We start from the raw sequence: 72,089 nt of genomic DNA on the forward strand, positions 1-72,089 counted from the left end.
AGCTCTAGACTGGCAGGTAGAAATCCCTGATTCCCCTATCTTTAGAGAAGATTGGGTTGTGATTTCCTTGTCATGCCTAGCATGACCGGTAGAAATCCCGGGTCGACCTGTGTTTATCAAAACACTAAAGTCATCCGTCTGCTGATTAGCTGACATTGTGGTTTCCTTTTCTCACGATGGAGATCTGATAGAAGTCCCGGAGGATCTTGGCATTTCATGCCGTTGAGTGAGTATTTTAACTCTTCGGTTAATTCTTTAACCTTGAGTTGTAAGACTTCTCCACTTAACCTGTAACGGGCACAATTCTCATGTATGTCTCCTCGTTCTGAGAGAACTAAATGACTATCGAATAGTGACTATAGGGTTGAGAGCAATACCGTGAGTGTGGCAATTGCTGCTGCTAGGTCCGTCAGGGTGCTGCTGAGGGGATCCATTTTACCTGTCTGAAACACGAGAAAGTTCTCGAGTAAGAGTGTGAGGTAAATAGTTTTTATCTCCTTTATGTGTTCAACAGTAAAAGTGAATTGAAAGAACCATTGCTGCCAACGGAGTAACCTACCGCGACAAAGTGAATCTTCTAAATTTCTTGACATAAAACCAACAAAACTTTTACAGTCAGTTCTTACCAGGAATTCTTTGGGTGTGAGATATATATATATAACTTTTTTATCCCATTCTTTACTGCTAAAATTTATTTTTCATAAAAATGATAGTTTGTTTCAGTAGATGAAAATGTTCCTGATGTATATTTGCATATTCTTTTAGAATCATTGATTTTGCATTTTAGGACTGCTGCCCAAGTGTGATCAGAGGCGTCAGTTTCCAAAATCAGTTTTGCATCTGGATCAGGTAGAGTTAACACTGGGAGGTGTTTCATCATTTGTTTGATCCGGAGTACTTCAAGACTATCAGTGGGTGTCCATTCCCATTTGATGTCTTTCTTTAGTTTCTTTTGAAAGGGTTTCCTAATTTCTGCTAAATTCTTTATGAATTGTTCAGCATATGTTAGGCATCCTAAGAAACGTTGAAGTTGTTTTATATCTTCAATTTTATTCGGAAAAGCAGCTAGTTTTTCCAGAATATGATTTTGAAGAATGATTTCTCCTTTTGAGATGTTAAGACCTAAGAAATCTATCTTGGTTTTAAATAACTCTGATTTCTTTTTGCTGAGTGCTATCCCAACAATTTTTAAGGCATTTAAAACCTTAAGTAATTGCTCTTTATGTTGATCCTTGGTTTCTGAAAAGACTAGGATGTCATCAACATAAACTAAGCAAAATTTAAAGAATGGTTTGAGGATATCATCCATTCTTCTTTGAAATATGTTGGGTGCTTGTTTTAACCCAAAGCGCTTTACAAGCCACTCATAATGTCCTGAAGGACAATTGAATGCAATAAGGGGAATAGCTCTTTCAGTTAGACGAATTTGCCAAAACCCGGATTTGCAATCAAATTTAGAAAACCATTGTTTTACTCTTATGGAAGCTATTAATCTTTCTTTGTTAGGAAGATAGTAACCATCCATTTTTATGGCTTCATTAACCTTTTTATAGTTAATAACCATTCTAGCTTTTTCTCGTTTTATCTCTGCATGATTCCATAGCAGGAAAACAGGAGATGTATGTGGAGAATAACTTGCTTGGATTAAACCTTGAGCGAGCAAGTCATTTATCTATGTTGAGAATTCTTCAACATCAGAAGGAATGTAAGCCATAGGTTATTCTCGGATTTCCTTTTCAAGATCAAGAAGTTCGAGGTCGGCTTATGGTTTTTGTTTATGCCACCATTCTAAGGGTTTCTCAGAACAAGTGGATTCTAGAAGTTGCTGAACTTCAGATTCACAGGACTCAGCAAGGAGCAGAGTTTCTAAGGATGGAATCTCATCACCACGCTTGCTGCGTTTTTTGAAGACCTGATGGAGAACATCGTCATTGCCAGAAATGGCATAGGCTTCCGTAGGTTTTACGGCGTAGACAAATACAGCAGCATTGTCGATTTCACGTCGAGTGCGACATCGAAGTTTATAGTAGGCTGGTGTTTGCTCTATAGGGGCATGAAACATGAGCCATTCATTTCCTAGGACTATGTCTGGTCCTAAGTTTATGTTTGATCCTAAACTAATAAGTTTGGGAATCATAAACTTTTCATCTCCAATGTCGAGATGAATGTTTCGAGCTTCGGTAGGAAGAGAGATATTCTCTCTGGAGCCAACGGTTACTTGAAGGGTACTTCAAGTATTTTCCATTGATCAGTGGGAAGTAGATTTTGTCTGGCTAGGCAATATGAACTTTCTGTATCTACGAGAGTGTGTATATGGAATTTTATATATCCGGGTAGTTTAAGTGGGACCGTGATATAACAATTTCCAGATGCGACATGCTCTGCGTTTATGCAGATACTCTTTCAGAGAAGGTGCCTGAAGAGTCCGACATGTTCTCTGAGTTTTTCGAGGAGGAGGACTCAGTTGCAAGATGAAGTTCATATATTTCATCGTAATGAATGATTTCTAACATTTTCTTCGGCTATTAACATGTAAGTACTGTACCGCCGTTGTTGGTTATCATTTGGACAATCTTTTGCAAAATGTCCTTCTTTCTGGCATATCCAGTATTTGCATTTGCTTGGGGTTTTCCCCTTTGGACAATATGCATTTGACCCTTTATTGGATGTGGTAGGGCCGGAATTTGTTCTTTTCTTAAAGTATCTCTTTTAAGGAGTATACCTGGTTGTAGAACTTTTTTGTATCTTATATTTTTTCTGTTGAAATTTCATGGGATATTTTCGTTGCTTATGAGAGGTGGTTTTGCAACCATAAGCTCCTACATTTTTGTTCTGGTTTGAATAACATAATGTTTTTTTATTTGCCTTACTACTTTTCTTTTGTAGTTTTTGGGCTTCACAAAGATTTGCCAACATGTCTTGTACAAATCTACGTCTTCTTCCTAAAGTATCAATGTTTAGGAAAATATCCATGGTTAAAGTACCATGTTCTGGATTGTTTTGCCAATATTTTGTAATGTAGTCTTTTTCAACTACATGTGCAAATGGTTCCGGCAATTTTGCATAAAAGATAGATTGATAAGGTTTCTGGTCTTCTTTTTGCAGTTTTTAGAAGTAACTTGCAAACTCGCAGTAATACTTCTCATAAAAAACAAATATTACAGATTTGTAACTTGTTTAATTTCTGAAGAGTTTCTAAACGTTTTCTTTGTTTAGTACTCTCATTGTAGGCTTCTAGGGTTTGATGTATTCCTAGAAGTTCCTTTGATATCTTAGCCACTAATCCTTTCAAGATATTGGCTATCGATATTGAGGTATTAGCTCGTTTTTGGTCTTCGGGAAGGTTGTCCCACCAATGAGCTACATTACCCGGTAAAGCATAGGTAAAGAAATTAAATGCTGATTCTTGGTTCCAAGATTCATGCATATTTGCAGCATTGCTCATGCTTCTTTCCCAATCTTTAAGGACCTTTACTCCGTCCTTGGGGCAATCCAAGTTGAGGTAAAATCCAAAAGGGTTTATGCTATCTATGGTTTGGTTTCCCTTAATAGCATTTGAAGGATCGACATTTGTGTATTTTGTCGAATACCTTTGTCCTCCCAGGGATATTTTGGAGTGGGAGAAACTTTCTCGTTCTTGCGGGTGAACCGTAGTACGGTTTCGGAAGTTATCTTGAAAGCTATCTTCCATGTGGGTGTCTCGTACCCTTGAAGTTTCTGCTTCAAAATGGTCGCTACCACAAAGCATTTGAAATCTTTTACCAAGATCATCTGCCTTTTTATCTTTAGCAGAGTAGTCTGTTTTATTGGTATTTTCTTCTACAACTTCATCAGATTCCCGGGCTTCTGGTTCACTGTTGTGTTGCTCTTGTTGTTTACTAGAGGAGGGTTTTTCCTCTTGAAAATAATAAATCGGTTGGCGACCGAAGGTATTATATTCTGTGTAAACTTCATCATCGGTGGAGGATGATGCTTTTGAAGAGATCCTAAAAGCAGGTGGTGCTGGATCCTTTTTTCTAGGTGCTATGCAAGGTGTTGCAAAGTACACTAGGTTTTTCAGCCATCCGGTGATGTTAGGAAGGCCTAATGGTAATGAAGTTTCCATATCCATTAAATAGAAAAATTCATTCATTTTTACAAAGCTAGGAGGTTTAGCTTTTGTTTAATTTTTTTGATCTTGCATCGTAGTCTATGGATGCGATTCGTATACCTTTCCCAATGGAAATAGTACATTTCCATGGCGAAGATAGTATCATCTTCTGGTTGAAGCATGTTTCTTAGTAAGAGAGTGAAAGTAAGGCCATCTCTCTTTCTTTGTAAACAATCTAAAAGTTTTTGTCTGTAGATCATCTATTTCGAGACACTGTCCAGGCTTGTTCAGCATCGTCCTTTGTCTAGAATTTTTTGTGAGAATTTTCGGGAAATCCTATGACTTGAGCTTGGGCTTCTTCCCAGCTGTCATATTTCTCTTCCTATGAAGACAACATACAAGTATTTTGTTTTTTCTAGTTTTTCGTATGTACTTGTAGAGGCTTCTCCTGTTGAAGCGGTGTCTACAGGTTGAGATACGGTTTCTTCTTGGGTCATTCTGTAAATTTCTCTTTGTAGAATGATTACCAAATCTTCTAAGAATTGCTTAGATAGCATATTCTTGTAGTTCAAGTTGTTCAATCCTGATTTGGTGTTTTAGGTCTTTGATAACTTGTTTTAATCCTACTGGACCAAGTCCTAAGAATCGTCCATCTCGGATTATCCTTCTTCTTTTGTTGTTATATTCTACAACTAAAGGATTTTCTTCGAGCTCTTTGAGTTTGGCTTGAACTCGTGCGAGTCAATCTTTTAACTGTCGAATCCAGACCCTCTGGAATTCGATTTGATTATCATACCTTCTGGTCATGATATATTCTCGCAGTCGCGAATAGTTGATAAGTCTTATCTCTAGATTAGACCTATTTTGTTCCCTATAGGAAGTTTTGCTTTTTTGTACATTTGTTCCTTACAAATGTTACATGGGATGTGACCGGTATGGGTTGTAACTGTTTGGGAGTATGTATACCTAAACAGAAAGAATCAAAGTTAGGCTTTGACTTCATTGACACATACAAAACCAAGTATAAATCACCAGGCTCTGATACCAATTTAAACACAACGAGTCTCTAGCAGACTCTGACAGCGGAATACTGATACCAAAAGCACTATTGCTATGATATCAACGACACAAAGTCTCTAATAGACTTGTACACACGAAGAACCTAGGGATTTCTACCTGTCCGTCTAGCTATAGGCAGCGGAAAACATCTATGGGCAGCGGAAAACAACGAGGACTCACACAATACTATTCATATAGTCACACTTCGTCAGTCCTATCCGTTTACCATCATATCACTTTCCTGCTTCCTACCATATGTCACTGCTATATACTCGTTTGTGTCTATGTCATGGCTATCTAATAGGCCCAACATTACTTCTTCTGCTACTTAGAACTTCTTCGGGGTTTGACCCTATTCCTGTCGGCTTACCACCAAGTGGGCAATTCCGTCGACGCGGTCCTCACGGTCTCCAGAGGGCCCCAAGCCGTTCCTATTAACCGTTGCGGCTCCATGGCTGCTTCAGCAGGGTAGAGCACAACTCCGTTTTGTTTTCTACCTCGGAGCGTAGCCGAATAATTCCAAGTCTCTAGCTTCTGTCCTATTTGGCACTATTTCGATACTATTTCCTTTTGATGAGTGAATAGTAAACATGAATAGTAATCATGAATAGTAACCATGAATAGTAAAATATGAACAATACTTTTGAACAGTAACTTTGGAACAGTAAAAACAAACACTGTGGAGATCATATATATAGATGCGGAATATGAACAGTAATAACAATTACTGTAGATATCACAATATTACAAACATGCGGAATGAACAGTAATAACAAATACTGTGGAGATCACAATATTACAAACATGCGGAAATATAAAAAACATTGTTCAAAACAAATAGTGGAATTTCCCAAACTTGGATAACAAAACTTTAGTGTTCATTTGTGATGTGTGAATAAATTTTCTTTATTTATATTTTTTTTATTGCATTAAATTCTTCCCATACAAAAACTCTAAAATTTTCATTTTGTTGTGATTTATTTGCTTTTTATCTCTTTTTTTTGTATGCGAGATGAAGGGATATTGAAAATTCAAGTTTTGATTTAAGAAAAAAGTATACATCTAAAATGGAAAAGCACAATGCACAAATGTAGAGAGAGATAATTCCAAAAATGGTCTGTAATTATCAGGGATTGTGAACTCTTTTTAGTTTTTATATACCAGGTTCTGCAATAGTCGGGAAAAGGGGGAGGCAGGGGATTTTTAACTAAGTGTTGACTCCCCTTCCATAAGTCATTCTTTACAAAAATATAGCCCGGTACACATGATAAATCATTTTACAATCATCTATAATCGTGAGGCCAACTTTTTTGTAACTAGGAAAATTAAATATCCCACCGCACGTTCACTTGAGAATTTAATGTTATTCTCTTAAAAGGTTTGGATCCATAGGTCATTTGCATCTCTCACATGTTTCAAGGATGCATATCCCTTCTTCAAACAAGTGTAGAAAATCTTTCTTGTTAAATTCTGAGCTATTAGAGTTAAACTAGTGGAGTTTTCCAAACTTGGATAACAAAGCTTTTGTGTTCATTTGTGGGGTGTGAATAAATTTTCTTTACTTACGTTGGTTTATTGCTTTAAATTCTTTCCACACATAAACTCGAAACATTTCATTTTATTGTGATCTATTTGCGTTTCATCTCATTTTTTAGTTTTGTGAGATAAAGGAAAAGTGAAAACTCAAATTTTGATTTAAGAAAAAAGTAAACATATAAAATGGAAATGCACAATGCACAAATTTAGAGAGATATAATTCCAAAAAGTGTCTATAATTTTTAGGGATTGTAAAATCTTTTTAGTTTTTATATATTAGGTTCTGCAATCGTCGTGAAAAGGGGGAGGTGGGGAATTTTTAAATGACTTTTGACTCTCAATCCATAAGTCATTTCTTACAAAAATATTGCCCGTTACGCATGATAAATCACTTTACAATCAACTATGATCTTTAGGTAAGCTTTTTGTAATTGGTAAAAATAATGGTTTGTTTAACTCGGGTAAGTATCCCACCACATGTTCACTTGAGAATTTAATGTGATTCTCTTTAAAAGGTTTGGATCCATAGGCCATTGGCATCTTTAACATGTTTCAAGCATTCATATCCATTTTTTAAAACATCTGTAGAAAAATCCCTTTCTTAAAATACTCCGAGCTATTAGGGTTGAACTAGTGGAATTTCTCAAACTTGGATAACAAATCTTTTGTGTTCATTTGGGGTGTGTGAATAAATTTTCTTTTCTTACATTTTTTCATTGCTTTAAATTCTTCCACACATAAACTCTAAAATTTTATTATTGTTGTGATCTATTTGCCTTTTATCTTTTATTTTTGCTTGCGAGATGAAGGGAAAGTGAAAACTCAAGTTTTGATTTAATAACAAAGTATTCATCCAAAATGGAAATTCACAATGCACAAATGTAGAGAGAGATAATTCCAAAAAGTTTCTCTAATTTTTAGGGATTGTAAGCTCATTTTTTGTTTTATATATCAGGTTTTACAATCATCGTGAAAAGGGGGAGGTGGGGTATTTTTAACTGAGTTTTGACTCCCAATCCATAAGTCATTCCTTACAAAAATATAGCCCGTTACGCATGATAAATCACTTTACAATCATCTATGATCGTGAACATGTTTCAAGCATGCATATCCCTTTTTTAAAACATATGTACAAAAATCTCTTTCTTATAAATTCCGAGCCATTAGGGTTGAACTTGTGGAATTTACCAAACTTGGATAACAAAACTTTTGTGTACATTTGTGGTGTGTAAATAAATTTTCTTTACTTACATTCATTTATTGCTTTAAATTCTTCCATACATAAACTCTAAAATTCTCATTTTGTTGTGATCTGTTTGCCTTTTATCTCTTTTTTTTGTTTGCGAGATGAAGGAAAAGTGAATACTCAAGTTTTTATTTAAGAAAAAAGTGTACATCTAAAATGAAAATTCACATTATACAAATGTAGTGAGAGATAATTCCAAAAAGTGTTCATAAATTTTAGGGATAGTAAACTCTTTTTAGTTTTTATATATTAGGTTCTGCAATCGTCAGGAATAGGGGGAGGCAGGGGATTTTTAACTGAGTCTTGACACCTAATCCATAAGTCATTCCATACAGAAATATAGCCTGTTACACAAGAAAAATCACTTTGCAATCATCTATGATCTTCAGGTTAGCTTTTTGTAAATGGGCAAAATAATGGCTTGTTTCACGCGGGTAAAGATCCAACCGCACGTTATTCTCTTTAAAATGTGCGGATCCATAAACCATTTGCATCTTTAACATGTTTCAAGCATGCATATCCATTTTTTAAAACATGTGTACAAAAATCTCTTTCTTATAAAATTCCGAGCTATTAGGGTTGAACTAGTGGAATTTCCCAAACTTGGATTACATAACTTTTGTGTTCATTTGTGGTGTGTGAATAAATATTCTTTAGTTAAATTTGTTTACTGTTTTAAATTCTTTCCATACATAAACTCTGAAATTTTCATTTTGTTGTGATTTTTTTACCTTTTATCTCTTTTTTTTGTTTGCAAGACGAAGGGAAAGTGAAAACTCAAGTTTTGATTAAAGAAAAAAGAATACATCTAAAATGTAAATTCACAATGCACAAATGTAGAGAGAGATAACTCCAGAAAGTGTCTGTAATTTTTAGGAATGTAAACTCTTTTTAGTTTTTATATATCAGGTTCTGCAATCGTCAGAAAAAGGGGGAGGTGGGGATTTTTGAGTGAGTGTTGAGTCCCAATCCATAAGTCATTCCTTTCAAAAATATAGCCCGTTATGCATGATAAATCACTTTACAATCGTCTATTATCGTTAGGTCAGCTTTTTTTGAATAGGCAAAATAATGGCTTATTTGACCTGGGTAAATATCCCACCACATGTTCACTTCAGAATTTAATGTTATTCTCTTGAAAAGGTTTGGATCCATAGGTCATTTTCTTCTTTAACATGTTTCATTACTGCAAATCCATTTTTTAAACATGTGTAGAAAAATCTCTTTCTTATAAAATTCCGAGCAATTAGGGTTGAACTAGTGGAATTTCCCAAACTTGGATAAAAAAACTTTTATGTTCATTTGTGGTGTGTGAATAAATTTTCTTCACTTACATTTTTTATTGCTTTAAATTATTCCATACATAAACTCTAATATTTTTATTTTGTTGTGATCTATTTTGCCTTTTATCTTTTTATTTTTATTTTGTGAGATGCAGGAAAAGTGAAAACTCAAGTTTTGATGTAAGATAAAAGTATACATCTAAAATGGAAATTAAAAATGCACAAATTTAGAGAGAGATAATTCCAAAAAGTTTCTGTAATTTTGAGCGATTGTAAACTCTTTTTAGTTATTATATATCATGTTCTGCAATCGTCGGGAAAGGGGGAGGCCATAAGTCATTCGTTACAAAAATATAGCCCGTTACGCATGATAAATCACTTTACAATTATCTATGATTGTAAGGTCAGCTTATTGTAAATGGGCTAAATAATGGCTTGTTTGACTCGGGTAAATATCCCATCGCATGTTCACTTGAGAATTTAATGTTATTCTCTTGTAAAGGATTGGATCGATAGGTCATTTGCGTCTTTAACATGTTTGAAGCATGCATATCCATTTTTTAAAACATATGAAGAAAAATCTCTTTCTTATAAAATTCCGAGCTATTAGGGTTGAACTACTGGAATTACCCAAACTTGGATAACAAAAATTTTATGTTCATTTGTGGTGTGTAAATAAATTTTCTTTACTTACATTTGTTTATTGCTTTAAATTCTTTCCATACATAAACTCTAAAATTTTCATTTTTCTGAGATGTATTTGCCTTTAATCTCTTTTTTTGTTGTATGCGAGATGAAGGCAAAGTGAAATTTCATGTTTTGATTTAAGAAAAAAGTATACATCTAAAATTGAAATGCACACTGCACAAATGTAGAGACATATAATACCAAAAAGTGTCTATAATTTTTGGGGATTGTAAACTCTTTTTAGTTTTTATATATCAAGTTCTGCAATCGTCAGGAAAAGGAGGAGGCTGGGGATTTTTAACTGAGTGTTGACTCCCAATCCACAAGTCATTCCTTATAAAAATATAGCCCGTTATGCATGATAAATCACTTTACAATCATATATGATCGTTAGGTCAACTTTTTGTAAATGGGCAAAATAATGGCTTGTTTGACTCGGGTAAATATGCCATTGCATGTTTACTTGAGAATTTAATGTTATTCTCTTTAAAAGGTTTGGAATCCATAAGCCATTTGCAATTTTAACATGTTTCAAGCATGCATATCCATTTTTTAAAACATGTGTAGAAAAATATCTCTCTTTTAAAATTCCGAGCCATTAGGCTTGTACTAGTGGAATTTCCCAAACTTGGATAACAAAAATTTTGTGTTCATTTGTGGTGTGTGAATAAATTTTCTTTACTTACATTTGATTATTGTTTTAAATTATTCCATACATAAAATCTAAAATTTTCATTTTTTTGAGATGTATTTGCCTTTTATCTCTTTTTTTTGTTTGCGAGATGAAGGGAAAGTGAAAACTCGAGTTTTGATTTAAGAAAAAACTATACATCTAAATTGGAAATTCACAATGCACAAATGTAGAGATAGATGATTCCAAAACGAGTTCATAAATTTTAGGGATTGTAATCTTTTTTTAGATTTTATATATCAGGTTCTGCAATCGTCGGGGAAAGGGGGATGTGGAGGACTTTTAACTTAGTGTTGAGTCCCAATCCATAAGTCATTCTTTGCAAAAATATAGCCCGTTACACATGATAAATCACTTTACAATCATCTATGATCGTTAGGTCAGCTTTTTGTAAATGGGCAAAATAATGGCTTGTTTGACTTGGGTAAATATCCCACCACACGTTCACTTGAGAATTTAATGTTATTCTCTTTAAAAGGTTTGGATCCATAGGACATTTGCATCTTTAACATGTTTCAAGCATGCATATCCTTTTTTAAAACATGTTTAGAAAAATCTCTTTCTTATAAAATTCCGAGCTATTAGGGTTGAAGTAGAGGAATTACCCAACTTGGATTACATAACTTTTGTGTTCATTTGTGGTGTGTGAATAAATTTTCTTTACTTACATTTGTTTATTGCTTTAAATTCTTTCCATACATAAACTCTTAAATTTTAATTCTGTTGAGATTTATTTGCCTTTTATCGCTTTTTTTTTTGTGAGATAAAGGGAAAGTGCAAACTCAATTTTTTATTTAAGAAAAAAGTATACATCTAAAATGGAAATTCACAATGCAAAAATGTAGAGATAAATAATTTTAAAATTTGTCTGTAATTTTTAGGGATTGTAAACTCTTTTTAGTATTTATATATCAGGTTCTACAATCATCGGGGAAAGGGGGAAAGGGGGATTTTCAACTGAGTGTTGACACCCATCCATAAGTCATTCTTTACAAAAATATAGCCCATTACGCATGATAAATCACAATCATCTATGATCGTGAGGTCAGCTTTTTTAAAACAGGCAAAATAATGGCTTGTTCCCACTGCACATTCACTTGAGAATTTAATATTATTCTCTTTAAAAGGTTAAGATCTATGGGTCATTTGCATCTTTAACATGTTTCAAGCATGCATATCCATTTTCTAAAACAAGTGTAGAAAAATCACTTTCTTATAAAATTTCGTGCTATTAGGGTTCAACTAGTGGAATTTCCCAAACTTGGATAACAAAAATTTTGTGTTCATTTGTGGAGTGTGAATAAATTTTGTGTACTTACATTTGTTTATTGCTTTAAATTCTTTGCATACATAAACTCTAAAATTTTCATTTTGTTGTGATCTATTTGCCTTTTATCTCTTTTTTTTATTTAGGAAAAGATGGGGAAGTGAAAACTCAAGTTATGATTTAGAAAAATGTATACATCTAAAATGGAAATGCATAATGCACAAAAGTAGAGAGAGATAATTCCAAAAAGTTTCTGTAATTTTTAGGGATTGTAAACATTTTTTAGTATTTATATAAATGGTTCTGTAATCATTGGGAAAAGGGGGAGGTGGGGGATTTGTAACTGAGTTTTGAATCCCAATCCATAGTCATTCCTTTCAAAAATATAGCCTGTTACACAAGTAAAATCACTTTGCAATCATCTATGATCGTCAGGTTAGCTTTTTGTAAATGGGTAAAATAATGGCTTGTTTCACGCGGGTAAAGATCCAACCGCACGTTTACTTGAGAATTTAATGTTATTCTCTTTAAAAGGTTTGGATCCATAGGTCATTTCCATCTTTAACATGTTTCAAGCATTTATATCAATTTTTTAAAACATGTATAGAAAAATATCTTTCCTATAAAATTTAGAGCTATTGGGATTGAACTAGTGGAATTTCCAAAACTTGAATAACAAAACTTTTGTGTTCATTTGTGGTGTGTGAATAAATTTTCTTTACTTATATTTGTTTATTACTTTAAATTCTTTCCATACAAAAACTCTAAAAATTTCATTTTGTTGTGATCTATTTGCCTTTTATATCTTTTTTTTGTTCATGAGATGAAGGGAAAGTGAAAACTCACGTTTTGATTTAAGAAAAAGTATACATCTAAAATGGAAATGCATAATACACAAATGTAGAGAGAGATAATTCCTAAAAGTGTCTGTAACTTTTAGGGATTGTAAACTCTTCTTAGTTTTTATATATCAGGTTCTGCAATCTTTGGGAAATGGGGGAGGCTGGGGATTTTTAACTGAGTGTTGACTCCCAATCCTTACGTCATTTCTTACAAAAAATATAGCCCGTTATGCATGATAAATCACTTTACAACCATCTATGATCGTTAGGTTAGCTTTTTGTAATTGGGCAAAATAATGGCTTGTTTGACTTGGGTAAATATCCCACCGCACATTCACTTGAAAATGTAATGTTATTCTCTTTAAAAGGTTTGGATCCGTAGGTCAATTGCATCTTTATCGTGGTTCAAGCATGCATATCAATTTTTTAATATATGTGTAAAAAAATCTCTTTCTTATAAAATTCCTAACTATTAGGGTTGAACTAGTGGAATTTCCCAAACTTGGATAACAAAACTTTAGTGTTCATTTGTGATGTGTCAATAACTTTTCTTTACTTACATTTGTTTATTGCTTTAAATTTTTTCCATACATAAACTATAAAATTTTCATTTTGTTGTGATCTATTTGCCTTTTATCTCTTTTTTTTTTTTTTTTTTTACGAGATGAAGGGAAAGTGAAAACTCAAGTTTCTATTTAAGAAAAAATTATATATTTAAAATGGAAATGCACAATGCACAAATGTAGAGAGAGATAATTCCAAAAAGTATTTGTAATTTTTTGGGATTGTAAACACTTTTTAGTTTTTATATATCAAGTTCTTCAATCGTCAGGAAAAGAAGGAGGCGGGGGATTTTTAACTGAGTGTTGACTTCCAATCCATAATTCATTCCTTAAAAAAATATAGATCGTTACGCATGATAAATCACTTTCCAATCATCTATGATCCTTAGGTCAGCTTTTTGTAAATAGGGGAAATAATGGCTTGATTGACTAGAGTTAATATTCCACCGCACGTTCACTAGAGAATTTAATATTATTCACTTTAAAAGGTTTGGATCCATAGGTCATTTGCATCTTTAACATGTTTCAAGCATGCATATCCATTTTTTAAAACATGTGAGGAAAAATCTATTTCTTATAAAATTCTGAGCTATTAGGATTGAACTAGTGGAATTCCCAAACTTGGATAACAAAATTTTAGTGTTCATTTGTGGTGTGTGAATAAATTTTCTTCACTTACATTTGTTTATTTCTTTAAATTCTTTCCATACATAAAATCTAAACTTTTTATTTTGTTGTGATCTATAAGCCTTTTATCTCTTTTTTTTGTTTACGAGATAAAGGGAAAGTGAAAACTCAAGTTTCTATTTAAGAAAAAAGTATAGATTTAAAATGGAAATGCACAATGCACAAATGTAGAGAGAGATAATTCCAAAAAGTGTTTGTAATTTTTAGGGATTGTAAATACTTTTTAGTTTTTATATATCAGGTTCTTCAATCGTCAGGGAAAGGGGGAGGCGGGGGATTTTTAACTGAGAGTTGACTCCCAATCCATAAGTCATTCCTTACAAAAATATAGGCCGTTACGCATGCTAAATCACTTTACAATCATATATGATTGTTAGGTCAGATTTTTGTAAATGGGCAAAATAATGGCTTGTTTGACTCGGGTAAATATCCCACCGCACGTTCACCTAAGAATTTAATGCTATTCTCTTTAAAAGGTTTGGATCCATAGGTGATTTGCATCTTTAACATGTTTCAAGCATGCATATCCATTTTTTAAAACATGAGGAGAAAAATCTCTTTCATATAAAATTCCGAACTATTAGGGTTGAACAAGTGGAATTTCCCAAACTTTGATAACAAAACTTTTGTGTGGCATGTGAAAAAATTTGCTTTACTTAATTTAGTTTATTGCTTTTAATTCATTCCATACATCAACTCTAAAATTTTCATTTTGTTGTGATCTATTTGCATTTTATCTCTTTGGTTTGTTTACGAGATGAAGGGAAAGTGAAACCCCAAGTTTTGATTTAAGAAAAAAGTATACATCTAAAATGGAAATGCACAATGCACAAATTTAGAGGGAGATAATTCCAAAAAGTGTCTGTAACTTTTAGGGATTGTAAACTCTATTTAGTTTTTATATATCAGGTTCTGCAATCGGCGAGGATAAGGGGGAGGTGGAGGATTTTTAACCGAGTGTTGACTCCTAATCCATAAGTCATTCCTTACAAAAATATAGCCCATTACGCATGATAAATCACTTTACAATCATCTATGATTGTTAGGTCAGCTTTTTGTAAAAGGCCAAAATAATGGCTTATTTGACTCGGGAAAATATCCACCTCACGTTCACTTGAAAATTTAATGTTATTCTCTTTAAAAGGATTGGATCCATAGGTCATTTGCATCTTTAACATGTTTCAAGCATGCTGATCAATTTTTTAAAAGATGTGTAGAAAAAACTCATTCTTATAAAATTCCGAGCTTTTAGGGTTGATCTAGCAGAATTTCCCAAACTTGGGTAACAAAACTTTTGTGTTCTTTTGTGGGGTGTGAATAAATTTTCTTTACCTACATTTGTTTATTGCTTTAAATTCTTTCCATACATCAACTCTAAAATTTTCATTTTTTTGTGATCTATTTGCCTTTTATCTCTTTTTAATGTTTACGGGATGGAGGGATAGTGAAAACTGAAGTTTCTATTTAAGAAAAATGCATACATTTAAAATGGAAACGTACATTACAAAAATGTAGAGAGAGATAATTCCAAAAAGTGTCGATAATTTTTAGGGGTTGTAAACTCTTTTTAGTTTTTATATATCAGGTTCTTCAATTGTCGGGAAAAGGGGGAGGCGGGGGATTTTTAACTTAGTGTTGAATCCCAATCCATAAGTCATTCCTTACAAAAATATAGCCTGTTACGCATGATAAATCTCTTTCCAATCATCTATGATCGTTAGGTCAGTTTTTGTAAATGGGCAAAATAATGGCTTGTATGACTCAGGTAAAAATCCCACCACACGTTCACTTGAAAATTTAATGTTATTCTCTTTAAAAGGATTGGATTCATAGGTCATTTGCATCTTGAACATGTTTCGAGCATGCATATCTATTTTTTAAAATATGTGTAGAAAAATCTCTTTCTTATAAAATTTTGAGCTATTTGGATTGAACTAGTGGAATTTCCCAAACTAGGATAACAAAACTTTTGTGTTCATTTGTGGTGTTTGAATAAATTTTCTTTAATTACATTTTTTCATAGCTTTAAATTATTTCCATCAATAAACTCTAAAATTTTCATTTTGTTGTGATCTGTTTGCTTTTTATCTCTTCTTTTTGTTTACAAGATGAAGGGAAAGTGAAAACTCAAGTTTTGATTTAAGATAAAACTATTCATCCAAAATGGAAACGCACAATGCAAAAATGTAAAGGCAGATAATTCTAAAAAGTGTCTATAATTTTTAGGGTTTGTAAACTCTTTTTAGTTTTTATATATCAGGTTCTTCAATCGTCAGGTAAAGGGCGAGGCGGGGGATTTTTAACCGAGTGTTGACTCTCAATCCATAATTAATTCCATACATAAATATAGATCGTTTCGCATGCTAAATCACTTTATAATCATCTATGATCGTTACGTCAGCTTTTTGTAAATAGGGGAAATAATGGCTTGTTTGACTAGAGTTAATATTCCACTGCACGTTCACTTGAAAATTGAATGTTATTCTCTTTAAAAGGTTTGGATCCATAGGTCATTTGCATCTTTAACATGTTTCAAGCATGCATATCCTTTTTTTAAAACATGTGTAGAACAATCTCTTTCTTATAAAATTCCATGCTATTAGGGTTGAACTAATGAAATTTCCCAAAAACAAAAATTTTGTGTTCATTTGTGGTGTGTGAATCAAATTTCTTCACTAAATACATTTGTTTATTGCTTTCAATTCTTTCCATACTTAAACTATAAAATTTTCATTTTTTTGTGATCTATTTGCCTTTTGATCTCTTTTTTTTGTTTACAAGATGAAGGGAAAGTGAAAACTCAAGTTTCAATTTAAGAAAAAAGTTTACATTTAAAATGTAGAGAGAGATAATTCCAAAAAGTGGTTGTAATTTTTAGGGATTGTAAACGCTTTTTTGTTTTTATATATCAGGTTCTTCAATCACCAGGAAAAGGGGGAGGCGAGGGATTATTAACAGAGTGTTAACTCCAAATCCATAAGTCATTCCTTACAAAAATATAGCCCGTTACGCATGATAAATCACTTTTCCATCATCTATGATCATTAGGTCAACTTTTTGTAAATGGGCGAAATAATGGCTTGTTTGACTCGGGTAAATATCCCACCGCACCTTCAATTGAGAATTTAACATTATTCTCTTTAAAAGGTTTGGATCCATAGGTAATTTGCATCTTTAACATGTTTCAAGCATGCATATCCATTTTTTAAAACATGTGAAGAAAAATCTCTTTCCTATAAAATTCCGAGCTATTAGGCTTGAACTAGTGGAATTTCCAAAACTTGGATAACAAAACTTTTGTGTTCATTTGTGGTGTGTGAATAAATTTTCTTTACTTACTTTTGTTTATTGCTTTAAATTATTTCCATATATAAACTATAAAATTTTCATTTTTTTCTGATCTATTTGCTTTTTATCTCTTTTTTTTTGTTTACGAGATGAAGGGAAAGTGAAAACTCAAGTTTTGATTTAATAAAAAAGCATACATCTAAAATAGAAATGGACAATGAACAAATGTAGAGAGAGATAATTCCAAAAAATCTCTGTAATTTTTAGGGATTGTAAACTCTTTTTAGTTTTTATTTACCAGGTTCTGCAATCGTCACGAAAAGGGGAGGCAGAGGATTTTTAACTGAGTGTTGACTCCAAATCCATAAGACATTCCTTACAAAAATATAGCCCATTACACATGATCAATCACTTTACAATCATCTATGATCGTTAGGTCAACTTTTTGTAAATGGGCAAAATAATGGCTTGTTTGACTCGGTTAAATATCCCACCGCACGTTCACTTGAGAATTGAACGTTATTCTCTTTAAAAGTTTTGGATCCATAGGTGATTTGCATTTTTAACAAGTTTCAAGCATGCATATCCATTTTTTAAAACATGTGTAAAATTCCGAGCTATTTGGGTTGAACTTTTGGAATTTCTCAAACTTGGATAACAAAACTTTTGTGATCATTTGTGGTGTGTGAATAAATTTTCTTTACTTACATTTTTTAATTTCTTTAAATGCATTCCGTACATAAACTCTAAAATTTTCATTTCGTTGTGATCTATTTGCTTTTTATGTCTTTTTATTTATTTAAGAGACGAAGGGAAAGTGAAAACTCAAGTTTTGATTAAAAAAATAATTATACATCTAAAATGAAAATGCACAGTGCACAAATGTAGAGAGAGATAATTCCAAAATTTTTAGGGATTGTAAACTCTTTTTATTTTTTATATATCAGGTTCTGTTATCATCGGGAAAAGGGGAGGCGAGGTATTTTTTTATCTAAGTGTTGACTCCAAATCCATAACTCATTCCTTACAAAAATATAGCTCGTTACACATGATAAATCACTTTACAGTCATCTATGATCGTTAGGTCAGCTTTTTTTAAATATGCAAAATAGTGGCTTGTTTGACTTGGGTAAATATCTCACTGCACGTTCACTTGAGAATTTATTGTTATTCTCTTTAAAAGATTTAGATCCACAGGTCATTTTAATCTTTAACATATTTCAAGCATACCTATCCATTTTTTTAAAACTTGTGTAGAAAAATCTCTTTCTAATAAAATTCTGAGCTATTTGGGTTGAACTAGTGGAATTTCCAAAACTTGGATAGCAAAACTTCTGTGTTGATTAGTGGTGTGTGAATAAATTTTCTTTACTTACATTTGTTTATTTCTTTAAATTCTTTCCATACATGAACTCTAAAATTTTTGTTTTGTTGTGATCTATTGGCCTTTTACTTCTTTTTTTTGTTTACGAGATGAAGGGAAAGTGAAAACTCTAGTGGTAATTAAGGAAAAAAGTATACATCTGAAATGGAAATGCACAATGCACAAATGTAGAGAGAGATAATTCCAAAAAGTGCCTGCAATTTTTTGGGATTTTAAACTCTTTTTAGTTCTTATATATCAGGTTATGCAATCGTCGGGAAAAGGGGAGGCGGGAGATTTTTAACTGAGTTTTGACTCCCAATCCATAAGTCATTCCTTATGAAAATATAGCCCGTTATGCATGATAAATTACATGACAATCATATGTGATCGTTAGGTTAGATTTTTGTAGATGGGAAAAATAATGGCTTGTTTGACTCGGGTAAATATCCCACCGCACATTCACTTGAGAATTTAATGTTATTCTCTTTAAAAGGTTTGGATCCATAGGTCATTTGCATATTTAACATGTTTCCAACATGCATATACAAGTTTTAAAACATGTGTAGAAAAATCTCTTTCTTATAAAATTCCGAGCTATTAGGGTTGAACTAGACGAATTTCTCAAACTTGGATAACAAAACTTTTGTGTTCATTTCAGATGTGTGAATAAATTTTTTTTCTTACATTTTTTATTATTATATATTCTCTCCATACATAAACTCTAAAATTTTCATTTTGTTGTGATCTATTTACCTTTTATCTCTTATTTTGTTTACGAGATGAAGGCTAAGTGAAAACCCAAGTTTTGATTTAAGAAGAAAGTATATATCTAAAATTGAAATGCACAATGTACAAATGTAGAGAGAGACAATTCCAAAAATTGCCTGTAATTTTTAGGGATTGTAAACTCTTTTTACTTTTTAAATATCTGGTTTTGCAATCGTCGAGAAAAGGGGAAGGCGGGGGATTTTTAACTGAGTGTGGACACCCAATCCATAAGTCATTCCTTAAAAAACTATAGCCCGTTACCCATGATAAATCACTTTACAATCATCTATGATCGTTGCGCCAGCTTTTTGTAAATGGGCAGAATAATGGCTTGTTTGACTCGAGTAAATTTCCCACCGCACGTTCACTTGAGAATTTAATGTTATTCACTTTAAAAGGTTTGGATCCATAGGTCATTTGCATCTTTAACATGTTTCAAGCATGCATATCCATTATTTAAAACATGTGTAGAAAAATCTCTTTCTAATAAAATTCCGAGCTACTATTGTTGAGTTAGTGGAATTTCTCAAACTTGGATAACAAAACTTTTGTGTTCATTTGTGGTGTGTGTATGAATTTTCTTTTCTTAAATTTGTTATTGGTTTAAATTTTTTCCATACATAAACTCTAAAATTTTCATTTTGTTGAAATCTATTTGCCTTTTATCTCATTTTTTTAATGAGAAAAAGGGAAAGTGAAAACTCAAGTTTTTATTTAAGAAAAAGTATACATCTAAAATGGTAATGCACAATGCACAAATGTAGGGAGAGATAATTCCAAAAAGTGTCTGTAATTTTTAGGGATTGTAAACTCTTTTAAGTTTTTATATATCAAGTTTTACAATAGTCGTGAAAAGGGGGAGGCGGGTGATTTTTAACTGAGTGTTGACTCCCAATCCATTAGTCATTCCTTAGAAAAATATAGCCCTTCATGCATGACAAATTACTTTGCAATCATCTATGATATTTAGGTAAGCTTTTTTTAAATGGGCAAAATAATGGCTTGTTTGACTCAGGTAAATATTCCATCGCACCTTCACTTGAGAATTTAATGTTATTCACTTTAAAAGGTTTGGATCCATAGGTTACTTGTATCTTTACATGTTTCAAGCATGAACATACATTTTTTAAAACATGTGAAGAAAAATATCTTTCTTCTAAATTTCTGAGCTATTAGGGTTGAACTAGTGGAATTTCCCAAACTTGGATAACAAAACTTTTGTGTTCATTTGGGGTGTGTGAATAAATTTTCTTTACTTTAATTTGTTTATTGCTTTAAATTATTTCCATACATAAACTCTTAAATTCTCATTTTGTTGTGATCTATTTTCCTTTTATCTTTTTTTTTGGTTTACAAGATGAAGGGAAAGTGAAAACTCAAGTTTTGATTTAAGAAAAAAGTATACATCTTAAATGGAAATTCACAAAGTAAAAATGTAGAGAGAGATAATTCCAAAAAGTGTCTGTAATTTTTAGGGATTGTAATCTCTTTGTAGTTTTGATTTATCAGGTTCTGCAATAGTCAGGAAAAGGTGGAGGCGGTGGATTTTTGAATGAGTGTGGTCTCCCAATCCATTAGTCATTCCTTAAAAAAATATAGCCCATTACACATGATAAATCAGTTTGAAATCATCTATGATTGTTAGGTCAGCTTTTTTTAAATGGGCAAAATTGTGGCTTGTTTGACTCGGGTAAATATCCCACCGTACCTTCAGTTGAGAATTTAATGTTATACTCTTTAAAATGTTTGGATCCATAGGTTATTTGCATCTTTAACATGTTTTAAGTAGGCATAACCATTTTTTAGAACATGTGTAGAAAAATCTCTTTCATACAAAATTTTGGGCCATAAGGGTTGAACAAGTGGAATTTCCCAAACATGGATAACAAAACTTTTGTGTTCATTTGGGGTGTGTGAATAAATTTTATTTACATACATTTGTTTATTGCTTTAAATTTTTTCCATACATAAACTCTAAAATTTTCATTTTGTTGTGATCTATTTTCCTTTTATCTCTTTTTTTTTAATTACGAGATCAAGGGAAAGTTAAAACTCAAATTTTGATTTAAGAAAAAAGTTTACATCTAGAATGGAAATGCACAATGCACAAATGTAGAGACAGATAATTCCAAAAAGTGTCTGTAATTTTTAGGGATTGTAAACTTTTTTTAGTTTTTATATATCAGGTTTTACAATCGTCGGGAAAAAGGGGAGGTGGGGGATTTTTAACTGAGTGTTGACACCCAATCCATAAGTCATTCCTTACAAAAATATAGCCCGTTATGCATGATAAATCACTTTACAATCATCTATGATCGTTTGGCCAGCTTTTTGTAAATGGACAAAGTAATGGCTTGTTTGACTCGGGTAAATATCCCACCGCACGTTCACTTGAGAATTTAATGTTATTCACTTCAAAAGGTTTGGATCCATTGGTCATTTGCATCTTTAACATGTTCCAAGCATGCATATCAATTTTTTAAAACATATGTAGAAAAATATCTATCCTATAAAATTCCGAGCTATTAGGGTTGAACTAGTGGAATTTCCCAAACTTGGATAACAAAACTTTTGTGTTCATTAGTGGTGTGTGAATAAATTTTTTTACTTAATTTGTTTATTGGTATAAATTATTTCCATACATAAACTCTAAAATTTTCATTTTGTTGTGATCTATTTTCCTTTTTATCTTTTTTTTTTTTTACGTAATGAAGGAAAAGTGAAAATTCAGGTTTTGATTTAAGAAAAAAGTATACATCTAAAATGGAAATGCACAATGCACAAATGTAGAGAGAGTTAATTCCAAAAAGTGTCTGTAATTTTTAGGCATGTAAACTCTTTTTAGTTTTTATATATCAGGTTCTGCAATCGTCAGGAAGAAGGGGAGGTGGGAGATTTTTAACTGAGTGTTGACACCAATTCCATTAGTCATTCCTTAAAAAAATATAGCTTGTTATGCAGAATAAATCACTTTGCAATCATTTATGATTGTTGGGTCAACTTTTTGAAAATGGGCAAAATAATGGCTTGTTTGACTTGGGTAAATATCCCACCGCTCCTTCACTTGAGAATTTAATGTCATTCTCTTTAAATGGTTTGGATCCATTGGTCATTTGTATCTTTAATATGTTTGAAGCATCCACATGCATTTTTTAAAACATGTGTAGAAAAATCTCTTTCATATAAAATTCTGAGCTATTAGGGTTGAACAAGTAGAATTTCCCAAACATGGATAACAAAACATTTGTGTTAATTTGTGGTGTGTGAATAAATTTTCTTTACTTACATTTGTTTATTGCTTTAAATTCATTCCATACATAAACTCTAAAATTTTCATTTTGTTGTGATTTGTTTGCCTTTAATCTCTTTTTTTTGTTTACGAGATGAAGGGAAAATGAAAACTCAAGTTTTGATTAAAGAAAAAAGAATACATCTAAAATATAAATGCATAATGCAAAACTTTAGAGAGAGATAATTCCAAAAAGTGTCTGTAATTTTTAGGCATTGTAATCTCTTTTTAGTTTTTATATATCAGGTTCTGCAATCGTCACGAAAAGGCGGAGGCGGGGGATTTTTAACTTAGTGTTGACACCCAATCCATAAGTCATTCCTTACAAAATTATAGCCCGTTACGCATGATAAATCACTTTACAATCATCTATGATCGTTAGGCCAGCTTTTTGTAAATGGCCAAAATAATGGCTTGTTTGACTCGCGTAAATATCCCACCGCACGTTCACTTGAGAATTTAATGTTATTCTTTTTAAAAGGTTTGGATCCAAAGGTCATTTGCATCTTTAACATGTTTCAAGCATGCATATCCATTTTTTAAAACATGTGTAGAAAAATCTCTTTCCTATAAAATTTTGAGCTATTAGGGTTGAACTAGAGGAATTTCCCAAACATGGATAACAAAACTTTTGTGTTCATTTTTTTGTGTGAATAAATTTTCTTTACTTACATTTTTTTTATTGCTTAAAGTTCTTTCCATACATCAACTCTAAAATTTTCATTTTGTTGTGATCTATTTGCCTTTTATCTCTTTTTTTTGTTTACGAGATGAACAGAAAGTGAAAACTCAAGTTTTTATTGAAGAAAAAAGTATACTTCTAAAATAGAAATACAAAATGCACAAATGTAGAGAGAGATAATTCCAAAAAGTGCATGTAATTTTTAGGGATTGTAAACTCTTTTTAGTTTTTATATATCAGGTTTTGCAATCATCATGAAAAGGGGAGGCAGAGGATTTTAACTACGTGTTGACTCCCAATCCATTAGTCATTGCTTACAAAAATATAGCCCGTTACACATGATAAATCACTTTGCAATCTTCTATGAGCGTTAGGTCAACTTTTTTTAAATGGGCAAAAGAATGGCTTGTTTGACTCGGGTAAATATCCCACCGCACCTTCACTTGAGAATTTAATATTATTCTCTTGAAAAGGTTTGGATCCTTAGGTCATTCGCATCTTTAACATGTTTGAAGCATGCATATCAATTTTTTAAAACATGAGTAGAAAAATCTCTTTCTTAGAAAATTCTTTGCTATTAGGTTGAACAAGTGGAATTTCCCAACCATGGATAACAAAACTTTTGTGTTCATTTGTGTTGTATAAATAAATGTTCTTTACATACATTTTTTTATTGCTTTAAATTATTTTCATACATCAACTCTAAAATTTTCATTTTGTTGTGATCTATTTGCCTTTTATCTCTTTTTGTTTTGTTTACGAGATGAAGGGAAAGTGAAAACTCAAGTTTTGATTTAAGAAAAAAGCATAAATCTAAAATGGAAATGCACATAGCACAAATGCAGAGAGAGATAATTCCAAAAAGTTTCTGTAATTTTTAGGGATTGTAAACTCTTTTTAGTTTTTATATATCAGGTTCTGCAATCGTCGGGAAAAGGGGGAGGCTAGGGATTTTTAACTGAGTGTTGACACCCAATCCATAAGTCATTCCATAAAAAATATAGCCCTTTACGCATGTTAAATCACTTTAAAATCATCTATGATCATTAGACCAGCTTTTTGTAAATGGGAAAAATAATGGCTTGTTTGACTCGGGTTTGGATCATAGGTGATTTTCATTTTTAACATGTTTCAAGTATGCATATCCATTTTTTAAAACATGTGTAGAAAAATCTCTTTCTTATAAAATTCCGAGCTATTAGGGTTGAACTAGTGGAATTTCCCAAACTTGGATAACAAAACTTTTGATTTCATTTGTGGTGTGTGAATAAATTTTCTTTTCATACATTTATTTATTGCTTTAAATTCTTTCCCTACATCAACTCTAAAGTTTTCATTTTGTTGTGATCTATTTTCCTTTTATCTCTTTTTTTGGTTTATGAGATTAATAGAAAGGGAAAACTCAAGTTTTGATTTAAGAAAAAAGTTTACATCTAAAATGGAAATGCACAATGCACAAATCTAGAGAGTGATAATTCCAAAAAGTGTCTGGAATTTTTAGGGATTGTAAACTCTTTTTATGTTTTATATATTAGGTTCTACAATCGTTGGGAAAAGGGGAGGCGTGGGATTTTTAACTGAGTGTTGACTCCCAATCCATAAGTAATTTCTTACAAAAAAAGATGCCCGTTGCGCAACTTAAAATCATTTTACAATCATCTATGATCGTTAGGTCAGATTTTTGTAAATGAGGAAAATATTGGCTTGATTGACTAGGGTAAATATCCCACCACACGTTCACTTGAGAATTTCGTGTTATTCTCTTTACAAGGTTTTTATCCATCGGTCATTTGCATCTTTAAGATGTTTCAAGCATGCATATCCGTTTTTTAAAACATGTGTAGAAAAATCTCTTTCTTATAAAATTCCGAGCTGTTTGGGATGAACTATTGGAATTTACCAAACTTGGATAACAAAACTTTTGTGTTCATTTGTGGTGTGTGAATAAATTTTCTTTTCTTAAATTTATTTATTGCTTTGAATTCTTTCCATGCTTCAACTCTAAAATTTTCATTTTGTTCTGATCTATTTGTCGTTTATGTCTTTTTTTTTTACAAGATGAAGGGAAAGTGAAAACTCAAGTTTTGATTTAAGAAAAAAGTACACATCTAAAATGGAAATGCACAATGCACAAATGTGGATAGAGATAATTCCAAAAAGTGTTTGTAATTTTTTGGGATTGTAAACTCTTTTTAGTTTTCTTATATCAGGTTATGCAATCGTTAGGAAAAGGGGTAGGTGGGGGATTTTTATCTGAGAGTTGACTCACAATCCATTAGTCATACCTTACAAAAATATAGCGTGTTATGCATGATAAATCACTTTACAATCACATATGATCGTTAGTTCAACTTTTTGTAAATGGGTAAAATAATGTCTTGTTTGACTTTTGTAAATACCCCACCGCACGTTCACTTCAGAATTTAATGTTATTCTCTTTAAAAGGTTTGGATCCATAGGTCATTTGCATCTTTAACAAGTTTCAACCATGCATATCCATTTTTTAAAACATGTGTAGAAAAATCTCTTTCTTATAAAATTCCGAGCTATAAGGGTTATGCAAGTGGAATTTCCAAAACCTGGATAACAAACTTTTGTGTTCATTTGCGGTGTGTGAATAAATTTTTTTTACTTACATTTGTTATTGTTGACTCCCAATCCATAAGTCAATCCTTACAAAAATATATCCCGTTAAGCATGAAAAATCACTTTACAATCATCTATGATCGTTTGGTCAGCTTTTGGTAAATAGGCAAAACAATGGCTTATTTAACTCGAGTAAATATCCCACCGCACGTTAACTTGAGAATTTAATGTTATTATCTTTAAAAGGTTTGGATCCATAGGTCATTTAAATCTTTAACATTTTTCAATCATGCATATCCATTTTTTAAAACAAGTGTAGAAAAATATTTTTCCTATAAAATTCCGAGTTATTAGGGTTGAACTACTCGAATTTCCCAAACTTGGATAAAAAAACTTTTGTGTTCATTTTTGGTGTGTGAATAAATTTTCTTTACTTACATTTATTTATTGCTTTAAATTCTTTCCATTCATAAACTCCAAAATTATCATTTTGTTGTGATCTATTTGCCTTTTATCTCTTTTTTTGTTTACAAGATGAAGGGAAAGTGAAAACTATGGTTTTGATTTAAGAAAAAAGTATATATCTAAAACGGAAATGCACAATGCACAAATGTAGAGAGAGATAATTCCTAAAAGTGACTATAATTTTTAGGGATTGTAAACTCGTTTAAGTTTTTATATATCAGGTTCTGCAATCGTCTGGAAAAGGGGGAAGTGGGGGATTTTTAACATAGAGTTGACTCTCAATCCATAAGTCATTCCTAAAAAAAATATAGCCCATTACACATGCTAAATAACTTTACAATCATCTATGATCATTAGGTCAGATTTTTGTAAATGGGCAAAATAATGGGTTGCTTAACTCTGGTAAATATCCCACCGAACGTTCACTTGAGAATTTAATGTTATTCTCTTTAAAAGGTTTGGATCCATAGGTAATTTGCATCTTTAAAATGTTTCAAGCATGCATATCCATTTTTTAAAACATGTGTGGAAAAATCGTTTTCATATAAAATTCCGAGCTATTAGGGTTGAACTAGTGGAATTTCCCAAAAACAAAAATTTTGTGTTCATTTGTGGTGTGTGGTTAAATTTTCTTTACTTACATTTGTTTATTGGTTTAAATTCTTTCCATACATAAACTATAAAATTTTCATTTTATTGTGATCTATTTCCTTTTATCTCTTTTTTTGTTTACGACATGAAGGGATAGTGAAAACTCAAGTTTTGATTTATTAAAAAATTATACATCCAAAATAGAAATGCACAATGCACAAATTTAGAGAGAGATATTTCCAAAAAGTGTCTATAATTTTTAGGGATTGTAAAGGGGGAGGCGGGGATTTTTAACTGAGTGTTGAATCCAAGTCCATAACTCATTCCTTACAAAAATATAGCCCTTTACGCATGATAAATCACTTTGCAATCATCTATTATTTTTAGGTCAGCTTTTTGTAAATGGGCAAAATAATGGCTTGTTTGAGTTGCTCAATTGAATCCAAGTTCATAACTCATTCCTTACAAAAATATAGCCCTTTACGCATGATAAATCACTTTGCAATCATCTATGATTTTTAGGTCAGCTTTTTGTAAATGGGCAAAATAATGGCTTGTTTGAGTTGGGTAATTATCCCATCGCACCTTTATTTGAGAATTTAATGTCATTCACTTTAAAATTTTGGATCCATATGGTTTTGATCCATAGGTTATTTGTATCTTTAACATGTTTCGAGCATGCACATACATTTTTTTTAAAACATGTGTAGAAAAATATCTTTCTTATAAAATTCCGAGCTACTAGGGTTGAACTAGTGGAATTTCCCAAACTTGGATAAAAAAACTTTTGTGTTCATTTGTGGTGCATGAATAAATTTTCATTACTTACATTTGTTTATTGCTTTAATTTCTTTCCATATTTAAACTCTAATTTTCATTTTGTTGTGATCTATTTGCCTTTTATCTCTTTTTTTTGTTTACTAGATGAAGGGAAACTGAAAACTCAAGTTTTGATCTAAGAAAAAAGTATACATCTAAAATGGAAATGAACTTTTCAAAAATGTAGAGAGATATAATTCCAAAAAGTGTTTATTATATTTTGGGATTGTATACACTTTTAAGTTTTTATATATCAGGTTCGACAATCGTCGAGAAAAGGGGGTAGCAGGGGATTTTTAACTGAGTGTTGACTTCCAATCCATAAGTCATTCCTTTCAAACACATACCCCGTTATGCATGAAAAATCACTTTAAAATCATCTATGATCGTTAGGTCAGCTTTTTGTAAATGGGTAAAATAATGGCTTGTTTGACTCTGGTAAATATCCCACCACACACTTCAGAATTTAATGTTATTCTCTTTAAAAGGTTTGGATCCATAGGTCATTAGCATCTTTAACATGTTTCAACCATGCATATCCAATTATTAAAACATATGTAGAAAAATCTCTTTCTTATAAAATACCGAGCTATTAGTGTTGATCTAGTGGAATTTCCCAAACTTGGATAACAAAACTTTTGTGTTCATTTGTGGTGTGTGAATAAATTTTCTTTACTTACATTTACTTTATTGCTTTAAATTCTTTCCATACATAAACTCTAAAATTTTCATTTTCTTGTGATCTATATGTCTTTTATCTTTATTTTTTATTTACGAGATTAAGGAAAAGTGAAAACTCAAGTTTTGATTTATGAAAAAAGTATACATCTAAAATGGAAATGCACGATGCACAAATGTAGAGAGAGATAATTCCAACAAGTGTCTGTAATTTTTGGGGATTGTAAACTCTTTTTAGTTTTTATATATCAGGTTCTGTAATCGTTGGGAAAAGGAGGAGGCGGGGCTTTTTAAATGAGTGTTGGCTCCCAATCCATAAGTCATTCCTTAAAAGAATATAGCTCGTTGTGCAAGTTAAATCACTTTACAATCATCTATGATCGTTAGGTCAACTTTTTGTAAATAGGCAAAATAATGGCTTCTTTGACTCAAGCAAATATCGCATCGCACGTTCACTTGAAAATTTAATGTTGTTCTCTTTAAAAGGTTTTGATCCATAAATCATTTACATCTTTAACATGTTTGGAGCATGCATATCCATTTTTTAAAATAGGTGAAGAAAAATCTATTTCTTAAAAAATTCCGAGCTATTTGGGTTGAACAAGTAGAATTTCCCAAACTTGGATAACAAATTTTTTGTGTTCATTTGTGGTGAGTGAATAAATTTTCTTTACTTACATTTGTTTATTTTTTAAAATTCTTTCCATACATAAACTCTAAAATTTTCAATTTGTCGTGATCTATTTTCCTTTTATCTCTTTTTTTGTTTACGATATGAAGGGAAAGTGAAAACTCAAGTTTTGATTTAAAAAAAAAGTTTACATAAAAAAAGGATATGCCCAATGCAAAAATGTATAGAGAGATAATTTCTAAAAGTGTCTATAATTCTTAGGGATTGTAAACTCTTTTAGTTTTTATATATGAGGTTTTGCAATCGTCGGGAAATGGGGGAGGCAGGGGATTTTTAACTGAGTGTTGACTCGCAATCCATAAGTCATTCCTTAAAACAATATAGCCCGTTACGCATGATAAATCATTTTACAGTCATCTATGATTGTTAGGTCAACTTTTTCAAAATGGTCAAAATAATGGCTCTCTTGAGAATTTAATGTTATTCACTTTCAAAGGATTGGATCCATAGGTCCTTAACATCTTTAACATGTTTCAAGCATGCATATCCATTTTTTAAAACATGTGTAGAAATATCTATTTCTTAAAATTTTGAGCTATTTAGGTTGATCTAGTGGAATTTCCCAAACATGGATAACAAAACTTTTGTGTTCATTTGTGGTGTGTGAATAAATTTTATTTAATTACATTTTTTTATTACTTTAAATTCTTTCCATACATAAACTCTAAAATTTTCATTTTGTTGTGATCTATTTACCTTTTATCTTTTTTTTTTGTTTACGAGATGAAAGGAAAGTGAAAAATCAAGTTTATATTTATGAAAAAAGTATACATCTAAAAAGGATATGCACAATGCACAATTGTTTATAATTTTTAGGGATTGTAAACTTTTTTTAGTTTTTATATATCAAGTTCGGCAATTGTTGGGACAAGGGGGAGGCATGGGATTTTTAACTTAGTGTTGACTCCCAATTCATAACTCATTCGTTAAAAAAGTATAGCCCGTTACGCATGATAAATCAATTTAAAACCATCTATGAACGTTAGGTCAGCTTTATGTAAGTGGGTAAAATAATGGCTTGTTTGACTCGGGTAAATATCCCACCGAACGTTCACTTGAGAATTTAATGTTATTCTCTTTAAAAGGTTTGGATCCATAGGTCATTTGCATCTTTAACATGTTTCAAGAATGCATATCCATTTATTTAAACATGTGTAGAAAAATCTCTTTCTAAAAAAATACCGAGCTAATAGGGTTGTTCTAGTGCAATTTCCTAAACTTGGATAGCAAAATTTTGTGTTCATTTAAAGAAAAAAGTATACATCTAAAATGGATATGCACAACACACAAATGTAGAGAGAGATAATTCCAAAAAGTGCTTATAATTTTTAGGGATTGTAAACTCTTTTTAGTTTTTATATATCAAGTTCGGCAATCGTTGGGAAAAGGGGGAGGCGGGGGATTTTTAACCGAGTGTTGACACCCAATACAGAACTCATTCCTTACAAAAATATAGCCCATTACGCATGATAAATTTAAAATCATCTATCATCGTTAGGTCAGCTTTATGTAAATGGGTAAAATAATGGCTTGTTAGACTCGGGTAAATATCCCACCGCACGTTCACTTGAGAATTTAATGTTATTCTCTTTAAAAGGATTGGATCCGTTGGTCATTTGCATCTTTAACATGTTTCAAGAATGCATATCCATTTATTTAAACATGTGTAGAAAAATCTCTATCTAAAAAAATACCGAGCTAATAGTGTTGATCGAGTGGAATTTCCCAAACTTGGATAGCAAAATTTTTGTGTTCATTTGTGGTGAGTGAATAAATTTTATTTACTTACATTAATTTCATTGCTTTAAATTCTTTCCATACATAAACTCTAAAATTTTCATTTTTTTCTGATCTATTTGCCTTTTATCTCTTTTTTTGTTTACGAGATGATGGGAACATGAAAACTCAATTTTATATTAAAGAAAAAAGTGTACATCTAAAATGGATATGCACAATGCACAAATTTAGAGAGAGATAATTCCAAAAGGTGTTTACAAATTTTTGGGATTGTAAACTCTTTTTAGTTTTTATATATCAAGTTTGGCAATCGTTGGGAAAAGGGGAAGGCGGGGGATTTTTAACTGAGTGTTGACTCCCAATTCATAACTCATTCCTTACAAAACTATAGCCCGTTACGCATGATAAGTCACTTTAAAATTATCTATGATCATTAGGTCAGCTTTTTGTAAATGGGTAAAATAATGGCTTGTTTGACTTGGGTAAATATCCCTCCGCACGTTCACTTGAGAATTTAATGTTATTCTCTTTAAAACGTTTGGATCCATAGGTCATTTGCATCTTTAACATGTTTCAAAAATGCATATCCATTTATTTAAACATGTGTAGAAAAATCTCGTTCTAAAAAGATACCGATCTAATAGTGTTGATCTAGTGGAATTTCCCAAACTTGGATAGCAAAATTTTTGTGTTCATTTGTGGGGAGTGAATAAATTTTATTTACTTACATTTTTTCATTGCTTTATATTTTTTCCATACATAAACAATAAAATTTTCATTTTTTTTCTGATCTATTTGCCTTTTATCTCTTTTTTTGTTTACAAGATGATGGGAAAGTGAAAACTCAATTTTATATTAAAGAAAAAAGTATACATCTAAAATGGATATGCACAATGCACAAATTTAGAGAGAGATAATTCCCAAAAGTGTTTACAAGTTTTAGGGATTGTAAACTCTTTTTATATATCAAGTTCGGCAATCATTGGGAAAAGGGGAAGGCGGGGGATTTTTAACTGAGTGTTGACTCCAAATTCATAACTCATTCGTTAAAAAAATATAGCCCGTTACACATGATAAATCACTTTAAAATCATCTATGATCGATAGGTCAGCTTTTTGTAAATGGGTAAAATAATAGCTTGTTTGACTCGGGTAAATATCTCTCCGCAAGTTCACTTGAAAATTTAATGTTATTCTCTTTAAAACGTTTGGATACATAGGTCATTTGCATCTTTAACATGTTTCAAGAATGCATATCCATTTATTTAAACATGTGTAGAAAAATCTCTTTCTAAAAAAATACCTATCTAATTGTGTTGATCTAGTGGAATTTCCCAAACTTGGATAACAAAATTTTAGTGTTCATTTGTGGTCAGTGAATATATTTTATTTACTTACATTTTTTCATTGCTTTATATTTTTTCCATACATAAACACTAAAATTTTCATTTTTTTTCTGATCTATTTGCCTTTTATCTCTTTTTTTGTTTACGAGATGATGGGAAAGTGAAAACTCAATTTTATATTAAAGAAAAAAGTATACATCTAAAATGGATATGCACAATGCACAAATTTAGAGAGAGATAATTCCCAAAAGTGTTTACAAGTTTTAGGGATTGTAAACTCTTTTTAGTTTTTATATATCAAGTTCGACAATCATTGGGAAAAGGGGAAGGCGGGGGATTTTTAACTGAGTGTTGACTCCCAATTCATAACTCATTCCTTAAAAAAATATAGCCCGTTACACATGATAAATCACTTTAAAATCATCAATGATCGATAGGTCAGCTTTTTGTAAATAGGTAAAATAATGGCTTGTTTGACTCGGGTAAATATCCCTCCGCACGTTCACTTGAGAATTTAATGTTATTCTCTTTAAAACATTTGGATCCATAGGTCATTTGCATCTATAACATGTTTCAAAAATGCATATCCATTTATTTAAACATGTGTAAAAAAATCTCTTTCTAAAAAAATATCGAGCTAATAGGGTTGTTCTAGTGCAATTTCCTAAACTTGGATAGCAAAATTTTGTGTTCATTTAAGGAAAAAAGTGTACATCTAAAATGGATATGCACAACACACAAATGTAGAGAGAGATAATTCCAAAAAGTGCTTATAATTTTTAGGGATTGTAAACTCTTTTTAGTTTTTATATATCAAGTTCGGCAATCGTTGGGAAAAGGGGGAGGCGGGGGATTTTTAACCGAGTGTTGACACCCAATACAGAACTCATTCCTTACAAAAATATAGCCCGTTACGCATGATAAATTTAAAATCATCTATCATCATTAGGTCAGCTTTATGTAAATGGGTAAAATAATGGCTTGTTAGACTCGGGTAAATATCCCACCGCAAGTTCACTTGAGAATTTAATGTTATTCTCTTTAAAAGGATTGGATCCGTTGGTCATTTGCATCTTTAACATGTTTCAAGAATGCATATCCATTTATTTAAACATGTGTAGAAAAATCTCTATGTAAAAAAATACCGAGCTAATAGTGTTGATCTAGTGGAATTTCCCAAACTTGGATAGCAAAATTTTTGTGTTCATTTGTGGTGAGTGAATAAATTTTATTTACTTACATTAATTTCATTGCTTTAAATTCTTTCCATACATAAACTCTAAAATTTTCATTTTTTTCTGATCTGTTTGCCTTTTATCTCTTTTTTTGTTTACGAGATGATGGGAACATGAAAACTCAATTTTATATTAAAGAAAAAAGTGTACATCTAAAGTGGATATGCACAATGCACAAATTTAGAGAGAGATAATTCCAAAAGGTGTTTACAAGTTTTAGGGATTGTAAACTCTTTTTAGTTTTTATATATCAAGTTCGACAATCGTTGGGAAAAGGGGAAGGCGGGGGATTTTTAACTGAGTGTTGACTCCCAATTCATAACTCATTCCTTAAAAAAATATAGCCCATTACACATGAAAAATCACTTTAAAATCATCAATGATCGATAGATCAGCTTTTTGTAAATGGGTAAAATAATGTCTTGTTTGACTCGGGTAAATATCCCTCCGCACGTTCACTTGAGAATTTAATGTTATTCTCTTTAAAACGTTTGGATCCATAAGTCATTTGCATCTATAACATGTTTCAAGAATGCATATCCATTTATTTAAACATGTGTAAAAAAATCTCTTTCTAAAAAAATACCTAGCTAATAGTGTTGATCTAGTGGAATTTCCCAAACTGGGATAACAAAATTTTTGTGTTCATTTGTGGTGAGTGAATAAATTTTATTTAGATACATTTTTTTATTGCTTTAAATTCTTTCCATACATAAACTCTAAATTTTTATTTTTTATTGATCTATTTGCCTTCTATCTCTTTTTTTGTTTACGAGATGATGGGACAGTGAAAACTCAATATTATATTAAAGAAAAAAGTATACATCTAAAATGGATATGCACAATGCACAAATTTAGAGAGAGATAATTCCAAAAAGTGTTTACAAATTTTAGGGATTGTAAACTCTTTTTATTTTTTATATATCAAGTTCGGCAATCATTGGGAAAAGGGAAAGGTGGGGGATTATTAACTGAGTGTTGACTCCCAATTCATAACTCATTCTGTACAAAAATATAGCCCGTTACGCATGATCAATCACTTTAAAATCATATATGATGGTTATGTCAGCTTTATGTAAATGGGTTAAATAATGGCTTGTTTGACTCGGGTAAATATCCCACCGCACGTTCACTTGAGAATTTAATGTTTTTCAGTTTAAAAGGTTTGGATCCATAGGTGATTAGCATCTTTAACATGTTTCAAGAATGCGTATCCATTTATTTAAAAAAGTGTAGACAAATCTCTGTCTTAAAAATTACCGAGCTATTGGGTTGATCTAGTGGAATTTGCCAAACTTGGATTGCAAATTTTTTGTGTTCATTTGTCATGAGTGGAAAAAATTTATTTACTTACATTTTTGTGTTTCTTTAAATTCTTTCTATACATAAACAATAAAATTTTAATTTTGTTGTTATCTATTTGCCTTTTTTCTCTTTTTTTGTTTACAAGATGATGGGAAAGTGAAAATTCAAGTTTATATTTAAGAAAAAAGTATAAATAAAAAATGTATAAGCACAATGCACAAATGCCGAGAGAGATAATTCCAAAAAGTGTTTATAATTTTTAGGGATTGTCAACTCATTTTAGGTTTTATAATTCAAGTTCGGCAATCGTTGGGATAACGGGGAGGCGGGGGATTTTTAATTGAGTGTTGACTCCCAATTCATAACTCATTTCTTACAAAAATATAGCCCGTTACACATGATAAATCACTTTAAAATCATCTCTGATTGTTAGGTCAGCTTTTTGTAAATGGGTAACATAATGGCTTGTTTGACTCGGGTAAATTTGCCACCGCACGTTCACTTGAGAATTTAATGTTATTCTCTTTAAAAGGTTTTGATCCATAGGTCATTTGCATCTTTAACATGTTTCAAGAATGAATATCCATTTATTTAAACATGTGTAGGAAAAACTCTTTCTAAAAAAATACAGAGCTAATAGGTTGATCTAGTGGAATTTCCAAAACTTGCACAGCAAAATTTTTGTGTTCATTTGGGGTGAGTCAATAAATTTTATTTACATACATTTTTTTATTGCTTTAAATTCTTTCCACACATAAACTCTAAATTTTTGATTTTGTTGTGATCTATTTGTGTTTTATCTCTTTTTATGTTTACGAGATGATGGGAAAATGAAAACTGAAGTTTATATTTAATAAAAAAATATACATCTAAAATGGATATGCACAATGCACAAATGTAGAGAGAGATAATTCAAAAATGTGTTTACAATTTTTAGGGATTGTAAACTCTTTATAGTTTTTATATATCAAGTTCAGCAATCGTTGGGAAAAGGGTGAGGCGGGGGATTTTTAACTGAGTGTTGACTCCCAATTAATAACTCATTCCTTACAAAAATATAGCCCATTACGCATGATCAATCACTTTAAAATCATCTATGATGGTTAGGTCAGCTTTATGTAAATGGGTTAAATAATGGCTTGTTTGACTCGGGTAAATATCCCACCGCACGTTCACTTGAGAATTTAATGTTATTCTCTTTAAAAGGTTTGGAACCATAGGTCATTAGCATCTTTAACATGTTTCAAGATTGTGTATCCATTTATTTAAACATGTGTAGACAAAACTCTATCTAAAAAATTACCGAGCTAATAGGTTTGATCTAGTGGAATTTGCCAAACTAGGATTGCAAAATTTTTGTGTTCATTTGTGGTGAGTGAAAAAATTTTATTTACTTACATTTTTGTGTTGCTTTAAATTCTTTCTATACATAAACTATAAAATTTTAATTTTGTTGTTATCTATTAGCCTTTTATCTCTTTTTTTGTTTACAAGATGGGAAAGTGAAAACTCAAGTTTATATTTACGAAAAAAGTATACATAAAAAATGGATAAGCACAATGCACAAATGCAGAGAGAGGTAATTCCAAAAAGTGTTTATAATTTTTAGGGATTGTAAACTCTTTTTAGGTTTGATATATCAAGTTCGGCAATCGTTGGGATAACGGGGAGGTGGGGGATTTTTAACTGAGTGTTGACTCCCAATTCATAACTCATTCCTTACAAAAATATAGCCCGTTACACATGATAAATCACTTTAAAATCATCTCTGATTGTTAGGTCAGGTTTTTGTAAATGGGTAACATAATGGTTTGTTTGACTCAGGTAAATATACCACCGCACGTTCACTTGAGAATTTAATGTTATTCTCTTTAAAAGGTTTTGATCCTTAGGTCATTTGCATCTTTAACATGTTTCAAGAATGAATATCCATTTATTTAAACATGTGTAAAAAAAACTCTTTCTTAAAAAATACAGAGCTAACAGGGTTGATCTAGTGGAATTTCCCAAACTTGCACAGCAAAATTTTTGTGTTCATATGGGGAGAGTGAATAAATTTTTTTTACATACATTTTTTTATTGCTTTAAATTCTTTCCATACATAAACTCAAAAAATTTGATTTTGTTGTGATCTATTTGCCTTTTATTTCTTCTTTTGTTTACGAGATGATGGGAAAATGAAAACTGAAGTTTATATTTAATAAAAAAGTATACATCTAAAATCGATATGCACAATGCACAAATGCAGAGAGAGATAATTCAAAAAAGTGTTTACAATTTTTAGGGATAGTAAACTTTTTTTTGTTTTTATATATCAAGTTCAACAATCGTTGGGAAAAGGGGGAGGCGGGGGATTTTTAACTGAGTGTTGACTCCCAATTCATTATTCATTCCTTACAAAAATATAGCCCATTATGCATGATCAATCTCTTCAAAATCATCCATGATGGTTAGGTCAGCTTTATGTAAATAGGTTAAATAATGGCTTGTTTGACTCGGGTAAATATCCCACCGCACGTTCACATGAGAATTTAATGTTATTCTCTTTAAAATGTTTTGATCCATAGGTCATTTGCATCTTTAACATGTTTCAAGAATGAATATCCATTTATTTAAACATGTGTAGAAAAAACTCTTTCTAAAAAAATACAGAGCTAATAGGGTTGATCTAGTGGAATTTCCAAAACTTTCACAGCAAAATTTTGTGTTCATTTGGAGTGAGTGAATAAATTTTATTTAAATATATTTTTTTATTGCTTTAAATTCTTTCCATACATAAACTGTAAAATTTTGATTTTGTTGTGATCTATTTGCCTTTTATCTCTTTTTATGTTTACGAGATGACGGGAAAATGAAAACTGAAGTTTATATTTAATAAAAAAGTATACATCTAAAATGGATATGCACAATGCACAAATGTAGAGAGAGATAATTCAAAAACGTGTTTACAATTTTTAGGGATAGTAAACTCTTTATAGTTTTTATATATCAAGTTCAGCAATCGTTGGGAAAAGGGTGAGGCGGGGGATTTTTAACTGAGTGTTGACTCCCAATTAATAACTCATTCCTTACAAAAATATAGCCCGTTACGCATGATCAATCACTTTAAAATCATCTATGATGGTTAGGTCAGCTTTATGTAAATGGGTTAAATAATGGCTTGTTTGACTCGGGTAAATATCCCACCGCACGTTCACTTGAGAATTTAATGTTATTCTCTTTAAAAGGTTTGGAACCATAGGTCATTAGCATCTTTAACATGTTTCAAGATTGTGTATCCATTTATTTAAACATGTGTAGACAAAACTCTATCTAAAAAATTACCGAGCTAATAGGTTTGATCTAGTGGAATTTGCCAAACTAGGATTGCAAAATTTTTGTGTTCATTTGTGGTGAGTGAAAAAATTTTATTTACTTACATTTTTGTGTTGCTTTAAATTCTTTCTATACATAAACTATAAAATTTTAATTTTGTTGTTATCTATTGGCCTTTTATCTCTTTTTTTGTTTACAAGATGGGAAAGTGAAAACTTAAGTTTATATTTACGAAAAAAGTATACATAAAAAATGGATAAGCACAATGCACAAATGCAGAGAGAGGTAATTCCAAAAAGTGTTTATAATTTTTAGGGATTGTAAACTCTTTTTAGGTTTGATATATCAAGTTCGGCAATCGTTGGGATAACGGGGAGGTGGGGGATTTTTAACTGAGTGTTAACTCCCAATTCATAACTCATTCCTTACAAAAATATAGCCCATTACACATGATAAATCACTTTAAAATCATCTCTGATTGTTAGGTCAGCTTTTTGTAAATGGGTAACATAATGGTTTGTTTGACTCGGGTAAATATTCCACCGCACGTTCACTTGAGAATTTAATGTTATTCTCTTTAAAAGGTTTGGATCCATAGGTTGTTTGCATCTTTAACATGTTTCAAGAATGAATATCCATTTATTTAAACATGTGTAGAAAAAACTCTTTCTAAAAAAATACAGAACTAATAGGGTTGTTCTAGTGGAATTTAGCAAACTTACACATCAAAATTTTTGTGTTCATTTGGGGTGAGTGAATAAATTTTTTTTATACATTTTTTATTGCTTTAAATTCTTTCCATACATAAACTCAAAAATTTTTATTTTGTTGTGATCTATTTGCCTTTTATCTCATTTTTTGTTTACGAGATGATGGGAAAATGAAAACTGAAGTTTATATTTAATAAAAAAATATACATCTAATATAGGTATGCACAATGCACAAATGTAGAGAGATATAATTCAAAAAAGTGTTTACATTTTTTAGGTATTGTAAACTCTTTTTAGTTTTTATATATCAAGTTCAGCAATCGGGAAAAGGAGGATGCGGGGAATTTTTAACTGAGTGTTGACTCCCAATTAATAACTCATTCCTTACAAAAATATAGGCCGTTACGCATGATCAATCACTTTAAAATCATCTATGATCGTTAGGTCAGCTTTATGTAAATGTGTTAAATAATGGCTTGTTTGACTCGGGTAAATATCCCACCGCACTTCACTTGAGAATTTAATGTTTTTCTCTTTAAAAGGTTTGGATCCATAGGTCATTAGAATCTTTAAAATGTTTCAAGAATGCGTATCCATTTATTTAAACATGTGTAGACAAATCTCTGTCTTAAAAATTACCGAGCTAATAGGGTTGATCTAGTGGAATTTGCCAAACTTGGATTGAAAAATTTTTGTGTTCATTTGTCGTGAGTAAAAAAAATTTATTTACTTACATTTTTCTGTTGCTTTAAATTCTTTCTATACATAAACTATAAAATTTTCTTTTTTTTGTGATATATTTGCCTTTGATCTCTTTTTTTGTTTACGAGATGAAGGGAAAGTGAAAACTCAAGTTTTGATTTAAGAAAAAAGTAAAATTTAAAAAAAGAAATGCACAATGCACAAATGTGGAGAGAGATAATTCCTAAAAATGTCTGTAATTTTTAGTGATTGTAAACTCTTTTTAGTTTTTATATATCAAGTTCTGCAATCGTCGGGAAAATGGGGTGGCGGTGGATTTTTAACTGAGTGTTGACTCCCAATTTATAACTCATTCCTTACAAAAATATAGCCCGTGACACATGATAAATCACTTTAAAATCATCTCTGATTGTTAGGTCAGCTTTTTGTAAATGGGTAACATAATGGCTTGTTTGACTCTGGTAAATATCCCACCGCACGTTCACTCGAGAATTTAAAGTTATTCTCTTTAAAAGGTTTGGATCCATATGTCATTTGCATCTTTAACATGTTTCAAGAATGAATATCCATTTATTTAAACATGTGTAGAAAAAATTCTTTCTAAAAAAATATAGAGCTAATAGGGTTGATCTAGTGGAATTTCCCAAACCTGGACAACAAAAATTTTGTGTTCATTTGGGGTGAGTGAATAAATTTTATTTACACACATTTTTTTATTGCTTTAAATTCTTTCCATACATGAACTCTAAAATTTTGATTTTGTTGTGATCTATTTGCCTTTTGTCTCTTTTTTTGTTTACGAGATGATGGGAAAATAAAAACTGAAGTTTATATTTAATAAAAAAGTATACATCTAAAATGGATATGCACAATGCACAAATGTAGAGAGAGATAATTCAAAAAAGTGTTTACAATTTTTAGGGATTGTAAACTCTTTTTAGGTTTTATATATCAAGTTCAGCAATCGTTGTGAAAGGGGAAGGCGGGGGATTTTTAACTGAGTATTGACTCCCAATTCATAACTCATTCCTTACAAAAATATAGCCCGTTACGCATGATCAATCACTTTAAAATAATCTATGATCGTTAGGTCAGCTTTATGTAAATGGGTTAAATAATGGCTTGTTTGACTCGGGTAAATATCCCACCGCACGTTGACTTGAGAATTTAATGTTATTCTCTTCTAAAAGGTTTGGATCCATAGGTCATTTGCATCTTTAACATGTTTCAAGAATGCCTATCCATTTATTTAAAAATGTGTAGAAAAATCTCTTTCTAAAAAAATACCGAGCTAATAGGGTTCATCTAGTGGAATTTCCTAAACTTGGATAGCAGAAGTTTTGTGTTCATTTGTGGTGAGTGAATAAATTTTATTTACTTACATTTTTTTATTGCTTTAAATTCTTTCCATAAATAAACTGTAAAATTTTCATTTTGTTGTGATCAATTTCCCTTTTATGTCTTTTTTTGTTGACGAGATGATGGGAAAGTGAAAACTCAAGTTTATATTTAAGAAAAAAGTATACATCTAAAATGGATATGCACAATGCACAAATGTAGAGAGAGATTTTTCCAAAAAGTGTTTTCAATTTTTAGGGATTGTGAAATCTTTTTAGTTTTAACATATCAAGTTTGGCAATCGTTGGGAATAGGGGGAGGCGGGGGATTTTTATCTAAGTGTTGACTCCCAATTCATAACTCATTCCTTACAGAAATATAGCCTGTTACGCATGATAAATCACTTTAAAATCATCTATGATCGTTAGGTCACCTTTATTTAAATGGGTAAAATAATATCTTGTTTGAATCGGGTAAATATCTGACCCCACATTCACTTGAGAATTTAATGTCATTCTCTTTAAAAGGATTGGATCCATAGGTCATTTGCATCTTTAACATGTTTCAAGAATGTGTATCCATTAATTTAAACATGTGTAAAAAAATCTCTTTCTAAAAAAATACCGAGCTAATAGGGTTGATGTAGTGGAATGTCCCAAACATGGATTGCCAAATTTTTGTGTTCATTTGTGGTGAGTGAATAAATTTTATTTACATACATTTTTTTATTGCTTTAAATTCTTTTTATACAGAAACTCTAAAATTTTCATTTAGTTGTGATCTATTAGCCTTTTATCTCCTTTTTTGTTTACGAGATGATGGGAAAGTGAAAACTCAAGTTTATATTTAAGAAAAAAGTATACATTTAAAATGGAATTGCACAATGCACAAATGTTGAGAGAGATAATTCTAAAAAGTGTTAATAACTTTTAGGGATTGTAAACTCTTTTTAGTTTTTATATATCAAGTTCGGTAATCGTTGGGAAAAGGGGGAGGCGGGGGAGTTTTAACAGAGTGTTGACTCCCAATTCATAACTCATTCTTTACAAAAATATAGGCCGTTACGCATGATGAATCACTTTAAAATCATCTATGATCGTTAGGTCAGCTTTATGTAAATGTGTAAAATGATGGCTTGTTTGACTCGGGTAAATATCCCACCGCACGTTCACTTGAGAATTTAATGTTATTCACTTTAAAAGGTTTGGATCTATAGGTCATTTGCATCTTTAACATGTTTCAAGAATGCGTACCTTTTTATTTAAACATGTGTAGAAAAATATCTTTCCAAAAAAATACCGAGCTAATAGGGTTGATCTAGTGGAATTTCCCAAACTTGGATAGCAAGATTTTTGTGTTCATTTGTGGTGAGTGAATAAATTTTATTTACTTACATTTTTTTATTGCTTTAAATTATTTCCATACATAAACTCTAAAATTTTCATTTTGTTGTGATCTATTTGCCTTTTATCTCTTTTGTTGTTTATGAGATGATGGGAAAGTGAAAACTCAAGTTTATATTTAAGAAAAAAGTATACATCTAAAATGGATATGCACAATGCACAAATTTGGAGAGAGATAATTCCATAAAGTGTTTACAATTTTTAAGGATTGTAAACTCTTTTTAGTTTTTATACAGCAAGTTCGGCAATCGTTGGGAAAAGGGGGAGGCGGGGAATTTTTGACTGAGTGTTGACTCCTAATCAATTACTCATTCCTTACAAAAATATAGCCCGTTACGCATGATAAATTTAAAATCATTATAATCGTTTGGTGAGCTTTATGTAAATGGGTAAAATAATGGCTTGTTTTACTCCGGTAAATATCCCACCGCACCTTCACTTGAGAATTTAATGTTATTCTCTTTAAAAGGTTTGGATCCATAGGTCATTTGCATCTTTAACATGTTACAAGAATGCATATCCATTTATTTATACATGTGTAGAAAAATATCTTTCTAAAACATTATCGAGCTGATCGGGTTGATCTAGTGGAATTTCCAAAACTTGGATAGCAAAAATTTTTGTGTTCATTTGTGGTGAGTGAATAAAATTTCTTTACTTACATTTGTTTATTGCCTCAAATTCTTTCCATACATAAACTCTAAAATTTTCATTTTGTTGTGATCTATTTGCCTTTTATCTCTTTTTTTTGTTTACGAGATGAAGAGAAAGTGAAAACTCTAGTTTTGATTTAATAAAAAAGTTTACATCTAAAATGGAAATTAAAAATCCACAAATGTAGAGAGAGATAATTCCAAAAAGTGACTATAATTTTTAGGGATTGTAAAATCTTTTTAGTTTTTATATGTCAGGTTCTACAATTGTCCGAAACAGGGGGAGGCAGGGGATTTTTAACTGAGTGTTGACTCCCAATCCATAAGTCATTCCTTTAAAAAATATAGCTCGTTACTCATGATAAATCACTTTATAATCATCTGTGATCGTTTGGTCAGCTTTTTGTAAATGGGCAAAATAATGGCTTGTTAGACTCGGGTAAATATCTCACCGTACGTTCACTTGAGAATTTAATGTTAATCTCTTTAAAAGGTTTGGATCAATAGGCCATTTGCATCTTGAAAATGTTTCATGCATGCATATCCATTTTTTAAAACATGTGCTGAAAAATCTCTTTCTTATAAAATTCCAAGCTATTAGGGTTGAACTAGTGGAATTTTCCAAACTTGGATAACAAAACTTTTGTGTTCATTTGTGGTGTGTGAATAAATTATATTCACTTACATTTGTTTACTGCTTTAAATATTTTCCATACATAAACTCTTAAATTTGTATTTTGTTGTGATCTATTTATCTTTTATCCTTTTTTTTTGTTTACGAGATGAAGGGAAAGAGATAACTCAAGCTCTGATTTAAGAAAAAAATAAACATCTAAAATGGAAATTCAAAATGCACAAATGTAGAGCTAGATAATTCAAAAAAGTGATTGTAATTCATAGGGATTGTAAACTCTTTTTATTTTTTATACATCAGGTTCTGCAATTGTCGGTAAAAGGGGGAAGCGAGGGACTTTTACCTGAGTGTTGACTCCCAATCCATAAGTCATTCCTTACAAAAATATAGCCCGTTACACATGATAAATAACTTTACTATCATCTGTGATCGTTAGGACAGCTTTCTTTAAATGGGCAAAATAATGGTTTGTTTGATTCGGGTAAAAATCCCACCGCACATTCACTTGAGAATTTAATGTTATTCTCTATAAAAGGTTTGGATCCATAGGTCATTTGCATCTTTAACATGTTTCAAGCATGCATATCCATTTTTTAAAATATGTGTAGAAAAATCTCTTTCTTATAAAATTCTGAGCTATTAGGGTTGAACAAGTGGAAATTCCCAACCTTGGATAGCAAAACTTTTGTGTTCATTTGTGTTTTTTGAATAAATTTTCTTTACTTCATTTGTTCATTGCTTTAAATTATTTCCATACATAAACTCTAAAATTTTCATTTTGTTGTGATCTATTTACCCTTTATCACTTTTTTTTGTTTACGATCTGAAGGGAAAGTGAAAACTCAAGTTTTGATTTAAGGAAAAAGTATACATCTATAATGGAAATGCACAATGCACAAATTTTGAGAGAGATAGTTCCGAAAAGTGTCTGTAATTTTTAGGGATTAAACTCTTTTTTATTTTTATATGTCAGGTTCTGCAATCATTTGGAAAAGGGGGAGGCAGGGGATTTTTAACTGAGAGTTGACTCCTAATCCATAAGTCATTCCTTAGAAAAATATTGCTCGTTACTCAATAAAAATAAATTTATAAACATCTATGATTGTTAGGTCAACTTTTTGTAATTGGCCAAAATAATGGCTTGTTTGACTCGGGTAAATAGCCCACGCCAAGTTCATTTGACAATTTATTGTTATTATATTTAAAAGGTTTGGATCCATAGGTCATTTGCATCTTGAACATGTTTCAAGCACGCATATCCATTTTTTTAAAAATGTGTAGAAAAATCTCTTTTTTTATAAAATTCTTGGCTATTTGGGTTGAACTAGTGGAATTTCCCAAACTTTGATAAAAAAACTTTTGTGTTCATTTTTGGTGTGTGAATAAATTTTATTTACGTACTTTTTTTATTGCTTTAAATCTTTCCATACATAAACTCTAATATTTTCATTTTATTGTGATCTATTCGCCTTTTATCTCTTTTTCCTGTTTACGAGCTGAAAGGAAACAGAAAACTAAAGTTTTTATTTTCGAAAAAAGTATACATCTATATTGGAAATGCCCAATGCACAAATGTAGAGAGAGATAATTCCAAAAAGTCTCTATAATGTTTAAGGGTTGTAAACACTTTTTAGTTTTCAGATATCAGATTCTGCAGTCGTTGGGAAAAGGGGAAAGCAAGGGATTTTTTACTGAGAGTTGACTCCCAATCTAGAAGTTATTCTTTACAAAAATATTGCCTGTTACACATTATAAATCACTTTACAATCATCTATGATCGTTAGGTCAGCTTTTTGTAAGTGGGCAAAATAATGGCTAGTTTGACTCGAGAAAATATCCCACCACACGTTCACTTGAGAATTTAATGTTATTCTCTTTAAGAGGTTTGGATCCATAGGTCATTTGCATCTTTAACAAGTTTCAAGCATGCATATTCATTTTTTACAACATGTGTTGAAAAATCTTTTTCTAATAAAATTCCGAGCTATTAGGGCTGAAGAAGTGGAAATTCCAAAACTTAGATAACAAAACTTTTTGTGTTCATTTGTATTGTGTGAATAAATTTTCTTTACTTCGTTTGTTTATTACTTTAAATTATTTCCATACATGAATTCTAAAATTGTCATTTTGTTGTGATCTAGTTGCCTTTTATCTCTTTTTTGTGTTTACGAACTGAAGGGAAAGTGAAAACTCAAGTTTTGATTTAAGAAAAAAGTATACATCGATAATGGAAATTCACAGTGCACAAATTTAGAGAGATAATTCCAAAAAGTGTCTGTAATTTTTAGGGATTTTAAACTCTTTTTATTTTTTATATGTCAGGTTCTATAATCATTTGGAAAAGGGGGAGGTAGGGGATTTTTAACTGAGAGTCAACTCCCAATCCATAAGTCATTCCCTACAAAAATATTGTCGGTTACTCATAATAAATCAATTTACAAACATCTATGATCGTTAGGTCAGCTTTTTGTAAGTGGGCAAAATAATGGCTTGTTTGACTCGGGTAAATAGGCCACCGCACGTTCATTTAAGAATTTAATGTTATTCTCTTTAAAACGTTTGGATCCATTGGTGATTTACATCTTTAACATGTTTCAAGTATGCATATCCTTTTTTAAAACATGTGTAGAAAAATCTCATTCATATAAAATTCTGAGCTATTAGGGTTGAACTAGTGGAATTTTCCAAACTTGGATAACAAAACTTTTGTGTTCATTTGTGGTGTGTGAATTAATTTTTTTTATTTACATTTGTTTATTGCTTTCAATTCCTCTAAAATTTTCATTTTGTTGTGATATATTTGCTTTTTTTCTCTACTAGTGGAATTTTCCAAACTTGGATAACAAAACTTTTGTGTTCATTTGTGGTGTGTGAATTAATTTTCTTTATTTACATTTGTTTATTGCTTTCAATTCCTCTAAAATTTTCATTTTGTTGTGATATATTTGCTTTTTTTCTCTTTTTTTTTGTATACGAGATGATGGGATAGTGAATACTCATGTTTTGATTAAAGAAAAAAGTATATATCTACAATGAAAACTCACAATGCAAAAATGTAGAGAGATAATTCCAAAAAGTGTCTGTAATTTTTAGGAATTGTAAACTTTTTTTAGTTTTTATATATCAGGTTCTGCAATCGTCAAGAAAAGTCGGAGGCAGGGGATTTTAAATTGAGTGTTGACTCCCAATACATAATTCATTCCTTAAAAAAATATTGCATGTTACGGATGATAAATCACATTAAACTCACGTATGATCCTTACGTCAACTTTTTGTAAATGGGCAAAATAATGGCCTGTTTCACTCGTGTAAATATTCCTCCACACGTTCACACTAGAATTTAATATTATACTCTTTAAAAGGTATGGATCCATAGGTCATTTTCATCTTTAACAAGTTTCAAGCATGCATATCCATTTTTTAAAACATGTGCAGAAAAATCTTTTTCTTATAAAATTCCGAGCTATTAGGGTTGAACAAGTGAAAATTCCCACACTTGGATAAAAAAACCTTTCGTGTTCGTTTGTGGTGTGTGAATAAATTTTGTTTACTTAGATTTTTTTATTGCTTTAAATTCTATCCATTCATAAACTCTAAAATTTTCTTTTTGTTGTGATCTATTTGCCTTTTATCCTTTTTTTTTGTTTACGAGATGAAGGGAAAGTGAAAACTCAAGTTCTTATTCAAGAAAAAAGTATACATCTAAAATGGAAATGCACAATGGACAAATGTAGAGAGAGATAATTCAAAAAAGTGTCTGTAAATTTTAGGGATTGTAAACTTTTTTTAGTTTTTATATATCAGGCTCTACGATCGTCGGGAAAAGGGGGAGGCGGGGGATTTTTAACTTAGAGTTGACTCCCAATCCATAAGTTATTCATTACAAAAATATAGCCCGTTACGCATGATAAATCATTTTACAATCATATATGATCGTTAGGTCAGTTTTTTGTAAGTAGGAAAAATAATGGCTTGTTTGACTCAGGTAAATATTCCACCGCAAGTTTACTTAAAAATTTAATGTTGTTCTCTGTAAAAGGTTTGGATCCATAGGCCATTTGCGTCTTTAACATGTTTCAAGCTTGCATTTAAATTTTTTAAAACATGTGTAGAAAAATCTTTCTTATAAAATTCTGTGCAATTAGGGTTGAACTAGTGGAATTTCCAAAACTAGGATAACAAAACTTTTGTGTTCATTTCTAGTGTGTGAATAAATTTTATTTACTTACCTTTTTTTATTGCTTTAATTTCTTTCCGTACTTAAAACTCTAAAATTTTCATTTTGTTCTGATCTATTTGTCTTTTATCTCTTTTTTTGTTTACGTGATGAAGGGAAAGTGAAAACTCAAGTTTTGATTGAAGAAAAAAGTATACATCTAAAATGGAAATGCACATTTCACAAATGTAGAGAGAGATAATTCCAAAAAGTGTCTGTAATTTTTAGGGATTTTAAACTCTTTTTACTTTTTATATATCAAGTTCTGCAATAGTCGAAAAAAGGGGGAGGCGGGGGATTTTTAACTCAGTGTTGACTCCCAATACATAAGTCATTCCTTAGAAAAATGTAGCTTGTTACACATGATAAATCACCTTAAAATCATCTATGATTGTCATGTCAGCTTTTTGTAAATGGGCTAAATAATGGCTTGTTTGAATCGGGTAAATTTCATTCCGCACATTAACTTGAGAATTTAATGTTATTCTCTTTAAAAGGTTTGGATCGATAGGTCATTTGTATCTTTAATATGTTTCAAGCGTGCAAATCCATTTTTTAAAACATGTGTAGAATAATCTCTTTCTTATAAAATTCTGAGCTATTAGGGTTGAACTAGTGGAATTTCCCAAAAACAAAAATTTTGTGTTCGTTTGTGGTGTGTGAATAAATTTTCTTTACTTACATTTTTTTATTTCTTTAAATTCTTTCGATACATAAACTCTAAAATTTTCATTTTGTTGTGATCAATTTGCCTTTTATCTCTTTTTTTGTTTAGGAGATGAAGAGAAAGTGAAAACTCAAGTTTTGATTTAAGAAAAAAGTATAGATCAAAAAAGGAAATGCACAATGCACAAATGTAGGGAGACATAATTCCTAAAAGCCTCTGTAATTTTTAAGGATTGTAAACTCTTTTTGGTTTATATATATTAGGTTCTGCAATCGTCTGGAAAAGGGGGAAGCGGGGGATTTTTAACTGGGTGTTGACTACCAATCCTTAAGTCATTCCTTAAAAAAATATAGCTCATTGCACATGTTAAATCACTTTACAATCATCTATGATCATTTGGTCAGCTTTTTGTAAATGGGCAAAATAATGGCTTGTTTGACTCGTGTAAATATCACACCACATGTTCACTTGAAAATTTAATGTTGTTCTATTTAAAAGGTTCTTATCCAAAGGTCATTTTCATATTTAACAAGTTTCAAGCATGCATATCCATTTTTTACAACATCTGTAGAAAAATTTCTTTCTTATAAATTTATTCGCAATTAGTGTTCAACTAGTGGAATTTCCCAAACTTGGATAACAAAAATTTTGTGTTCATTTGTTTTGTGTGTGGATAAATTTTTTGTACTTACATTTTTTTAGTGCTTTAAATTCTTTCCATACTTAAACTCTAAAATTTTCATTTTGTTATGATCTTTTTGCCTTTTATCTCTTTTTTTGTTTACGATGTGAAGGGAAAGTGAAAACTCAAGTTTTGATTTATGAAAAAAGTATACATTTAAAATGGAAATGCACAATGCACAAATGTAGAGAGAGATAATTCCAACAAGTGTCTGTAATGTTTAGGGATTGTAAACTCTTTTTAGTTTTTATATTTGAGGTTTGGCAATCGTCGGGAAAAGGGGGAGGTAGGGATTTTTAACTGATTGTTAACTCCCAATCCATAAGTCATTCCTTACAAAAATATAGCTCGTTGTGCAAGTTAAATAACTTTACAATCATCTATCATCGTTAGGTGAGCTTTTCGTAAATGGGCAAAATAGTGGCTTGTTTGACACGGGTAAATATCGCATCGCATGTTCACTTGAGAATTTAATATTATTCTCTTGAAAAAGTTTGGATCCATAGGTCATTTTCATCTTTAACATGTTTCAAGCATGCATATCCATTTTTTAAAACATGTGCAGAAAAATCTTTCTTATTAAATTCCTAGTTATTAGGGTTGAACTTGTGGAATTTCCTAAACTTGGATAACAAAAATTTTGTGTTCATTTGCGGTGTGTGAATAAATTTTCTTTACTTACATTTTTTTATTACTTAAAATTTTTTTTATACATAAATTCTAAAAATTTTTTTTTTTGTGATCTATTTGCCTTTGATCTCTTTTTTTGTTTACGATATGAAGGGAAAGTGAAAACTCAAGTTTTGATTTAAGAAAAAAGTATAATTCAAAAAAGGAAATGCACAATGCACAAATGTGGAGAGAGATAATTCCTAAAAGTGTCTGTAATTTTTAGGGATTGTAAACTCTTTTTAGTTTTTATTAATCAAGTTCTGCAATCGTTGGGAAAATGGGGTGGCGGGGGATTTTTAACTGAGTGTTGACTCCCAATTCATAACTCATTCCTTACAAAAATATAGCCTGTTACACATGATAAATCACTTTAAAATCATCTCTGATTGTTAGGTCAGCTTTTTGTAAAAGGGTAACATAATGGCTTGTTTGACTCGGGTAAATATCCCACTACACGTTCACTTGAGAATTTAATGTTATTGTTTTTAAAAGGCTTGGACCCATAGGTCATTAGCATCTTTAACATGTTTCAAGAATGAATATCCATTTATTTAAACATGTGTAGAAAAAACTCTTTCTAAAAAAATACAGAGCTAATAGGGTTGATCTAGTGGAATTTCCCAAAATTGGACAGCAAAATTTTTGTGTTTATTTGGGGTGAGTGAATAAATTTTATTTACATACATTTTTTTATTGCTTTAAATTCTTTCCATACATAAACTCTAAAATTTTGATTTTGTTGTGATCTATTTGCCTTTTGTCTCTTTTTTTGTTTACGAGATGATGGGAAAATGAAAACTGAAGTTTATATTTAATAAAAAAGTATACATCTAAAATGGATTTGCACAATGCACAAATGTAGAGAGAGATAATTCAAAAAAGTGTTTACAATATTTAGGGATTGTAAACTCTTTTTAGTTTTTATATATCAAGTTCAGCAATCGTTGGGAAAAGGGGGAGGCGGGCGATTTTTAACTGAGTGTTGACTCCCAATTCATAACTCATTCCTTACAAAAATATAGCCCGTTACGCAAGATCAATCACTTTAAAATAATCTATGATCGTTAGGTCAGCTTTATGTAAATGGTTTAAATAATGGCTTGTTTGACTCGGGTAAATATCCCATCGCACGTTGACTTGAGAATTTAATGTTATTCTCTTCTAAAAGGTTTGAATCCATAGGTAATTTGCATCTTTAACATGTTTCAAGAATGCATGTCTATTTATTTAAAGATGTGTAGAAAAATCTCTGTCTTAAATATTACCGAGCTAATAGGGTTGATCTAGTGGAATTTCCCAAACTTGGATAGCAAAATTTTTGTGTTCATTTGTGGTGAGTGAATAAATTTTCTTTACTTACATTTGTTTATTTCTTTAAATTCTTTCCATACATAAACTCTAAAATTTTCATTTTGTTGTGATCTATTTGTCTTTGATCTTTTTTTTTGTATACGAGAAGAAGGGAAAGTGAAAACTCAAGTTTTCATTTAATAAAAAAGTATGCATCTAAAATGGAAATAAACAATGCACAAATATAGAGAGAGATAATTCCAAAAAATGTCTGTAATTTTTTGGGACTGTAAACTTTTTTTAGTTTTTATATATCAGGTTATGCAATCATCGGGAAAAGGGGGAGGGGGGGATTTTTAACTGAGTGTTGACTCCCAATCCATATGTCATTCCTTTCAAAAATATAACCTGTTACGCATGATAAATCACTTTACAATCATCTATGATCGTTTGGTCAACTCGTTGTAAATGGGCAAAATAATGGCTTGTTAGACTCGGGTAAATATCTCACCCTACGTTCACTTGAGAATTTAATGTTATTCTCTTTAAAAGGTTTGGATCAATAGGTCATTTGCCTCTTGAACAAGTTTCAAGCTTGCACAACCATTTTTTAAAACTTGTGTAGAAAAATCATTTTCTTATAAAATTCCAAACTATTGGGGTTGAACTAGTGGAATTTCCCATACATAAATTATCTTTTTGGGTTTATTTATGGTGTGTGAATAAATTATCTTCACTTACATTTGTTTATTGCTTTAAATTATTTCCTTACATAAACTCTAAAATTTTCATTTTGTTGTGATCTATTTGCCTTTTATCTCTTTTTTTTGTATACGTGATGAAGTGAAAGCAAAAACTCAAGTTTTGATTTAAGAAAAAGTATACATCTGCAAATGGAAATGCACAATTCACAAATCTAGAGAGAGATAATTCAAAAAAGTGATAGTAATTCTTAGGGAATGTAAGATCTTTTTAGTTTTTATATATCAGGTTCTATAATCGTCAGGAAAAAGGGGGAAGTGGGGGACTTTTACCTGAGTATTGACTCCCTATCCAAAAGTCATTCCTCACAAAAGTATAGCCCGTTATGCATGATAAATCACTTTACAATCATCTATGATCGTTAGGTCAACTTTAAATTTGCAAAATAATGGCTTGTTTGACTCGGGTAAATATCCCACCGCACGTTCACTTGGGAATTTAATGTTATTCTCTTGAAAAGGTTTGGCTCCATAGGTCATTTGAATCTTTAACATGTTTCAAGCATGCATATCCATTGTTTAAAACATGTGTAGAAAAATCTCATTCTTATAAAATTCCGAGCTATTAGAGTTGAACTAGTTGAATTTCCCAAACTCTGATAAAAAATCTTTTGTGTTCATATGTGGTATGTGAAAAAATTTAAATTACTTACATTTGTTTATTGCTATAAATTCTTTCCATACTTAAACTCTAAAATTTTCTTTTTGTTGTGATCTATTGTCCTTTTATCTATTTTTGTTGTTTATGAGATCAAGAGAAAGTGAAAACCAAGTTTTGATTTAAGAAAAAAGGATACATATATCATGGAAATAAACAATGCACAAATGTAGAGAGAGAAAATTCAGAAAGGTGTCTGTAATTTTTAGGGATTGTAAACTCTTTTTAGTTTTTATATATCAGGTTCCGCAACTATCATGAAAAGGGGAAAGCGGGGGATTTTTAACTGAGAGTTGACTCCCAATCCATAAGTCATTCCTTAAAAAAATATAGCCCATTGCACATGATAAATCACTTTACAATCATCTATGATCGTAAGGTCAAATTTTTTCAACTAGGCAAAATAATGGCTTGTTTGATAGGGGCAAATATCCCACCGCACGTTCACTTGAGAATTTAATGTTATTCTCTTTAAATGGTTTGGATCCATAGGTCATTTTCATCTTTAACAAGTTTCAAGCATGCTTATCCATTTATTAAAACAAGTGTAGAAAAATCTCTTTCTTATAAAATTCCAAGCTGTTAGTGTTGAACAAGTGGAATTTCCCAAACTTGGATAACAAATCTTTTGTGTTCATTTGTGGTGTGTGAATAAATTTTATTTACTTACATTTGTTTATTTCTTTAAATTCTTTCCAAACATAAACTCTAAAATTTTCTTTTTGTTGTGATCTATTGTCCTTTTATTTTTATTTTTTTATGAGATCAAGGGAAAGTGAAAACTCAAGTTTTGATTTAAGAAAAAAAGAATAAATCTATAATGGAAATGCACAATACACAAAAGTAGATAGAGATAATTCATAAAGGTGTCTGTAATTTTTAGGGATTGTAAACTCTTCTTTAGTTTTTATATATCCAGTTCTGTAAACATCGGGAAAAGGGGGAAGCTTGGGATTTTTAACTGAGAGTTGACTACCAATCCATAAGTCATTCCTTACAAAAATATAGCCCATTACACATGATAAATCACAGTACAATCATCTATGATCATTAGGTCAGCTTTTTTTAACTGGACAAAATAATGGCTTGTTTGACAGGGGCAAATATCCCTCCGCACGTTCACTTGAGAATTTAATGTTATTCTCTTTAAAATGTTTGGATCCATAGGTCATTTGCATCTTTAACATGTTTCAAACATGCATATCCATTTTTTAAAACATGTGTTGAAAAATCTCTTTCTAATAAAATTCCGAGCTATTAGGGATGAACTAGTGGAATTCCCTAAACTATGATAACAAAATTTTGTGTTCATTTGTGTTGTGCGAATAAATTTTCTTTACTTACATTTGTTTATTGCTTTAAATTCCTTCCTTACTTGAACTCTAAAATTTTCATTTTGTTGTCATGTATTTGCCTTTTGTCTCTTTTTTTTGTTTACGAGCTGAAGGGAAAGTGAAAACTCAAGTTTTGATTTAAGAAAAAAGTATACACCTATAATGGAAATGCACAATGCACAAATGTTGAGAGAGATAAATTCCAAAAAGTGTCTATAATTTTTAGGGATTATAAACTCTTTTTTGTTTTTATATAATAAATTTTCTTTACTTAAATTTGTTTATTACTTTAAATTCTTTCCATACATAACTTCAAAAATTTTCATTTTGGTTTGATCTATTAGCCTTTTATCTCTTTTTTTTGTTTACGAGATGAAGGGAAAGTGAAAACTATAGTTTTGACTTAAGAAAAAAGTATACATCTAAAAAGGAAATTCACAATGCACAAATGCAGAGAGAGATAATTCCAAAAAGTGTTTTTAATTTTTTAGGGATGGTAAACTCTTTTTAGTTTTTATATATCAGGTTCTGTAATAATCGAGAAACTGGGGAGGCGAGTGATTTTTAACTGACTGTTAACACCCAATCCATCAGTCATTCCTTACAAAAATATAGCCCCATAACACATGATAAATCACATTACAATCATCTATGATCATTAGGTCAGATTTTTGTAAATGGGCAAAATAAAAGCTTGTTTGACTCGGGTAAATATCCCACCGCACGTTCACTTGAAAATTTAATGTTATTCTCTTTAAAAGGCTTGGATCCGTAGGTCATTTGCATCTTTAACATGTTTCAAGCATGCATATCCATTTTTTAAAACATCAGTAGAAAAATCTCTTTCTTTTAAACTTACAAGCTATTAGGGTTGAACTAGTGGAATTTCCCAAACTTGGATAAATTCACTTTTGTGTTCATTTGTGGTGTGTGAATAAATTTCTTTACCTACATTTGTTTATTGCTTTAAATTATTTCCTTACATAAACTCTAAATTTGTTGTTTTGGTTTGATCTATTTGCCTTTTATCTCTTTTTTTTTGTTTACGAGATGAAGGGAAAGTGAAAATTAAAATTTTGATTTAAGAAAAAAGTATACATATAAAATGGAAATGCACAATGAAAAAATGAAGAGAGAGATAATTCAAAAAAGTTTTTTTAATTTTTAGAGATTGTAAACTCTTTTTAGTTTTTATATATCAGGTTCTGCAATCGTCTGGAAAAGGGGGAGGTGGAGGATTTTTAACTGATTGTTGACACCCAATCCATAAGTCATTCCTTACAAAAATATAGCCCCGTTACGCATGAAAATCACTTTACAATCATCTATGATTGTTAGGTCAGCTTTTTGTAAATGGGAAAAATAATGGCTTGTTTGACTCGGGCTAATATTCCACCGCACTATAACTTGAGAATTTAATGTTATTCTCTTTAAAAGGTTTGGATCCATATTAGCATGTGTAGAAAAATATCTTTCTTATAAATATCCGAGCTATTAGGGTTGTACTAGTTGAATTTTCCAAACTTGGATAACAAAACTTTTGAGTTCATTTGTGGTCTGTGAATAAATTTTCGTTACTTACTTTCCCACCGCATGTTAGCTTGAGAATTTAATGTTATTCACTTTAAAAGGTTTGGATTAATAGGTCATTTGCATCTTTTACATGTTTCATGAATGCGTATCCATTTTTTAAAACATGTGTAGAAAAATATCTTTCTTTATAAATTTTCTTTACTTACATTTGTATATTGCTTTAAATTCTTTCCATAACTTCAAAAATTTTCATTTTGTTGTGATCAATTTGCCTTTTATCTCTTGTTTTTGTTTACGAGATGAAGGGAAAGTAAAAACTCAAGTTTTGGTTTAAGAAAAAAGTATACATCTAAAATGAAAGTGCACAATGCACAAATGTAGAGAGAGATAATTCTAAAAAGTGCCTTGAATTTTTAGGGATTGTAAACTCTTTTTTGTTTTTATATATCAGGTTCTGGAATCTTCGGGAGAAGGGGGAGGCGGGGGATTTTTAACAGAGTGTTGACTCCCAATACATAAGTCATTCATTACAAAAATATTGCCCGTTACGCATGACAAATCACTTTACAATCATCTATGATCGCTAGGCCAACTTTTTCTTAATGGGCAAAATAATGGCTTGTTTGACTCGGGTAAATATCCCACCGCATGTACGCTTGAGAATTTAATATTATTCTCGCAAAAAGGTTTGGATCCATACGTCATTTGCATCTTTAACATGTTTCAAGCATGTAAATATCCATTTTTTAAAACATGTGGAGAAAAATTTCTTTCTTGTAAAATTCCTAGCTATTCGGTTAAACTAATGGAATTTCCCAAACTTGGATAACAAAATTTTATGTTCATTTGTGGTGTGTGAATAAATTTTCTTTACTTACTTTTGTTCATTGCTTTAAATTATTTCCACGCATAAACTCTAAAATTTTCATTTTGTTGTGATCTATTTGCCTTTTCTCTCTTTTTTTGTTCACGAGATGAAGGGAAAATGAAAACTCAAGTTTTGATTTAAGAAAAAAGTATACATCTAAAATGGAAATGCGCAATGCATAAATGTAAAAAGAGATAATTCCAACATGTGTCAGTAATTTTTAAGGATTTTAAACTCTTTTTAATTTTTATATATCAGGTTCTGCAATAGTTAGGAAAAGGGGGAGGCGGGGGATTTTTAACTGAGTGTTGACTCCCAATCCATAAGTCATTCAAAAATATAGCCCGTTGCGCATGATAAATCACTTTACAATCATCTATGATCGTTAGGTCAGATTTCGTAAATTGGAAAAATAATGGCTTGTTTGACTCGGGCAAATATTCCACCTCACGTTAACTTGAGAATTTAATGTTATTCTCTTTAAAAGGTTTGGATCCATAGGTCATTGGCATATTTAACATGTGTAGAAAAATCTATTTCTTATAAATATCCGAGCTATTAGCGTTGAACTAGTTTAATTTCCAAAACTTGGATAACAAAACTTTTGTGTTCATTTGTGGTGTGTGAATAAATTTTCTTTACTTACTTTTGTTTATTGCTTTAAATTTTATCCATACATAAACTCTTAAATTTTCATTTTTTTGTGATCTATTTGCCTTTTATATCTTTTTTTTGTTTTCGAAATGAAGGAAAAGTGAAAACTCAAGTTTTGATTTAAGAAAACAGTATACACCTAAAATGGATATGCACAATGCACAAATGTAGAGAGAGATGATTCAAAAAAATGTCTGTAATTTTTAGGGATTGTAAACTCTTTTTACTTTTTATATATCTGGTGCAGCAATCGTCGAGAAAAGGGGGAGGTAGGGAATTTTTAACAGAGTGTTGACTCCCAATCCATAAGTAATTCTCTACAAAAATATAGCTTGTTACAAATGAAAAATAACTTTAAAATCATTTGTGATCGTTAGGTCAACTTTTTGTAAATGAGCAAAATAATGGCTTGTTTGACTCGGGTCAGTATCCCACCGCACGTTCACTTGAGAATTTAATGTTATTATCTTAAAAAGGTTTGGATCCATAGGTCATTTGCATCTTTGACATGTTTCAAGCATGCATATCCATTTTTTAAAGCATGTGTAGAAAAATCTCTTTCTTATAAAATTCTGAGCTATTACGGTTGAACTAGTGGAATTTCACAAACTTGGATAAAAAAATTTTTGTGTTCATTTGTGGCGTGTGAATAAATTTTTTTTACTTACATTTTTTTATTGCTTTAATTTCTTTCCATACATAAACTCTAAAATTTTCATTATGTTGTGATCTATTTGCCTTTTATCTCCTTTTTTTGTTTACGAGATGAAGGGAAAGTGAAACTCAAGTTCTGATTTAATAAAAAATTATACATCTAAAATGAAAATACACAATGCACAATTGTAGAGAGAGATAATTCAGAAAACTGTCTGTAATTTTTAGGGATTGTAAACTGTTTTCAGTTTTTATATTTCAGGTTCAGCAATCGTCGGGAAAAGGTGGAGGCTGGGGATTTTTAATTGAGCATTGAATGCCAATCCATAAGTCATTCCTTCCAAAAATATAGCCCGTTACGCATGATAAATCACTTTCCAATCATCTATGATCGTTAGGTCAGGTTTTTGTAAATGGGCAAAACAATGGCTAGTTTGACTCAGATAAATATCCCACCGCACGTTCACTTGAGATTTTAATATTATTCTCTTTAAAATATTTGGATCCATAGGTCATTTGCATCTTTAACATGTTTCAAGCATGCATATCCATTTTTTAAAACATATATAGAAAAATTTCATTCTTATAAAATTCCGAGCTATTAGGGTTGAACTAGAGGAATTTCCCCAACTTGGATAACAAAACTTTTGTGTTCATTTGTGGGTTTTGAATAAATTTTATTTACATACTTTTTTTATTACTTTAAATTCTTTCCGTACATAACTTCAAAAATTTTCATTTTAGTTTGATCTATTAGCCTTTTATCTCTTTTTTTTCTTTACGAGATGAAGGGAATGCCTAAACTCGAGTTTGTATTTAAGAAGAAAGTATACATCTAAAAATCAAATGCACAATGCACAAATGCAGAGAGATATAATTTCAAAAAGTGTCTTTAATTTTTAGGAATTGTAAACTCTTTTTAGTTTTTATATATCTGATTCTGCAATTGTCGGGAAAAGGGGGAAGCGGGGGATTTTTAACTGAGTGTTGACTCCCAATCCTTAAGTCATTCCTTAAAAAATAGTGATCGATTTGCCTTTTATCTCTTTTTTTTGTTTACGAGAAGAAGAGAAAGTGAAAACTCTAGTTTTTATTTATAAAAAAAAATTTACGTCTCAAATGGAAATGCACAATGCACAAATATAGAGAGAGATAATTCCAAAAAATGTCTTGAATTTTTAGAGATTGTGAACTCTTTTTAGTTTTTATTAATCTGGTTCTGGAATCGTCGGAAGAAGGGGGAGGCAGGGTATTTTTAACAGAATGTTGACTCCCAATACATGAGTCATTCCTTACAAAATATTTCCCGTTACACATGATAAATCACTTTACAATCATCTATGATCGCTAGGCCAGTTTTTTGTAAATGCGCAAAATAATGGCTTGTTTGATTCGGGTAAATATCCAACTGCACGTACACTTGAGAATTTAATGTTATTCTCTTTAAAAGGTTTGGATCCTTAGGTCATTTGCATCTTTAACATGTTTCAAGCATGCATATCCATTTTTTAAAACATGTGGAGAAAAATCTCTTTCATATAAAATTTCCAGCTATTAGGTTTAAAATAGTGGAATTTCCAAAACTTGGATAACAAAACTTTTGTGTTCATTTGTGGTGTGTGAATAAATTTTCTTTACTTACATTTGTTTATTGCTTTAAATTCTTTCCACACATCAAATCTAAAATTTTCATTTTGTTGTGATCTATTTGCCTTTTATCTCTTTTTTTGTTTACAAGATGAAGGGAAAGTGCAAACTCATGTTTTGATTTAAGAAAAAAGTATACATCTAAAATGGAAATGCACAACGCACAAATGTAGAGAGTGATAATTCCAACAAGTGTCAGTAATGTTTAGGGATTTTAAACTTTTTTTAGTTTTTATATATCAGGTTCTACAATAGTTAGGTCAGCTTTTTATAAATGGGAGTCAACACTCAGTTAAAAATCCCAATCGTTAGGTAAGTTTTTTGAAAATGGGCAAAATAATGGCTTGTTTGACTCGGGCTAATATTCCACTGCACTACAACTTGAGAATTTAATGTTATTCTCTTTAAAAGGTTTGGATCCATAGGTCAATGGCATCTTTAACATGTGCAGAAAAATCTCTTTCTTATTAATATCCGAGCTATTAGGGTTGAACTAGTTGAATTTTCCAAACTTGAATAACATAACTTTTGTGTTCATTTGTGGTCTGTGAATAAATTTGCTTTACTTAATTTTTTTTATTGCTTTGAATTCTTTCCATACATAAACTCTAAAATTTTCATTTTGTTGTGATCTATTTGCCTTTTATCTCTTTTTTTTGTTTACTAGATGAAGGGAAAGTGAAACTGAAGTTTTGATTTAAGAAAAAAGTATTCATCTAAAATGGAAATGCACAATGCAAAAATATTGAGTGAGATAATTCCAAAAAGTTTATGTAATTTTTAGGGATTGTAAAAACCTTTTAATTTTTATATATCTGGTTTTGCAATCGTTGGGAAAAGGGGTGGCGTGGGATTTTAAACTGAGTGTTGATCCCCAATCTATAAGTCATTCCTTAAAAAAAAATAGTCCGTAACGCAGGATAAATCACTTTACAATCATCTATGATCGTTAGGTAAGCTTTTTGTAAATGGGAAAAATAATGGCTTGTTTGGCTCAGGAAAATATCCCACCGCACGTTCACTTGAGAATTTAATGTTCTTCCCTTTAAAAGGTTTGGATCCATATGTCATTTGCATCTTTAACATGTTTCAAGCTAGCATATCCATTTTTAAAAACATCTGTAGAAAAATCTCTTTCTTATAAAATTCCGAGCTATTAGGGTTGATGTAGTAGAATTTCCCAAACTTAGATATTAAAATTTTTGTGTTCATTTGTGGTGTGTGAATAATATTTCTTTACTTACATTTGTTTATTTCTTTAAATTCTTTCCATACATTAAATCTAAAATTTTCATTTTGTTGTTATCTATTTGTCATTAATCTCTTTTTTTGTTTACGAAAAGGGAAAGTGAAAATTTTAGTTTTTATTTAAGAAAAAAGAATACATAAAAAATGCAAATGCACAATGCTCAAATGTAGAGAGAGATAATTGCAAAAAGTGTCTGTAATTTTTAGGGATTCTAGTCTCTTTTAAGTTTTATATATCAGGTTTTGCAATCGTCAGGAAAAGGGGGAGGTGGGGATTTTTAATTGAGTATTGACTCCCAATCCTTAAGTCATTCCTTAAAAAAATTTAGCCCATTACACATGATAAATCAATTTATATATATGATCGTTAGGTCACCTTTTTGTAAATGGGCAAAATAATGGCTTGTTTGACTCAGGAAAATATCCGACCGGACGTACACTTGAGAATTTAATGTTATTCTCTTTAAAAGGTTTTGAACCATAGGTCATTTGCATCTTTAACATGTTTCATGCATGCGTATCCATTTTTTAAAACATGTGGAGAAAAATCTCTTTCTTATAAAATTCCTAGCTATTAGGGTTAAACTAGTGGTATTTCCAAAACTTGGATAACAAAACTTTTGTGTTCATTTGTGGTGTTTGAATAAAATTTCTCTACTTACATTTGTTTATTACTTGAAATTCTTTCCACACATAAACTCTAAAATTTTCATTCTGTTGTGATCTATTTGCCTTTTTTCTCATTTTTTTGTATACGAGATGTAGGGAAAGTGAAAACTCAAGTTTTGATTTAAGAAAAAAGTATACACCTAAAATGGAAATGCACAATGCACAAATGTAGAGAGAGATAATTCAAAAAAGTGTCTGTATTTTATAGGGATTTTAAACTGTTTTTGGTTTTTATATATCAGGTTCTGCAATCGTCGTGAATAGGGGGAGGCGGGGGATTTTTAACTAAGTGTTGACTCCCAATCCAAAAGTAATTCCTTCCAAAAATAACACCAGTTACGGTTTATAATTCAATTTACATTCATCTATGATCGTTAGGTCAGCTTTTTGTAAATGGGCAAAATAATTGCTTGTTTGACTCGGGTAAATATCCCACCGCACGTACACTTAAGAATTTAATGTTATTCTATTTAAAAGGTTTGGATCCATAGGTCATTTGCATCTTTAACATGTTTCAAGCATGCATATCCATTTTTTAAAACATGTGGAGAAAAATCTCTTTCATATAAAATTCCGAGCTATTAGGGTTAAACTAGTGGAATTTCCAAAAGTTGGATAACAAAACTTTTGTGTTCATTTGTGGTGTGAGAATAAATTTTTTTTACATACATTTTTTTATTTCATTAAATTATTTCCATACATAAACTCTAAAATTTTCATTTTGGTGTGATCTATTTTCCTTTTATCTCTTTTTTTTGTTTACGAGATGTAGGGAAAGTGAAAACTCAAGTTTTTATTTAAGAAAAAAGTATACATCTAAGATGGAAATGCACACTGTACAAATGTAGAGGGAGATAATTCCAAAAAGTGTTAGTAATTTTTAGGGATTTTAAACTCTTTTTAGTTTTGATATATCAGGTTCTTCAATTGTTGTTAAAAGGGGGAGGCGGGGGATTTTTAACTGAGTGTTGACTCCCAATCCATAAGTCATTCCGCACAAAAATATAACCCGTTATGCTTGATAAATCACTTTACAATCATCTATGATCGTTAGGTCAGCTTTTTGTAAATGGGCAAAATAATGGCTTGTTTAACTTGGGTAAATATTCCACTGCACGTTCACTTGAGAATTTAATGTTATTCTGTTTAAATGGTTTGGATCCATAGGTCATTTGCAACTTTAACATGTGTAGAAAAATCTCTTTTTTATAAAATTTCAAGTTATAAGGGTTGAAATAGTGGAATTTCCCAAACTTGGATAACAAAACTTTTTGTGTTCATCTGTGGTTTGTGAATAAAATTTCCTTACTTACATTTGTTTGTTGCTTAAATTCTATCCCTACATAAACTCTAAAATTTTCATTTTGCTGTGATCTATTTTCCTTTTATCTCTTTTTTTTGGTTTATGAGAGGAAGCGAAAGTGAAAACTCAAGTTTTTTTATTTAAGAAAAAAGTATACATCTAAAATGGAAATACACAATGCACAAATGTAGAGAGAGATAATTCCAAAAAGTGTTTGTAATTTTTAGGTATTATAAACTCTTATTACTTTTTATATATCAGGTTCTTCAATCGTCGGGAAAATCGATAGGCGGGGGATTTGTAACTGAGTATTGACTCCCAATCTAGAAGCAATTCCTTACAAAAATATAGCGTAATACGCATAATAAATAACTTTACAATCATCTGAGATCGTTAGGTCTGCTTTCAATAAATGGGCAAAATAATGGCTTCTTTGACTCGGGTAAATATCCCACCGCACGTACACGTGAGAATTTAATGTTATTCTTTTTAAAAGGTTTAGATCCATAGGTCATTTGCATCTTTAACTTGGTTCAAGCGTGCATATCCATTTTTTAAAACATCTAGATAAAATTTTCTTTCTTATAAAATTCCCTGCTATAAGGGTTAAACTTGTGGAATTTCCCAAACATGGATAAAAAAAATTTTGTGTTCATATGTGGTGTGTGAATAAATTTTCTTTACTTACATTTTTTTATTTCTTTAAATTCTTTCCACACATAAACTCTAAAATTTTCTTTTTGTCATGATCTTTTTGCCTTTTATCACTTTTTTTTGTTTATGAAATGAAGGGAAAGTGAAAACTAATGTTTTGATTTAAGAAAAAATTATACATCTAAAATGGTAATAAGTTTTGGTAATTTTTAGGGATTTTAAACTCTGTTTAATTTTTATATATCAGGTTCTGCAATCGTTGGGAAAAGGGGGAGGAGGGGATTTTTAACTGAGTGTTGACTCCCAATCCATAAGTTATTCCTTAAAAAAATATAGCCTTTTACGAATGATAAATCACTTTACAATCATCTATCATCATTTTGTCAACTTTTGGTAAGTGGGCAAAATAATGGATGGTTGGACTCAAGCAAATATCCCACCGCACGTACACGTGAGAATTTAATGTTATTCTTTTTAAAAGGTTTGGATCCATAGGTCATTTGCATCTTTAACTTGGTTCTAGCGTGCATATCCATTTTTTAAAACATCTGGATAAAATTTTCTTTCTTATAAAATTCCCTGCTATAAGGGTTAAACTTGTGGAATTTCCCAAACATGGATAACAAAAATTTTGTGTTCATATGTGGTGTGTGAATAAATTTTCTTTACTTACATTTTTTTATTTCTTTAAATTCTTTCCACACATAAACTCTAAAATTTTCTTTTTGTCGTGATCTTTTTGCCTTTTATCAATTTTTTTTGTTTACGAAATGAAGGGAAAGTGAAAACTAATGTTTTGATTTAAGAAAAAAGTATACATCTAAAATGGAAATAAGTTTCGGTAATTTTTAGGGATTTTAAACTCTTTTTAATTTTTATATATCAGGTTCTGCAATCGTTGGGAAAAGGGGGAGGAGGGGATTTTTAACTGAGTGTTGACTCCCAATCCGTAAGTTATTCCTTAAAAAAATATAGCCTGTTACGAACGATAAATCACTTTACAATCATCTATCATCATTTTGTCAACTTTTGGTAAGTGGGCAAAATAATGGATGGTTGGACTCGAGTAAATATCCCACCGCACGTAGACGTGAGAATTTAATGTTATTCTTTTTAAAAGGTTTGGATCCATAGGTCATTTGCATCTTTAACTTGGTTCAAGCGTGCATATCCATTTTTTAAAACATCTGGATAAAATTTTCTTTCTTATAAAATTCCCTGCTATAAGGGTTAAACTTGTGGAATTTCCCAAACATGGATAACAAAAATTTTGTGTTCATATGTGGTGTGTGAATAAATTTTCTTTACTTACATTTTTTTATTTCTTTAAATTCTTTCCACACATAAACTCTAAAATTTTCTTTTTGTCGTGATCTTTTTGCCTTTTATCACTTTTTTTTGTTTACGAAATGAAGGGAAAGTGAAAACTAATGTTTTGATTTAAGAAAAAAGTATACATCTAAAATGGAAATAAGTTTCGGTAATTTTTAGGGATTTTAAACTCTTTTTAATTTTTATATATCAGGTTCTGCAATCGTTGGGAAAAGGGGGAGGAGGGGATTTTTAACTGAGTGTTGACTCCCAATCCATAAGTTATTCCTTAAAAAAATATAGCCTGTTACGAATGATAAATCACTTTACAATCATCTATCATCATTTTGTCAACTTTTGGTAAGTGGGCAAAATAATGGATGGTTGGACTCGAGTAAATATCCCACCGCACGTACACGTGAGAATTTAATGTTATTCTTTTTAAAAGGTTTGGATCCATAGGTCATTTGCATCTTTAACTTGGTTCAAGCGTGCATATCCATTTTTTAAAACATCTAGATAAAATTTTCATTCTTATAAAATTCCCTGCTATAAGGGTTAAACTTGTGGAATTTCCCAAACATGGACAACAAAAATTTTGTGTTCATATGTGGTGTGTGAATAAATTTTCTTTACTTACATTTTTTTATTTCTTTAAATTCTTTCCACACATAAACTCTAAAATTTTCTTTTTGTCGTGATCTTTTTGCCTTTTATCACTTTTTTTTGTTTACGAAATGAAGGGAAAGTGAAAACTAATGTTTTGATTTAAGAAAAAAGTATACATCTAAAATGGAAATAAGTTTCGGTAATTTTTAGAGATTTTAAACTCTTTTTAATTTTTATATATCAGGTTCTGCAATCGTTGGGAAAAGGGGGAGGAGGGGATTTTTAACTGAGTGTTGACTCCCAATCCATAAGTTATTCCTTAAAAAAATATAGCCTGTTACGAATGATAAATCACTTTACAATCATCTATCATCATTTTGTCAACTTTTGGTAAGTGGGCAAAATAATGGATGGTTGGACTCAAGTAAATATCCCACCGCACGTACACGTGGGAATTTAATGTTATTCTTTTTAAAAGGTTTGGATCCATAGTTCATTTGCATCTTTAACTTGGTTCAAGCGTGCATATCCATTTCTTAAAACATCTGGATAAAATTTTCTTTCTTATAAAATTCCCTGCTATAAGGGTTAAACTTGTGGAATTTCCCAAACATGGATAACAAAAATTTTGTGTTCATATGTGGTGTGTGAATAAATTTTCTTTACTTACATTTTTTTATTTCTTTAAATTCTTTCCACACATAAACTCTAAAATTTTCTTTTTGTCGTGATCTTTTTGCCTTTTATCACTTTTTTTTGTTTACGAAATGAAGGGAAAGTGAAAACTAATGTTTTGATTTAAGAAAAAAGTATACATCTAAAATGGAAATAAGTTTCAGTAATTTTTAGGGATTTTAAACTCTTTTTAATTTTTATATATCAGGTTCTGCAATCGTTGGGAAAAGGGGGAGGAGGGGATTTTTAACTGAGTGTTGACTCCCAATCCATAAGTTATTCCTTAAAAAAATATAGCCTGTTACGAATGATAAATCACTTTACAATCATCTATCATCATTTTGTCAACTTTTGGTATGTGGGCAAAATAATGGATGGTTGGACTCAAGTAAATATCCCACCGCACGTGGACTTAAGAATTTAATGTTATTCTCTTTAAATGGTTTGGACCCATAGGTCATTTGCATTTTGAACATGTTTCAAGCATGCATATTCATTTTTTAAAACATGTGTAGACAAATCTTTCCGTATCAAATTCCAAGCTATGAGGGTTGATGTACTGGAATTTCAAAAACTAGGATAACAAAACTTTTGTGTTCATTTGTGGTGTGTGAAAAAAATTTCTTTACTTATTTTTGTTTAGTGCTTTAAATTATTTCCATACAAAAACTCTAATATTTTCATTATGTTGTGATCTATTTGCCTTTTATCTCTTTTTTTTTTTTTGTTTACAAGAACATGGGAAAGTGAAAACACTAGTTTTGATTTAAGAAAAAAGTATATATCTAAAATGGAAATGCACAATGCACAAATCTAGAGAGAGATACGTCATATAAGTGACTGTAATTTTTAGAGATTGTAAACTCTTTTTAGTTTTTATATATCATGTTCTGCAACCATCGAGAAAAGGGGGAAGCGGGAGATTTTTAACTGAGTGTTGACTCCCAATCCAAAAGTCATTCCGTACAAAAATATAGACCGTTATGCATGATAAATCACTTTACAATCAACTATGAACATTTGGTCAGCTTTTTGTGAATGGGAAAAATAATGGCTTGTTCTAATCGAATAAAAATCCCACCGCAAGTTTACTTACGAATTTAATGTTATTCTCTTTAAAAGGTTTGGATCCATAGGTCATTTCCATCTTTAACATGTTTCAAGCATTCATGTCCATTTTTTAAAACATGTGTAGAAAAATCTCTTTCTTATAAATTCCGAGCTATTAGGGTTGAAAAAGTTGAATTTCCAAAACTTGGATAACAAAACTTTTGTGTTCATTTGTGGTGTGTGAATAAATTTTCTTTACTTACATTTTCTTATTACATAAAATTCTTTCCATACATAAACTCTAAAATTTTAATTTAGTTGTGATCTATTAGCCTTTTATCTCTTTTTTTTGTTTACGAGATGAAGGGCAAGTGAAAACTCTAGTTTTGTTTTAAGAAAAAAATATACATCTAAAATGGAAATGCACAATGCACAAATGTAGAGAGAAATAATTCCAAAAAATGTCTTGAATTTTTAGGGATTGTAAATTCTTTTTATTTTTTATACATCAGGTTCTGCAATCGTCGAGAAAAGGGAGAGGCGGGGGATTTTTAACTGAGTGTTCACTCCTAATCCATAAGTCATTCCTTACAAAAATATAGCCCGTTACACAAGATAAATCACTTTACAATCATCTATGATTGTTAGGTCATCTTTTTGTAAATGGGCAAAATATTGGCTTGATTGACTCGGGTAAATATCCCACTGCACGTACACTTGAGAATTTAATGTTATTCTTTGTAAAAGGTTTGGATCCAAAGGTCATTTGCATCTTTAACATGTTTATAGCATACATATCCATTTTTTAAAACAAGTGGAGAAAAATCTCTTTCTAATAAAATTCTAAACTATTAGGGTCGAACTAGTGGAATTTCACAAACTTGGATAACAAAACTTTTGTGTTCATTTGTGGTGTGTGAATATATTTTCTTTACTTACATTTTTTTATTGCTTTAAATTCTTTCCACACATGAACTCGAAAAGTTTCATTTTGTTGTGATCTATTTGCCTTTTATCTCATTTTTTTTGTAGATGAGATGTTGGGAAAGTGAAAACTCAAGTCTTGATTTAAGAAAAAATTATACATCTAAAATGGAAATGAAAAATGCAAAAATGTAGAGAGAGATAATTCCAATAGGTTTCGGTAATTTTTAGGGATTTTAAAATCTTTTTAGTTTTTATATATCAGGTTCTGCAATCATTGGGAAAAGGGGGAGGAGGGGATTTTTAACTGTGTGTTGACTCCCAATCCATAAGTCATTCCTTAAAAAATTATAGCCCGTTACGAATGATAAATCACTTTACAATCATCTATCATCATTTTGTCAGCTTTTGGTAAGTGGGCAAAATAATGGATGGTTGGACTCGGGTAAATATCCCACCGCACGTGGACTTGAGAATTTAATTATATTCACCTTAAAAGGTTTGGATCCATGGGTCATTTGCATCTTGAACATGTTTCAAGCATGCATATTCATTTTTTAAAACATGTGTAGAAAAATCTTTTCCTTATAAAATTCCGAGCATTGAGGGTTGATGTAGTGGAATTTAAAAAACTTGGATAACAAAACTTTTGTGTTCATTTGTGGTGTGTGAAAAAACTTTATTTAATTACATTTGTCTAGTGCTTTAAATTATTTCCATACAAAAACTCTAAAATTTTCATTTTGTTATGATCTATTTGCCTTTTATCTCTTTTTTTTTGTTTATGAGAAGAAGGGCAAGTGAAAACACTAGTTTTGATTTAAGAAAAAAGAGTATATCTAAAATGGAAATGCACAATGCACAAATGTAGAGAGAGATACTTCCAAAAAGTGATTATAATTTTTAAAGATTGTAAACTCTTTTTAGTTTTTATATACCATGTTCTGCAATCATCGAGAAAAGGTGGAGGCGGGGGATTTTTAACTGAGTGTTGAATTTCAATCCATTCGCCATGCCGTACAAAAATATAGCCCGTTACGCATGATAAATCACTTTAAAATCATCTATGAACGTTAGGTCAGCTTTTTGTGAGTGGGCAAAATAATGGCTTATTTTACTCGGGTAAAAATCCCACCGCAAGTTCACTTGAGAATTTAATGTTATTCTGTTTAAAAGGTTTGGATCCATAGGTCATTTGCATCTTTAACATGTTTCTACCATTCATGTCTATTTTTTAAAACATGTGTAAAAAATCTCTTTCTTATAAAATTCCGAGCTATTAGGGTTGAACAATTGAATTTCCAAAACTTGGATAACAAAACTTTTGTGTTCATTTGTGGTGTGTGAATAAATTTTCTTTACTTACGTTTGCTTATTGCTTAAAATTCTTTCCATACATAAACTCTAAAATTTTCATTTTGTTGTAATCTATTTGCCTTCAATCTCATTTTTTTTGTGTACGAGAGGAAGGGCAAGTGAAAACTCTAGTTTTTTTTTTAATAAAAATGTATACATCTAAAATGGAAAAGCACAATGCACAAATGTAGAGAGAGATAATTCCAAAAATTTTCTAGAATTTTTAGGGGTTGTAAATTCTTTTTATTTTTTTTATATCAGGTTCTGCAATCGTCAGGAAAAGGGAGAGGCGGGGGATTTTTAACAGAGTGTTCACTCCTAATCCATAAGTCATTCCTTAAAAAAATATAGCCCGTTACACATGATAAATCACTTTACAATCATCTATGATTTTTAGGTCAGCTTTTTGTAAATAGGCAAAATGTTGGCTTGTTTGACTCGGGTAAATATCCCACCGCACGTACACTTGAGAATTTAATGTTATTCTTTAAAAAAGGTTTGGATCCATATGTCATTTGCATCTTGAACATGCATATCCATTTTTTCAAACATGTGGAGAAAAATCTCTTTCTTATAAAATTCTGAGCTATTAGGGTTGAACTAGTGGAATTTCCCAAAATTGGATAACAAAACTTTTGTGTTCATTTGTGGTGTGTGAATAAATTTTATTTACTTACATTTGTTTATTGCTTTAAATTCTTTCCATACATAAACTCTAAAATGTTGCATTTTGGTGTGATCTATTTTCCTTTTATCTCTTTTTTATGTTTACGAGATGAAGAGAAAGTGAAAACTCTAGTTTTTATTTAAAAAAAATGGATACATCTAAAATGGAAAAGCACAATGAAAAAATGCAGAGAGAGATAATTTCAAAAAGTGTCTATAATTTTTAGGGATTGTAAATGGGCAAAATAATGGCTTGTTTGACTCGGGTAAATATTCCAACACACGTTTACTTTAGAATTTAATGTTATTCTCTTTAAGAGGTTTGGATCCATAGGTCATTTGCATCTTTAACATGTTTCAACCATGCTTATCCATTTTTTAAAACATGTGTAGAAAAATCACTTTCTTATAAAATTCCGAGCAAATAAGGTTGAACTAGTGGATTTTCCCAAACTTGGATAACAAAACTTTTGTGTTCATTCGTGGTGTGTGAATAAATTTTCTTTACTTGCATTTCTTTATTTCTTTAAGTTCTTTCCATATATAAACTCTAAACTTTTCATTTTGTTGTGATATATTTACCTTTTGTCTCTTTTTTTTTTTTTTACGTGATGAAGGGAAAGTGAAAACTCAAGGTTTGATTTACAAAAAAACTAAACATCTAAAATGGAAATGCACAATGCACAATATGTAGAGAGAGATAATTCTAAAAAGAGTCTTTAATTTTTATGAATTGTAAACTCTATTTATTTTTTATATATCAGGTTCTGCAATTGTCGGGAAAAGGGGGAGGTGGGGGATTTTTAACTGAGTGTTGACTCCCAATCCATATGTCATTCCTTAAAAAAATATAGCCCGTAATCCAGGATAAATCACTTTACAATCATATATGATCCTTAGGTTAGCTTTTTGTAAATGGGCAAAATAATGGCTTGTTTGACTCGGGTAAATATCCCACTATACGTTCACTTAAGAATTTAATGTTATTCTCTTTAAAAGGTTTTGATCCATAGGTCAGTTGCATCTTTAACATGTTTCAAGCATGCATTTCCATTTTATAAAATATGTGTAGAAAAATCCTTTTCTTATGAAATTCTGAGCTATTAGGGTTGAGCAAGTGTAATTTTCTAAATTTGGATAAAAAACTTTTGTGTTCATTTGCAGTGTGTGAATAAAGTTTCTTTATTTACATTTGTTTATTTATTTATTTTATTTTCATACATAAACTCTAAAATTTTCATTTTGTTGTGAACTATTTGCCTTTTATCTTTTTTTTTTTTTTTTTTTGTTTACAAGTTGAAGGGAAAGTGAAAACTCAAGTTTAGATTTAAGAAAAAAGTTTACATCTATAATGGAAATTCAAAATACACAAATGTAGAGAGAGATAATTCCAAGAAGTGTCTGTCATTTTTAGGGATTGTAAACAATTTTCAATTTTTATATATCAGGTTCTGCAATCATCAGGAAAAGGGGGAGGCAAGGATTTTTAACTAAGTGTTGAATGCCAATCCATAAGTCAATCCTTACAAAAATATTTTCCGTTACGAAAGATAAATCACTTTACAATCATCTAAGATCGTTAGGTCAGCTTTTTGTAAATGAGGAAAATAACGGTTAGTTTGACTTAGGTAAATATCCCACTGCACGTTCACTTGAGAATTTAATATTATTCTCTTTAACAGGTTTGGATCCATAGGTCATTTGAATATTTAACTTGTTTCAAGCATGCATATCCATTTTTTAAAACATGTGTAGAAAAATCTCTTTCTTATAAAATTCCAAGCTATTAGGGTTAAACTAGGGGAATTTCCCAAACTAGGATAAAAAAACTTTTGTGTTCATTTGAGGTGTGTGAATAAATTATCTTTACTTACATTTTTTTTATTGCTTTAAATTCTTTCCATACATCAACTCTAAAATTTTCATTTTGTTGTGATCTATTTGCCTTTTATCTCTTTTATTTGTTTACGACATAAATGGAAAGTAAAAACTCTAGTTTTGATTTAATAAAAAAGCACACATCTAAAATGGAAATGCACAATGCACAAATGTAGAGAGAGATAATTCGAAAAAGTGCCAGTATTTTTTAGGGATTGTAAATAGTTTTTAGTTTTTATATATCAGGTTTTGGAATCGTCGGGAAATGGGGGAGGCGGGGGATTTTTAACTTAGTGTTGACTACCAATCCATAAGTCATTCCTTACAAAAATATAGCCCGTTATGCATGATAAATAACTTTACAATCACCTATGTTAGTTAGGTCAGCTTTTTGTAAATGTGCAAAATAATGGCTTGTTTGACTCGGGTAAATATCCCACTGCATGTTCACTTGAGAATTTAATGTTATTCTCTTTAAAAGGTTTGGATCCATAGGTCATTTGCAACTTTAACATTTTCAAGCATGCATATCCATTTTTTAAAACATAAGTAGAAAAGT

Source organism: Aristolochia californica, unplaced genomic scaffold (assembly GCF_029961685.1).
Source record: "Aristolochia californica isolate CCGP_79_NKW_82.1479 unplaced genomic scaffold, dmAriCali1.0.hap1 SCAF_8, whole genome shotgun sequence".
NCBI classification, from domain to species: Eukaryota; Viridiplantae; Streptophyta; class Magnoliopsida; order Piperales; family Aristolochiaceae; genus Aristolochia; species Aristolochia californica.